General features: G+C 40.8%; 6 protein-coding genes across 11 annotated transcripts; 4 read left to right on the forward strand and 2 right to left on the reverse strand.

Moving 5' to 3' along the window:
* The first annotated feature begins 8968 nt into the window (after nt 1–8968).
* LOC122042273 (UBP1-associated protein 2A-like) lies at nt 8969–24262 on the forward strand. Its single transcript, XM_042602292.1, has 3 exons — nt 8969–9305; nt 21593–22472; nt 24036–24262. Exons 1-2 carry the CDS (start codon nt 8969–8971, stop codon nt 22462–22464), a joined length of 1209 nt encoding a protein of 402 aa, XP_042458226.1. The 3' UTR covers nt 22465–22472; nt 24036–24262.
* A 3319-nt stretch (nt 24263–27581) lies between these two features.
* On the forward strand, nt 27582–29660 carry LOC122042274 (pollen-specific protein C13-like). Its single transcript, XM_042602293.1, has 2 exons — nt 27582–27842; nt 29188–29660. Exons 1-2 carry the CDS (start codon nt 27656–27658, stop codon nt 29511–29513), a joined length of 513 nt encoding a protein of 170 aa, XP_042458227.1. The 5' UTR covers nt 27582–27655; the 3' UTR covers nt 29514–29660.
* Nucleotides 29661–35266: 5606 nt separating this feature from the next.
* On the forward strand, nt 35267–38442 carry LOC122042275 (5'-3' exoribonuclease-like). Of its 3 annotated transcripts, none has more exons than XM_042602294.1 (5): nt 35267–35674; nt 36653–36777; nt 36937–37359; nt 37441–37610; nt 37716–38442. In XM_042602294.1, the coding sequence occupies exons 1-5, from the start codon at nt 35414–35416 to the stop codon at nt 38132–38134; spliced, it is 1398 nt and encodes a 465-aa protein (XP_042458228.1). In that variant the 5' UTR covers nt 35267–35413; the 3' UTR covers nt 38135–38442. The 3 variants fall into 3 exon arrangements, with proteins under 3 accessions (XP_042458228.1, XP_042458230.1, XP_042458229.1); XM_042602296.1 differs by having other exon boundaries at nt 35269–35674; nt 37045–37359; XM_042602295.1 differs by having other exon boundaries at nt 35271–35674; nt 37042–37359.
* Nucleotides 38443–40489: 2047 nt separating this feature from the next.
* Nucleotides 40490–41755, forward strand: LOC122042276 (ethylene-responsive transcription factor RAP2-13-like). The gene has a single exon (XM_042602297.1). It carries the CDS (start codon nt 40653–40655, stop codon nt 41514–41516), a length of 864 nt encoding a protein of 287 aa, XP_042458231.1. The 5' UTR covers nt 40490–40652; the 3' UTR covers nt 41517–41755.
* A 1415-nt stretch (nt 41756–43170) lies between these two features.
* Nucleotides 43171–46902, reverse strand: LOC122042277 (copper-transporting ATPase PAA1, chloroplastic-like). 4 transcript variants are annotated; one of them, XM_042602299.1, is made up of 5 exons: nt 46483–46901; nt 46332–46385; nt 45985–46138; nt 45169–45216; nt 43171–44231 (listed from the first exon to the last, which is right to left on the reverse strand). In XM_042602299.1, exons 1-4 carry the CDS (start codon nt 46846–46848, stop codon nt 45188–45190), a joined length of 603 nt encoding a protein of 200 aa, XP_042458233.1. In that variant the 5' UTR covers nt 46849–46901; the 3' UTR covers nt 43171–44231; nt 45169–45187. The 4 variants fall into 4 exon arrangements, with proteins under 4 accessions (XP_042458233.1, XP_042458234.1, XP_042458235.1 ...); XM_042602300.1 differs by lacking the exon at nt 43171–44231 and adding an exon at nt 44711–45038; XM_042602301.1 differs by lacking the exon at nt 43171–44231 and having other exon boundaries at nt 45072–45216; nt 45985–46132; nt 46483–46902.
* On the reverse strand, nt 43365–44069 carry LOC122043980 (NDR1/HIN1-like protein 13). The gene has a single exon (XM_042604533.1). The coding sequence runs from the start codon at nt 44067–44069 to the stop codon at nt 43365–43367; it is 705 nt and encodes a 234-aa protein (XP_042460467.1).
* Nucleotides 46903–71235: the final 24333 nt, after the last annotated feature.

Here is a 71235-nt window from a genome sequence, read left to right on the forward strand (position 1 = left end):
TCTCTGAAATTCAATTTCAGCAGACTTCAGAAACTCCCCAAAAATTTTACAAAATTACAAAAATCATGAAAATTCATGTAGATACTCTTTAGGGTATACTCTATCAAGGAAAAAATAGTTTTCTATAAAAATACTTCCTATTTTCAAAGAGTGACACAAATTTGAAAACTTCAATGTTTTCTCCTATTTTGTGTTTAACTTTTCAATGATGAATACTATCAAAAGATAGTCTTCACCAAGGTTTTCCAAAAGCATTTTAAAAATATTTTCAAAACCAATATCCAACCATGTTCTTTGGGCTCAATGCACATAACTTGTACGTTAGCTTTCTCAATGATTGGAAAACACATAACTATGTGTTTTGATGAACCTAAAACTCAACAAGATGCACTAAATCAACATCTTGAGTTTTGTTCATCATCCTAACATCTCACTTGTATCTAATGTGTACTAAAACACATACAAGTTACCTTATGGTTCTTTATGAGATGTATATTTGGTTTTGCCCTAAACTAAGGGATCATACATAACTATCTAAGCATTATGAAACTTATGATCATCCACCTAGGATGTCACTTGGTGTTATCCCACTTGTTGAGATATTTACCATTCATGATAAATGTCTTTTGTCCTTAATTACAAGAAAAATAACATAATGCATGATGTTAGATGACATACATCAAAATAAGTAATTTTCAAAAGAAAAGCATGCTATAGCTACATGATGTATGTTGTTGGTGCGGAAAGCATCGGACGATCGAACTCAAGTTTTGATAATGGCAAAGGGATTCAAAGTTAGGATTTTTTGTTATCTAACATGCTTAAATGAGGTTTTAGGAAAGTCCTAACCATGGTTAGGCAGGTGAAACTCCTAAGGGCTGGTAACTTTAGGTCCTAGGGGGTGGTAATCCTAGGTGGAGAAAAACCCTAAGGGGCGACAACCTTAGGTCCTAGGGGGTGGTAACCCTAGGTGGAGGATAAATCCTAAGGGGGGATAACCTTAGGTTCTAGAGGGTGGCAATCCTAGAGGACCGGACTGGCACTAGGTAATCTCTCCTGAGGGGAGTAGGTGAGGACACGTTCCCCGTAGAGGGAATAATAGGTGTCGCCCTTAGAGTAGGAGTCGCCCAAGGCTCCGAACCAAGTAAATCACTTGTGTTCGCGTGTTGTTTGTTTTATTATTTCCGCTGTGTTACTTGTCGTCTTTACGAAACTGAAACAAGTGAAAGTCACGAGCGCTATTCACCCCCCCCCCTCTAGCGCTTTCGATCCAACATATGTATAACATGAGATGGTATTTTTGTGTTTTGCATAATAAACATGAATGCTACGCATGATGTCATGACATGTGATAAGCAATCAATCATGGCACTTTAGCATATATAAAATATACCTAGATAGGATATCTAAGTATCTTAATCCCTTAGCTAAACTTTTAAATTCTAATCCTAGATTGCCTATTGAAGAAATGCCACAACCCAACTTGGCATGTCTTTTACCCTTTCCTATTTGTGCCAATTGAAATTTAAAAATTAAATTCTCAAATTTTATTTGGCACATTTTACTCTTTCTAAGTGTGACAATTTGGATTAAGGTTTACCTTTCCCTTAACTCCATAGGAAAATGCCAAATTCTCAATTTGGCATTTCTTTTGCTTCCCAAGTGTGTCAATTTAACCTAATTTCAAATCCTCAAAACTTGACACCTTTTTGCTTTTCAAGGCTTAATCACATTTGATTAAAGCATGAGTTTGCTCTTAATTTCTTAAAAAAGTATCAAAATTCTAACTCAATTTTTCTTATACTTTTCTTAAGTATACCAATTTAGATTAAGTTCAACTCTTCAAATTTTGGCACATATATCACTCTTTTAAAGAGTAACCTAATAATCCTTCTCATTTTCAAAGGTTAGTAAAACCTTGAAAATGCTCTCCAAGTGCCAACTTCATTAAGGTTGGGTTGACTACCCTTCCAATTAGAGTTGACACTCTCTAAACCCATCTAAGGTGTAGAAAATATGCTCCTAGGAACCCAAAACCTATTGGTACTCCTTGGATGCTCTAGGTACTCACTAGGGATGACTTCCCTAGATACTTTCCTAAGTTGTAGATATTCATTTAGCTAGGGATGTTCTTAAAGATTTTATTTAGTTATTCATTTGAGTTGTAGCTAAATAAAAATGTATATATATTGGTGACACAAGACTTTGACGCGAGACAAGCATCTCGACGTCGGATTTGGACTGGATTGGACCTTTCTATTGAAGGCGGGTACCTTGACTTATCTTTTAGATAATGTCATTTGATATGCATATTAATATTTAACGAGTAGTAATATTTATGCTCATTTCTGCATTGGTATGTCATTATCTATTACCTAAGCATGCTGTATTTATTACCTGCTTTTGCATTCATGTTCCTTTGATTATTTATATCCTTAAGGTAATGACATACCATGTCTTATTATGTTCAGGACATTGATTTATCTTATCTGACCTGTGTACCTAGGATATTCTATTTGATCCATATATCTTTTGGTACACATTTTGGTAGAGATGGATAGGATCAGGATATTTACATGCTTAGTGTCATGCATCATCTCACATGATTGTATGTTGTGTGATTATTGGCTCCATTATTGTTAAGCACATCACCAGTTACATGGATCTACACACACAACCACTCATGGATTAGTGGTTTTTATTCAGGCAGGGTGTGTTGCAGCAGGTTGCTCTGTCAAGGGCTCCGCTGGTCTACTCATGGGTAGTGTGACGCAGCGTGGTAGCAGGACAGGGATCCCTCCTCTGGACTAGCTCAAGGAGATGAGAGTATTGAGCTCCCCCACTTATGATTTGAGGTAGGAGGATTGGTGTACTCCGACGGCATCTCGTCCACTCGGTCACTCATCAGGAGTAGTGATGGCAGAGTGCACGGTTGTCACAACCCTACCCACTCGGTCTTACCATCGTGTGTAAGACGGCTGACTGGCGTCAAGGGTGACCAAGACATGTTGCATCATATGCACTGACTACATTTATTGCTTATGTCTGTTGCACTTTATATGTTACATATTTGGTGGATGCATATATTTGACATGCATACATGATTTATGATACTCTCGGTCTGACGACTTTATTATCCCTATACCAGGTTCTGGTTAGTACAGATACTCCTACTCCTTACAGTTTTACATTTTTCATATGATATATATCCAGGAGACTGTACGCATATTTATTATTAGTTGTTATTTCTTACTATGCATGTCAGTAGTTACCCGCTGAGGAGTTAACTCACCCCGTTGATATTACTATTTTCAGGTTGAGCCTGTCGGGAGGATTTCCAGTCGCTAGTTCTCCCCTCCAGATTACGAGGATTTCTGTTTTGGATCTTTTCTTGGATTTTCTTATTATGTTATTGTCTATGTTTCTAGACTTGTATCTTTATGGCACTTTGGATCTTGTATGGTCCTTTATTATAGATAGGTTTTCATTTGGTATATCTTTCTACATGCCTGCTCGGACGATAGAAGAGGTAGGTTTGGATGTATGCTGGTGATTTGAGTTTTATGGTTGTAGTTGAGTAGGATATAAGATTTGAGTTTTATGGGTATAGTTGAGTAGGATATTTGAGATGATTTCCTTATCGTTGCTTTAGTTTGGTTTGTTTACTATTATACTGCATGGGTGATTGCTTATTTTATATAATATGTTCTGGCTGTGTTGGTCATTTATGGTTATGTTGTAGAAAGTTTCAGATTGTCACTCGTACAGGGGAGATGCTGCCGAAATTTCTTCTGACAGAGACTCCCCCGGGGCGTGACAACTTCTCATTGATGGTGTCCATATAAATGATAAGGGTGTCCTATCCTGGAGGAGAGAGGACCAGCACTAGCCTGTTCCAGCTCCAGGAGAGGAGGCAGGGATGGATGCATACATAGTTGATCTCTTTGGGCCACCTACGTCTCCAGTCCCTCGTACTCTTGTCGACCGAGTTACCGGACGTGAGGTGGCCATGACGAGTTTTCGACAGGAGGTCTCCGATCTTTGACGGGACATGCCCAGTTCTCGAGAGGAGAACCAGACTCGCCAAATTGAGTTGATGGACTTATTACGCTCCTAGGGTTCCAACCCATCTTCCTCGTCTTCGTAGTAGTACAGTCCTTAATTGCTATTTTTTTTCTTACTTGTACATATTGACTTGATGCTATTTTATGCTTAGTTCAGTTACTAGTATTCAGTTTCCCTTTAGCTATTTTCACTTTAATTATTTGACTTATTGATGCTTATTATATAATGTTTGATAGTCCTTATTATGTTATCAAATTAAGAAGGGGGTGGGGGAATTGTTTCGACAATTTAAACATAATTTTTTTCTTAAAAATTCTTGACAAACTTACTTTGAAAAACTTCATTCAAATGTTTTGAAAATCTCTTTGAAAAATATTTTTAGAATGTTTTGAAAAGTTATTCTGTGAAAAAATTACTCTTAAAATGTTAGAAAAATTACTTTGAAGAATTTTTTATTCAATTTTACCTTAAGAATATTTATTAGAAAGTCTTTTTTTACAAATTAATTTCCTACAAAAAATATTAAAGCATTAGAAATCACTTTTTCTAATTTTTCTTAAGAAAAGTTTTTTTAAAATAACTTTGATATTCTTACGTAGTAAATTTTGTTTAAAATTATTTTGAGAAATTTACTTTGAAAAATTTTCAAACTTAAAGAAATTGTTGAAATTCTTAAAATTTCTACTTGGATATTTTTGAACAAATTTATTCCGAAATTTTTGTTGAAAAATCTATTTAGATTTTTTTTTAAAATTCACTTAGAAATTTTAAACTTAAAAATTCCTGAAAATCTTTACTTAGAAAATTTATAAAATTTTCAAAACTTTACTTACAAAGTTTTGGAAATATACTCAGATGGTTTCAATTGTCTTAGAAATGTTGTTTGAAATACTCACTTCAAACTGAAATATACAAAGTATTTGCTTTCGGTTATTTGCTACATTCTTGTGAAATTATTTGTATGATTGTACTTCCTTTTAACCTTATTTTATGTTTTATGTATTTATTTTTTTTTATATATGCCAAAGGGGGAGGATAGTGGGTTAGGTTAGAAAAAATCTACTCACTTGAAATATTTTATGCTTTATTATTTTATTGCATTTTTTCTAACTTTAATCCGGGTTATCATTACATTAAAAAGGGAGAGATTGTTGGTGCATGTTGCACTAATAATCTGGTTTTGATATATGACAAATAGGTTAAAGTTAGATGCATTGTTTGTCTAACTACTCTACCAAGTGTGCAGGAGTTAACTGGTCTGAGAGACCTGACACCAGGCTGAAATCCAGCTAGGTTTGTGGGTCTGATAGCTGGTGGGAAGTCCAGATAGGTCGCGCGGGGCCTGATATCTAGCGGGAAGTCCGATTGGGTCCGTGGGACCAGACTACCAGCCGAAGTCCAGTTGGGTCAGCAGACCTAACAACTAGCGGAAAGACCTGGTGGATCAAAGGCAAGTAAAGTGACTGCAATTGGTAAGTGAAGATAAGCAACTGGAGGAGAGATCCAATGAGGACGCGTTCTCCGTTGAGTGAACTATAGGCGTCAATCCAACTTAGGTCAATTTGGGAAGTCTAAGTTGAGATTTTGACTTGATCCTGGTCTCGAGGAGATAGGATCTAATTATTACCCTATCTACTATGTTGTGTTAACTCTATTTTGCAGGGTAGATATAACCTTTGATTTCCCAGATTAACCTTTTCTTACAAGTAGAAGACTGCTGAAGAAAAGGACTCCGGGCGCCCGGAGCAAGCTACCCTAGGTAGGTCGCATGCGCTGAGGTGATCCGGGGGCTCAGACTCAGTCGAGGCTCTTGGACCCAAAAAAATCATCTACAAGCTGACGTGGAGCGCGTTGATTGGCTGAGTCACGTGGTCTAGGCACCCAGAATGGACCTATTTAAAGACCTTCGACCCGGAGCTTCAAAACAACAATTGTGACAAGTTTCCTTCTTGCTCAGTGCTCCGAAAAAGTTCCTATGAAGTATAAAGCTCCTCCGACAACCGACGACTCAGTTTTTCATATTTTCCTTGTTGTCGGTAATCTTGTCTTTTAGTTCTTGTACTTATCTTGTAACACATTTTTCGAACTATTAGTGGATTGCCCAACGAAAATACTCAACGAGTGCAGGCTTTGGAGTAGGAGTCGTCGAAGGTTCCGAACCAAGTAAAATCAACTTGTGTTAGTGTTGTTTGTTTCTTCTATTTTCTGCTACGTAACTTAGTTTTAATTCAAATTTTTTGACGATCACTTTTCGCCCCCCCTAGCTTTCTTTCCGATCCTTTAGTCTCGGGCACCTCCATCAGGCTAACATCACGTCCCCTCAGTAAAACTCTATCTGACAACTATTATCCTGATCTAGGTGCCTAGACCGCTCCCAAACGCCTGGACGCTGACGTGTGTTGGCCAACCATAGCACGCCAACTCATCTACTATAGTGGTTGCGTTCGAGCCCATCTAGGCGCCTGGGCCCACTCCGAGCGCCTGGACCTTCGGGCGCCTGGCCTGTTCCTGGCGCTTGGAAGCACTTTTTTTAACCAACTTTCATATTTCGATTTTCCTATATCATAGAACTAGAAAGACAAGCATAATATAATCATAATGATCAAGACAATCTCAGCACTATCTGGTTTTGACTTGGGATTTCCCCTAAAATCCTAGATCAAACTGACTCCTACTGTTCCCTCAATGGGAGACATGTCCTCACCTACTCCACTCAAGAAGAGATTACCTTTTGCCAAATACCTGTTTGGACTTTTACTCAACATTTGACATTGACCTCCGGGACTTCCGCTAGACGTCCGATCCTTGACTTGCATAGACTTCCGCCTGGAGTACATAACCCCCAAGACTTCTACCAAGACTTCCGCTAGACGTCCTTGATCTGCCAAGTCTTCTGCTCAATCCACCTGACTAGGATTTCGTGCCAATATCTTAACTAGGACTTCGTGTCAAATCCTCTCGACCATGACTTCGTGGTCAATCCCTTGACCATGACTTTATGGTCAATCCCTTGACCAGGACTTCATGCATAATCCCTTGACCAAGATTTTGTTGTCTAACCTCAACTAGGCCTTGCCTATAAACTCAGGTAAGCTTGTTAGATCACAACACATCTTAACTTTGAACTCTTTGCTATTATCAAAATTAAGTTTGATTAGCTAGTACTTCCAACATCAACACTAGGCGCCTAGAAAGATCTATAAAAGAAGAGTTGGACCAACACCTCAATCATTATTTTTCCTACGACTTCCGTACTCGTATACTGCTCCGAAACCTTCATTATGACGCTCAAATGCTACTCCAACAACCAACACCAAAGTTGTTATTCATATAAGTTGTTTAGTAACATTTGTATTTGCATTGTATTCGAAATACTTTTGTAATCATTGTATTTTTAGTGAATTGCCGATTGAAAGCGATCAACAATCACGAGCCTTGGACTAGCAGTCGCTGGGCTGTGAACCAAGTAAAAAGAAGGGTGTTAGTCTCGTGCTTGTTCTCTTTACTTTATTTTTTGTTGTGTTATCTCTCACATTTCTTCGAAAACGTGAAAAAAATACACACGCTATTCACACACCCCTCTACGCTTTCTTCGATCCTATAAATTTATTTTTTTTCAAAACTCTAGACCATCACTAGGGAAGTCAAAAACAGTAATAAATGATATATTTGGACTTTTTGTAATCCCATAAATTCACAAGACCTGAAAATAGATGTAATCTGAGGCTTCTAGGTCCATCAGTAGATTTTGACCTTAGATTGTATGAATTTCAGGTCCCTATGAGTTTATGAGATTGCATGGAGTTAAAATAGGCTCTCAATACTATTTTCAACTTTCCTAGTAGTGGTTCAGAGGTTTTTTAAAAAATAAAATTTCTTTTTCTTATTTTCTCATATGCTAGACCCAATATCCCTATATCAAGGCCAACGTGATTCTAATATACTCTCATATCAAAACCAAGTAGAAAAGAAAATTAGAGAGCATTTGATTCTCCCTATTTTCATTTTTATTTTCTGAAAAACGCGTATTTTATGAAAAATAGAAAATAACTTTTAAACATTATCTACTTTTCTATAAAATGCTATTTATTTTTTAATAAACAAATATAGAAAATACAAACCAAACACTAATTTTTAGAAAGTGCGTGTTTTTTCTAAAAAATAAAAATGGATAACATATAAACGAAACGTTCCTTTAGTTTTTTCAAAATCTCTAGACCACCACTAAAGAAGGTGAAGCTAGTAATGGAAAGTATGTTTTGACTTTTTGCAACCTCAGAAATCTAAAGGATCTGAAATAAGTGCAGTCTGCGATTTTTTGACAATTAGTAGGTTTTGGTTAAAATTCACTAATAGACCTAAAGACCTTAGATTACATTTATTTTAGATTCTATAGATTTTTTGGATTATAAGATTATTATTTTCGGCTATGGTCCGATGTTTTAAAAAAATATAAATATTCTAGAATTATTTTATTTGTACTCCTTTAGCCAAATTGAGCATTAGAAAACTATGTGCAATGATTATCAATTGTCGAATTTTTGATAAAAGATGAATACATTCGTCCTTATTAGTCCATCCTAAGATCAACACGAAAAAAATAAATTACGATAACTGAGAAGTAACAGATAAAATGAATTTACATGTATTAATGGAATTTACACCCCATTAATCTTGAGATTCAACCACAAGATCTTATCTTACTAGCTCAATTAGTTAAACCCGTGGGGCATCAATTGCCGAATTTGCTTTGGCATTGGGAGGAAAAGGAACGACGCGACTGAGTCGGCTCAGTAACTCGTTCTTAAATTTGGAACTCGTTCGAGTCAACTCGGACATCCGCCTTTACAATACTCTTTAGCGAATAAACCCTAATCCTAATCCTCTGATAGGTCGTTTCGACATGGAGAAGACGCTAGCTAAGAAGCGTAAGCTCGCGCTTGAGCAGCAGCAGTTGCAGCTGGCTTTGCCCACCGGCAACTACGTCGCGGATCAGGATGATCCCGTTCCTTTTGACGGTGGCGATAAGGAATCCATTGTCTCCACCTCTTCGCCTGATCAGATTTTCAGCCTTCTTATGCCTTTCGACAAGGATCAGCTCATCGGCTTCCTCATCGATGCTATCGCCGACGATGCGCCTTTCCTCGCCAACATCCGCGCCGTGGCTGACCAGAACGTCTCCCACCGCAATGTCTTCGTCCATGGAATCGGCTGGGACACCACCCGCGAGACCCTGATACATGCTGATCCGGCAGTAGACCCAGGGTAGGCTATCTAAGCGAGCCGAGCAGCTGGGGTAGGTCCGAGCGGAGCTAGAGTTAACCCATCCAAGGGCTTGGGTTTCCGACGTCAAGGCTGGGAGATCGAAGGGCCGAGCGGTAGTCCGCTCGGCAGAAGCATAAGGGCCGAGCGGGAGTTCGCTCGGCAGAAATATGGGCGAGGGTAAAAGGTAGCCGAGCGGCTCATCCGCTCGGCCCTGGATCTAGGATGTTAGCAGGAGCATGTCTGATGATTAGGCCGTACACAAAATCGCACGATGGAGGATCTCGCCGTCACATCGTGAAATGGTCGGTACAGTAGCAGTATGGTCTCATGAACATCTTCCTGATAGATCCATATTTGGGCATGGCCCTTCTGACAGACCCATACTTGAGCATGGTCAAAGGCATGTTGTTGATTTGACCGGGGCATTCGGGTCTCCTCCAAAGGTCTATATAAGGCCTCCATTTCTTCACCGGAGGTATGAAAAATCTTGATTTGGGAACCACCTTTTTGTTATTCCTCGCCTGACTTGAGCGTCGGAGGGCCGTCGCCGGGACACCCCTCCCGGCCCGGTTTTGTTGCAGGTTCACCGGAGCATTCGAGGATTCCGCAGGAAACGCCACGTGCCCAGCGTCCCTTGACTCCTGATTCGGACAGGATCAAATTGGCGCCGTCTGTGGGAACGCTCCTGCTTCCGATCGGAAACAATGGACGAGGCTGGACGACAGCACACGGTGACGCTTTCAAGGGAGGAACTCGACGCTCTGGTCGAGATAAGGGCCGCCAAACTCGTGGAGCAAAAACAAAAAGCATCCGCCGAGCGAGCGGAACAACAAGCGACATCTGCGTCTGGTGGCCGAGCGGAAGCACCTCAAGCCACCATCGCATTCCATCGGGCCCTATTTCGCACCCCTGAAGCAGCACCAGCTCGAAGAGATAGAGGCTCTTCCTCAGACGAAATGCCAAGACGGGATGACAGAAAAGGGAAAGCCCCCCGGACGGACTCATCTCCCGAGCGGACCAACCGCCAATTTTCGGAAGCCATTCTGCGAGATCCTTTGCCCAAGCACTACGTGCCCCCTACGATCGGCGAGTATAATGGAACAACGGACCCGGATGATCATTTGGGTAAGTTTGATAATACCGCCACGCTCCACCAATACACTGATGGAGTGAAGTGCCGAGTCTTCCTTACCACGCTCTCGGGATCGGCTCAGCGGTGGTTCCGTAGGCTGCCGGACGGATCCATCACAAGCTTCAAGGACTTCCGAACGGCCTTCCTCCACCACTTCGCCAGCAGTCGGCGTTATCAGAAAACAAGCGTCAGCTTGTTCGCCATCAAACAAGAGCCAAAGGAATCGCTTCGAACTTACATCCAGCGATTCAACCAAGTGGCGATGGACATCCCAACAGCCACATCGGAAACGATGATGAACGCCTTCACACAAGGCCTTGTTGATGGGGACTTCTTCAGATCGCTCATCCGAAAGCCGCCCCGAGACTATGATCACATGCTACATCGGGCTAACGAATACATAAACGTGGAAGAAGCGCAAGCCGCTCGGAAAAAAGAAGCTCCAACCGAGCGTGCACTTATTCATGCCGAGCGGAAGCAGCACTCCGCTCAGCAACCACCTAGAGGACCAAGGGCTGAAGCAATTCGATCTCCCCACACCAGATCGCATGTACAAGAAGTGGATGCCGCTCGGCCCAAGCCAAAGAAGAGGTGGACTCCTATGTTCTGCTCCTTCCACCAGTCAGATACGCACAACACGAGAGATTGCCGGAATCTTCCCTTCGTGACTAATCCCGTTCCCAGGAGGGTTGAACGCCGGTCTCCTCCCCGTGACAGGAGGCAAAGGGCTCAGGAAGCCGACCGGACCCGCATGGAGAGGCAACATCACCAGACGCCCGATCGGCACCGATCACCCAGACAAGAGAATCGTCGGGCGTCTAGGGAACGGTCCCGACCATCCACTCGGGAGGAAGAAAACAGGAGCAATATTTCCCGGGGCGAAATCAACGTTATTGCTGGCGGGCCGACCGGAGGAGACTCCAACCGAGCAAGAAAGGCGGGCGTCCGGCAGCTGCAGATCCACGCGGTCGGCTGTAGCCAAGAGCGGGCGACCGGACCAGAAATCACTTTCGGGCCCGGGGATTTAGAAGGAGTAGAAGTACCCCATGACGACGCGTTGCTCATTAAAGCGGTAATAGCAAATTACACCATTCACCGCATATTTGTTGACACAGGGAGCTCGGTCAACATCATATTCAAGAAGGCGTTCGATCAGTTGCAAATTGATCGAACCGAGCTGCTGCCCATGATAACCCCGCTCTACGGGTTTACGGGCAATGAAGTTCAGCCGGTCGGACAGATTCGGCTGGCCATCTCACTGGGAGAAGAACCGCTCCGGAGGACCAGGACAATAAACTTCGTGGTGGTCGACTCTCCATCATCTTACAATGTCATTCTGGGACGACCGGCGCTCGGCGAATTCCGAGCGGTTGTCTCAACCTTCCACCAGAAGATAAAGTTCCCCGTGGAGGACAAAGTTGGAGAAGTGCGGGGAGATCAACTAGCAGCTCGGCGTTGCTATATAGAGATGATCCGAGCAGAAGCTTCTTCCGCTCGGAAGGTCCCCCGAATTGAGGTGCACGCCATAACTGAGAAACCCCCTGCTTTAATTTATGATGAAAAGGAGGAAGTTCAGATCCATCCGACCCGATCGGAAGCCACCACTTTCATCGCTGCGGATCTGGGGGAAAAACAGAAGGAGAGGCTGATCCAATGCCTCCAGCAAAATCATGATGTCTTTGTCTGGTCGACACATGAGTTGCCCGGCATTTCGCCAAGCCTGATGCTGCATGAATTGCATGTCCGACCGGACGCTCGGCCAGTGAAACAGAGAAAAAGGGACTTCAGCGCCGAGCAGAATACCATTATCCGGGCGGAAGTAGAAAAACTTCTAAGGGCCGGCCACATACGCGAGGTACAGTTCCCGAGCTGGCTGGCCAACGTAGTCTTGGTCTCCAAGCCGGGCGGCAAGTGGAGGGTCTGCATCGACTTTCGAGACCTGAACAAAGCATGCCCCAAGGATTTTTATCCTCTGCCCCGGATAGATCAGCTGGTGGACTCTACGGCCGGCTGCGAATTAATTTGCATGCTTGATGCCTACCAAGGGTATCATCAAGTGCCGCTCGCCCGGGAAGATCAAGAAAAAGTAAGCTTTGTAACGAATGACGGCACATATTGCTACAACGTGATGCCGTTCGGATTAAAGAATGCCGGGGCCACTTATCAACGCCTGATGAACAAGGTGTTCAAGGAGCAGATCGGGCGGAATCTAGAAGTTTATGTGGACGACATCCTTATCAAATCCGTCCGAGCGGCTGATCTTTTCAAAGATATGGAAGAAACCTTCCAAACACTGCGCAAATATGGAGTCAAGCTAAATCCCCAAAAATGCCTGTTCGGAGCTAAAGGAGGGCGTTTCTTGGGGTATATAGTGACTGAGCGGGGAATCGAAGCAAATCCCAACAAGGTGAAAGCCCTGCAAGACATGCCGCCCCCAAGAAATACAAGAGAAGTGCAAAGGTTGACCGGTCGGATAATTGCTTTATCCAGATTCATCTCTAGAACCTCCGATCGGAGCCTGCCCTTCTTCAAGATCCTGCGAAAAGCTACAAAGTTCCAGTGGGATGAGGAGTGTGACCGAGCATTTGAAGAGTTGAAGACATACCTAAATTCCCTGCCTATACTTGCCAAGCCGATCGGCGGGGAATCACTGTATATGTATCTGTCATCAACTGAGCATGCTGTAGGCTCGGCACTTGTGAGGGCGGGCGATGAAGAGCAGCCGGTGTATTTTCTGAGCCATATTTTGAAAGATGCTGAACTTCGCTACACCGGACTCGAGAAGTTGGCCTTTGCTCTGGTTCTAGCCGCTCGGCGCCTTCGACCGTATTTCTTAGCCCACACAATCATTGTCCGGACGAACAGTCCACTCGGAAGAGTCCTGTTGAATCCAGAAGCGTCCGGACGGCTTATCAAGTGGACAACAGAATTGAGCGAATTTGATATCCAGTACCAGCCCCGCCCGGCGATTAAAGCCCAATCCTTGGCTGATTTTGTGACCGAGGTACAGAGGCCAGAACTGGAAGCTCTATGGAGGATATATGTGGATGGGTCTTCCACTCGGCTCGGAAGTGGGATTGGGATATTGCTCATCTCACCGCAAGAAGAAAAGATGCACCTATCAGTCCGGCTGGACTACAAGGCCACCAACAATGAAGCAGAGTACGAGGCCATTATAGCCGGATTACAGGCAGCACGGCATGTGGGTGCCGGTCGGGTGATCCTCTATTCCGATTCACAGTTGGCCGCTCAACAACTTTCTGGCACCTTTGAAATCAATAGCGTTCGGCTTAAGCTCTACGCTGAAGCCTTTGAAAAACTCAAGGCTACTTTTCGAGAAGTGCTTATTCAGAAGATTCCCCGAACGGAGAACCAGGCGGCCGATGAATTAGCCAAACTTGCGAGCTCAATAACACCGATCGCCATTCAACAGCCGATTGAAAAAACGGCGCACGTCGATCGGATGGAGGGGCTCTCATTTCCGATCGATCGAGGACATCCATCATAGAGTTCCTCCGCGGGAAAAACACCGCCGATCGGGATGAAGCCCAACTCGTGAGGAGGGGCGGGTTTACACTCATTGAGATCAACTGTACAAGAAAGCTTTCGCCTTTGTTGAAATGCATGAGCTAGAAGACTCCGCGTACATCCTTCGGGAAGTACACCAAGGATCATGTGGAGGCCATCCGGGCGGCTATCGTTAGCTCAAAAGATTCTCTTGGCCGGATATTTTTGGCCCACCCTCAAAGAGGATCTCGCTCAGACAGTAGCCACCTGCCTGTCTTACCAAAAATATCACAACATCTTGCACCGGCCGACCGAGGAAATGAAGGCGTCCATGGTGTCTTGTCCGTTCGACCAATGGGGCATGGACATCGTTAGACCCTTCCCTATGGCAATATTCAGTGAAGGTTCATGCTTGTCGTGGTGGATTACTTCTCCAAATGGGTAGAGGTAGAACCGCTGGCTAAAATAAGTGAATAGATGGTAATCAAATTTATTTGGCAGAACATCCTGTGTCGGTTCGGCACCCCCCACCGGCTCATCTCGGACAACGGGAGACAGTTTGCTGGTCAGAGGATCAGGGAATGGTGCGAAAGCTATCACATTTAGTCCTATCCTCGGAGCAATGGTCAAGTGAAGTCGCCAACCGAAATCCTTCAGATTCTGCGCGCTCGGCTCGATCATTTGGGAGGAAGTTGGCCGGATGAAGTGCCGAGCGTCTTGTGGGCCATCCGGACGACGCCGAAAGAAGGGACGGAGTCACACCGTTCCATTTGGTATATGGCGGTGAGGCCGTCATCCCGGTTGAAGGCGTTGAATCCGCTCGGATACAATGCTACGATGAGGGCAACGCCGAGCGAGAAACATGGAGCTAGATTTGGTCAAGAGGAAAGGCAAAGGCGTCCGTCCGGATGGCATATCGTCAACGGATGAAACAAAACTACAACCGACGCGTCATTCCCCGAGCATTCCAAGTCGGCGATCTTGTCTGAAAGAAAGCCAAGCCGGTCGGCGATGTAAGTTGGAGGCTCCATGGGCGGTCCTTTCAAAATCATCGAAAGCTCCGCCCGGGCCAACGGAAGATGAGGGCGGCGACAACTAGATAGGCCGTGGAGCGCGAACCACCTCCAGCCCCAGGCGGGGTGAAAGGGTATCATCAGAAACCACTACGTGTACATTTTTCGATCGATTATTGAAAATGCGTAAATGAAAATCCGAGGAGCGTAAATAAGACCGATCATCAAGACTAGAAGACCCCAGTGCCGCCGGCCGCGATAGAACATAAGCATCGTCGCCTAGAAGACCCAGCCGCTCGGTCGATAGAACATAAGCATCGTTGCTAGAAGACCCTGTGCCGCCCGGGGCCGCGATAGAACATAAGCATCGTCGCTTAGAAGACCCAGTGCCGCCACGGTCATGATAGAACATAAGCATCGTTTTAGAAGACCCAGCCGCTCGGGGATAGAACATAAGCATCGCCGCTAGAAGACCCCAGCCGCTCGGCCAGATAGAACATAAGCATCGTTGCCTAGAAGACCCCAGCCGGGCCGCGATAGAACATAAGCATCGTCGCTTAGAAGACCCCAGCCGCCGGCCGCGATAGAACATAAGCATCGCCGCTTAGAAGACCCTGTGCCGCCGCGATAGAACATAAGCATCGTTGTTTAGAAGACCCAGCCGCCGGGTGCGTATAGAACATAAGCATCGTCGCCTAGAAGACCCCAGGCCGCTCGGCCGGGTTGCGTATAGAATATAAGCACCGTTCGGCCGGGCTGCGTATAGAACATAAGCATCGTCGCCTAGAAGACCCCAGGCCGCTCGGCCGAGCTGCGTATAGAACATAAGCATCGTTGCCTTGTAGACCCCAGGCCGCTCGGCCGGGCTGCATACTATTATGGCAGGATGGGAAACTAAAACCCTGCGCTGTTCAGGGTGATAGAGGGAGGTCATTGCCTAGGAGCGAATGCCTGAGCCGCTCGGCAAGGTACATCATAGCCGAGACTACCTCGGGGAGGATAATATGCAAGCCCATCGCTCGCTGTGAAGACCCCAGCCGTTCGGCCGGGTATATGCGTATAACATAAGCATCGTCCGCTTAGAAGACCCCAGTGGCCGGGCAGATAGAACATAAGCATCGTTGTTAGAAGACCCGGGCCGCTCGGTAGAACATAAGCATCGTCGCCTAGAAGACCCCAGGCCGCTCGCGTATAGAACATAAGCATCGTTGCCTAGAAGACCCCAGGCCGCTCTGCGTATAGAACATAAGCATCGTCGCCTAGAAGACCCCTGCGTATAGAACATAAGCATCGTTGCCTAGAAGACCCCAGGCCGCTCCGGGTTGCGTATAGAACATAAGCATCGTTGCCTTGTAGACCCCAGGCCGCTCGGCCGGGCTGCATACTATTATGGCAGGATGGGAAACTAAAACCCTGCGCTGTTCAGGGTGATAGAGGGAGGTTATTGCCTAGGAGCGAATGCCTGAGCCGCTCGGCAAGGTACATTATAGCCGAGACTACCTCGGGGAGGATTATATGCAAGCCCAGCGCTCGATGTGAAGGCCCGAGCCGTTCGGCCGGGTATATGGTATCACTTGAAGACCGACGAGCACCGTCGTTAAAATCGAGAGTCGGACGCGACTATAAATCACGGGCGATCGACCAAGAGTCGGACGCATCGGACCGCGACTATAAACCGCCGCGATCGACCAAGAGTCGGACGCAATGACCGGCGACTATAAATCACGGCGACCGACCAAGAGTCGGACGCACGGACATGATTATAAACCGCCGGCGACCAACCAAGAGTCGGACGCAATGGATCGGCGACTATAAATCACGCGATCACCAAGAGTCGGACGCACGGACCGGCGACTATAAATCACCCGAGCGGAAGACCGTCGACGCATGGACCGGCGACTATAAATCACGGGCGATCGACCAAGAGTCGGGACGCAATCGGACCGGCGACTATAAACCGCCGGCGACCAAGAGTCGGACGCAATGGACCGCGACTATAAACTGTTCGTCGGGCGCACCAAGAGTCGGACGCAATGATCGGCGATTATAAACCACGGGCGACCACCAAGAGTCGGACGCAATGAACGGCGATTATAAACCACGGCGATCACCAAGAGTCGGACGCAATGATCGGACGGCGACTATAAATCACGGGCGATCGACCAAGAGTCGGACGCAATGACCGGCGACTATAAATCACGGGCGATCACCAAGAGTCGGACGCAATGGACCGGCGACTATAAATCACGGCGATCACCAAGAGTCGGACGCAACGAACCCGACTATAAACCGACCAAGAGTCGGACGCACGGACGGCGACTATAAATCACGGGCGATCGACCAAGAGTCGGACGCAATGGACGCGATTATAAATCACGGGCGACACCAAGAGTCGGACGCACCGGCGACTATAAATCACGGGCGATCGACCAAGAGTCGGGACGCAGTCGGACCGGCGACTATAAACACGGGCGATCACCAAGAGTCGGACGCAATGGATCGGCGACTATAAACACGGGCGACCGACCAAGAGTCGGGACGCTCGGACCGGCGACTATAAATCACCCGACCGGAAGAGTCGACGCATGGACCGACTATAAACCTCCCGGCCGGACCTCCGCACGGACCAAAGATATCATATATTCTCTCCCGCTCGAGGTCGCGTTATCACCGGCGCCCTCGAGCCGATCGGCCGAGGATTATGTCGAGCCACGGCTCGATGTCAAGACCCCGAGCCGATCGGGAGGATTATGTCCGAGCCACGGCTCGATGTCAAGACCCCGAGCCGCTCGCCGGAGGATGGACCGAGCCAAACGCCGATGGAAGACCCGTGCCGTCGGGAGTGTAGTCTCGAGAGCGACAAACAGCCTTAAGACATCGAGAGCCTCACCGACCGGTTTTCAGTTTGCCAACACTTGGCATTTGCTGAATACAAGCAGTGTGAATCCTCTAAGCGATTTAAACGAATAGAGCTTAACTGACTCTACGAACGAGCACCAAGAATACAAAGGCAATGAAGGGTAAACAATTTTAACAAAGGCCGTTGCGCCGAGCGGCAATTACAAAAATTTAACATCCGCCCAGCGGATGAAATACAAAGAGTGCTTAAATGACGCACATCACTCCGGGTCCTCGAAATTAAAGAAAGCATCGGGGATATCATCAAGCAGGGCCGTCAGGTCGGAGGCGGGAATATGCATGCCTTCAGGAAGGTGGCCGCTCTTCTTCAGATACGCCACGGTGACCTTAACCGCCTCGGCGAAAGTAGAAGAGATGTGGCCCCCAAACTTTACGCCGAACCTCTCTGACTGAAGGTATTCTTGGCGCGCTGCAGCCAGGCGACTCGGTTCTTCCTCCTTATATTTTTTGAGGACCGCCCGGGAGCCAGTTAAAGAATCTTGGAGGGCCTTCAAGTTTGCTTCAGCCTTTGTGCGTTCGGCCGAACGGGCCTCCTGTTCGGCGTTCAGCTGGGCCTCCAGATCCTTGGATTGTTGACCTAGCGCACGGACCTCCACTTTCATTTTGTCCAGGTCAGCGATCGCCTGCCTCTTCCGGCTACCAGCGCGCTTCACCTCTTTGTCGCGCTTCTTCACCAAGGCCTCTAGCCTGGCCACCTCATTAGCCAGGTCGGCAGCCTTTTTCTGTTCGGCCTCGAGGATTCGTTTCTCCCGCTCGGCCGTGGAACCTTCCGACACTTGAAGTTTTTCCAGAAGGCCCTCTAACTCGGCCAGCCGACGGCTAGTGGCAATTTGTTCAGCCCAGCGCTGTAAGGGAAATAATAATATCAGGAATCAAACAATAGCATGACACGGGAATGAAGATGGGTTTACCTGCGTCGCCTGCTGCATATTATTATCGCCGAGCTGCTTGGGCGTCATGAGGGCCGCCTGAATCTGGGCGTCCTCGAAGAGCTTGGCGAGCGGACCCGTCAAGGTTATTTCGTGAACAGGGCTCGACGGCCGATCGGCGGATAGCAAATACTCCTCCGATGGGAATCGGAGGGTGGTCTTGATGGTTGGATGGCCGGACGCCGCTTCGGCAGCTGCGGTAGCCTGGCCCGAAGACTCCCCTATAGTGGAAGTTTCGCCGAACCGTCGCAGGCGACGACGAGTCCGGGGAGGAGAACCAGAAGGCTGTGCCGGTGGCGACGCCATAGGAGTCCCGATCTGTGATGGCGTGCGGTCGGGCGAAGTCACGCCGATCGGCGCTTGTAGTCCCTCCTCCTGGGTCGGCGGAGGGTTCAGGTCTCTTCGACGTTTCCGCCGCATCTCCAATGGGGGATCCTCGACATGCGGAACGCCCAACTCGGCGGGAGCCGAGGAAACAGGATCGATTTCCGCCTCAACCGCCGCAGAATCGGAAGAGGCAGCTTCTGTTTCAGGGGCGGACTGTGCCCCTCCCTCTCCTGTACCTGCCGGGCGGCTAGGGATAAGACCCCGCTCGGCGAGCTCCTTTTTGGTGGCCGCTTCAATCTCATTGGACTTCAGTTTCAAATGAGCAGTAGCCTTAGAGCGCCACATGACTTCAGCTGCAGGGGAAAAAATTAAAATCAGTTAGACAAAAAAAGCGAAGGGAATGAAGAATCCTTACCCATGCGGTATGGGAGATTGGCCCGAACGGGAGACAACCCAAAAATGTACAAGACCCCTTTGAGCAGCAGCTGGTCAATTTTGTACCACTGACCAGATAACCAGTTGGCCGCATGAAGGTAGGCCGGGTTGCTTCTGAATTTGCCGAGCTCCGGCTGGGTCGGCACAGCAGTTTGCCATTTAGTTCGGAATGCTGGCCGATCGGGGAGTCGAATGTAAAAGAAGAACTCCTTCCAATGCTTGTTGGAGGTCGGCATGTTATCAAAAAACTTGAAGCCTATTCTGCTTTGGAAGATAAAAGTGCCCGGTTCTGATTGTTTGGGGTAGAAGAAGAAATGGAATATCTTAGGGTCGAGAGGAATGCTGTGCAACTTAAAGAGGACGACCATCCCGCTCAGCAACCTAAAGGAATTCGGCACAAGCTGGCCGAGCGGGATTCGGAAGTAGTTGCAAACTTCCAAAATAAAAGAATGAGTGGGAAATCTGAGGCCGCCCTGGAATTGGTCTAAAAAGAGACAAATAGAGCCGGTCGGCGGGTCATGTGGCCGATCGGTCGCGTCGGCTAGGATTATTTCGTGGTCATCAGGAAGCTCATATGTCCGGATGAGGCGCCGGGCGTGCTCCTCATCGAATCGGCTCTCCATGGTCAAGTACCAAGGGCCCAGAGCGCTACCAGCGGGTGCGGAGGAGCTTGCCATCTCAGAAAAGCGGAAGAATGGCGAGAAATTGAAGAAAGGGGAAGGAAAGGGGCGAAAGGAGCAGGAAAAACCTAATAAGTGAAGGCAGAGGACTCACGGGGAAGGAAAGAGGTCGGAAGAATCACCGATGAGGGGATCGCCGCCTAAACCCAGACACTAGATCGCCGGAGGCCGCAGCAATGGAATGGAACAGAAGGCAACACGCAAACAAGCGTGCGGCGAAGGAAGGAGAGGAAGACTTTATACTGCAGAGGCAGGTCAGCCTCCACCGTCCGATCCAGGGCACGAGAAACAAGGACGCCATCGGGCCGTCCATTTCAAACGGGCGCATCCCCTCGTAAGTGACGTCGCCGCCACACCAGGATCGACACGTGGCGCTCTGTCACCGAGTGCAATTAATGCGCGTCATACCGCGCATGCTGTGATTTAATGAGAAAGATTTTGCGCGATTTTCGGGAAATGCAGGCGAATAAACATTTATCTGGAACGACAAGGCATCCCAATTGAATAGCCGAACGGCCTAACCTGATGTAAGGACCGAACGGCTCAAAGAATATTATAGGCGACGACTACCCGCTCGGACACGCAGTCCAGTCAGTCGGACTTACTGCCTCCTTCGACTAGACTTGAAGGGAAGGCAAGTGATCCGGCAGTAGACCCAGGGTAGGCTAACTAAGCGAGCCGAGCAGCTGGGGTAGGTCCGAGCGGAGCTAGAGTTAACCCATCCAAGGGCTTGGGTTTCCGACGTCAAGGCTGGGAGATCGAAGGGCCGAGCGGTAGTCCGCTCGGCAGAAGCATAAGGGCCGAGCGGGAGTTCGCTCGGCAGAAATATGGGCGAGGGTAAAAGGTAGCCGAGCGGCTCATCCGCTCGGCCCTGGATCTAGGATGTTAGCAGGAGCATGTCTGATGATTAGGCCGTACACAAAATCGCACGATGGAGGATCTCGCCGTCACATCGTGAAATGGTCGGTACAGTAGCAGTATGGTCTCATGAACATCTTCCTGATAGATCCATATTTGGGCATGGCCCTTCTGACAGACCCATACTTGAGCATGGTCAAAGGCATGTTGTTGATTTGACCGGGGCATTCGGGTCTCCTCCAAAGGTCTATATAAGGCCTCCATTTCTTCACCGGAGGTATGAAAAATCTTGATTTGGGAACCACCTTTTTGTTATTCCTCGCCTGACTTGAGCGTCGGAGGGCCGTCGCCGGGACACCCCTCCCGGCCCGGTTTTGTTGCAGGTTCACCGGAGCATTCGAGGATTCCGCAGGAAACGCCACGTGCCCAGCGTCCCTTGACTCCTGATTCGGACAGGATCACATGCCTTTGAGCCATTTGGCGCCGTCGAGGACTGCAATGTAGTCGTAGATAAGACCACCGGCCGTTGCAAGGGCTATGCCTTCGTCCTCTTTCGCACCCGTGCCGGAGCCATCAATGCCCTCAAGGAACCCGAGAAGAAGATAAAGAACCGCCTAACCCATTGCCAGCTCGCGTCCATCGGCCCTCCCGCTGCTTCCAGCGGAGGGGACACTTCCGGGCGGAAGGTTTACATCAGCAACGTCCACACGGACGCCGCTCCTGATAAGCTCAAGGCGTTCTTCTCCCAGTTCGGGGAGATTGAGACGGGCCCTTTTGGCTTTGATATGATCACAGGTAAATCGAGGGGATACGCCATCTTTGTTTATAAAACCCTTGAAGGGGCGAGGAGAGCACTCGAGGAACCACACAAGGTATTTGAGGGTCACCAGCTGCACTGTCGACTGGCTATCGAGCATGGACAGCAGAAGGGAAAGGCACCGACTTTAGCTCTCAACCCCACAGTTGCTTCTTCTGCTCCGGCTGCAACGCCGCAATCTGTACTGGCAGCCGTGGCTGCTGCACAGAACATTGCTCTGTACAACCAGAACCCTGCAGCATACAGTTTTCTTCTAGGACAAAACCCAATTTTAGCTGCCGCTGTACTTAATCCGACTGTTGCTGCTGCTGCTGCTCAGAATCCCACAGTTGGTTTGCTTGCATCTCAGAGTCAACAGATAGGAGTAGCAACAACGGGGAGCGGAGCCTCTTCATTTGTGGGTGATTACAATTCTCAAGCGTTGGCAGATCTTCAGGTTTTACAATCATATAAAGCCTTGATGTTTGGGCAGGCATCATCCATGGGTCCTAGCAACTCGTCTGGAGGATTTTCTTGACACTTATGGTACGACATTTCTTTGATGATTGAAATCATTTTGACATACCGACACCATATCATGTTTTCCTATCCATTTTTTTAATGTTTTGGCAATTATCATTATGTTGGGAAACATTCATTTTAATTTACCTCTATATATTTCATCCTGTTAGGAGCACAATGGCATTTCATAATCTTATGTAACATTCATGAGTGTAAACCAAGATGAACATAATAACATGTAGAATAAAGCAAATCTTTTGTATTAAATATTTGGCTATGATATTGGCAATTTCATCCTCGACAATTTCTTCTGTTACCTCGATTGTCATGAATTACTAAGCATTCATTGCTATAGATCCTTACTATATACTTATATCTATGTAGCTTTTCAATTAAGTTCAAGTTTCTTCCTTAATATTTTAACATCCAACTTCTATTGGCTGTTTTGGAACCTAACAATCTTCACATCCTTCTGATGGCTAATCTTTTTTCATGATTGCTAATTTTTAATGAGAATGAAACAATTGTTTTGGTACTGTTGTCGTTGTCACTCTCTTTATTTGACTCCTAGATCTATATATTTTTGTTAGTTCTATAATTTAGGGAAGTTAGCATGCTCCCACCTAGTAGAGCCGAAAAAGAGAGCTGTGTTTTTTTTCAGCATAACCTCCTCCACTTGCACGAACTATTTCCCACATTTACTTGTTTGTGCTTGTTATAATCTTGCTAAAGCATATGCTGGTTAGAGAAATAATTTTCTAATTGCATCAAACGCATAAAAATCACCATTGGCAAGTTAGGATGTAGTCTTATTTAACCAGTTTTAGTAATTGGTTAGCTAGATTACTATGTAGGACACAGATATGTTAGTGACTTACCATAGTTGTATATTTTTATGTTTATCTTCTCCAGCTAATGCTACTCTCTCCCCTCTCCCTAGTGGGGATGGGATGGTTCAGTTTGTCAATTTGGTAGAAGATTTTCAGATGCAACTGGGTTAATGAGTGTGAGAATTTCCAAGTAGGAAATGAACCAAAAGTGAAACCAATAAGCTTTCAAACTGAATCAAACAAATCAATTTGGTCAGTTTAAACTGTAAAACCCTATTACATCTCCCTCTCACCTCCTCTTTATCCTGTATTGTTACTATGCATTATCAAATGATATCAGCATAAAATTTATCCTCGCTTCCCTCTAGCATATTTGCCTATTATCTCACTGGCCTATCTGCTTCATGCCTAGAGCCTTGCCGGCAACCTTATTTTGTAATTTTGAGTTCATTTGGTCCATTGAAATTTTTTTAAGATCAATATTTCTTGATGGGATATTTCATATTGGGGAAGCAAAGAAAGAAGTGAGAGGAGAGGCACCTGCTGTGAAAAATTGAAACCCAAGAATGCCATTTGGGAATTATGAGTATTCTGTTTTGAATTCTTTTGATGTTGAAGATGGCTGCACATTAACAACTAAACTAAATTATCGCAGCTTGCACAATGCCACAACAGGATCTTAGAATTGTTATTCATTGGTACGAAAACCATTTATGTCAAATTTTGGTGTTAACATCTACGAGACCTTTCTTTGCAGATGCAAGGAGAAATATCCACCAGAGAGGTTCAACATTTACAAAATTTACACTGGTGTCTTCGTGGCTGATGTTATTTTGAATGTCTTTTGGTTGAACATTGGTGCCTTTAGTTCTGTGAAACTTGAGTTTTCTTATTTTCCTGTATCGCTCAACTATTTTGTTTTTTCTACAACTGATATTTAAGCATTTGCCAGACAGTATTCTATCTTGAAATTGCTAATGCTATATTTTGTTTTTAAATTTTCCTATATATTTTTTATTGTGATATAAAATTTTTCTTATACTTTTTAGATGTTTTGTTGGAGTTAAATTGTCATGAATTCTTCTCTTCATGATATAGCTGATTTTTCATATTATTTATTTTAAATTTCTGATTGATATAAACCCAGCTATTATTTATCAATACGTGTTACATTTCTTTTGATGTTAATTATTTTTAGATTTTGCTGAATTAACTCAACTTTTCTTAATGTGTGTTGCTAAAGCTGATGTATTTGCTAGTAGGTTAAAATTTAAATTTGTTTCACTGATAAGCAAGCCTGAACATGTTGATTAAGTAGGAAAATGAAAAGTTTAAGATTTTTGGAGTGATTTCTTGCATTCAACTTTGATGAATTAAAATTGTGGAAATCTCCAATTTGATGGTGGTGTAGTTTGAATTGTAATACAACTTTAGCGATACAATATTTTTTTGTAAGCTTTTCATTTTTCTATCATTTGAATTGGATCTTGTGTTATGATCCCAACTAGTTTTGAATGCTGGAAATAACATTGTAATGAAAATTTGTTAAGTATGCAACTTTCCCTATCGTGATTTCCTTGGTTGCTTTTATGAAACGCATAATTATTTTTTTTAATATTGAAAGATTTTGTATAGTAGAATCGTTGTTTAAAAACTTGTGTATTGATTGTTGCCGTGCTGCAAATTCCTGCTAGTTGTTGGTTTTCATTTAAATATAATATTTAAGTAGATCACATGGTCTCCTATCTTTTTATTTATCGTAACATTTTATTGCAACGAAAACAATGCTCCATGTTCTAAATGCTGCTCCTTTTATTTTTAATTTTTTTTTAAAACTAATTTAGAACTTAAGTATCAATCGACTATAAAATGTGATAATTACATGCCAAAACTTTTTTCACAGAGAAACAATAAAAAAAATTTATAAACATACTAAGAGGATTATGATTTAAATATTGGGATAAATATTTCAGAGGTTTAAATATGCCTAAGTTAAATCAAAAGACATTTCAATATTTTTTTATAAAAATTAACAAATGGCTCATTATATTCGTATTGTTACAGTTGTGTAGTAACAACTAATATAGTATCTAGTAGCTATCAAAAATTTTAAAGTGATTTTGTACGAGTTAAAAAAAAAATTATTTTGATATTCTACGTATAATAATTTTGATTAGAGTGCAATACTATTGTATCACATAGATATTATATATTGTAGTAGTTCATCATACATGCTGCAGTAAGTTTAATCGTAATTATTATAATAACTAAAAGTAAAAATATTTTTAAAATAAAAAAAATGATAAAACGTCTATTGGACGATTTTTATTAAAAAGAAGTTCATTTGATTATTCTTTTAATGTGTCTTTTTTAGAGGGCTTTCTCAATCAATTAGATCACCATATTTGACATAATTTTTACATTAAAATAAGTACAATTTCAACATCAAATACTATTTCAACTTCAATCCATTCACATCATATCACACAAAAAAAAAAATCTTTAAAATATTTTATTTTTCATATTCATAATGTAATTATCAACCTGCATTTAAATTTATTAATATTTTTATATGATAATTATTATATTTAAAAGTAATACATCATTATTTTGTATGTTAGTGTAATGGATAATGTATTTTATATTTATGCATATAAATTTTTTAATATTTTATTATATTTTTTATGAATTAGTGATATAATTTATAAATATAATTATAATTAAAATATATTAAAGAAATTAAAAATAATAATTTTAATAAATTGAATTTTACAAATATGCATAATAAAATTTAAATATCCTACTAAATATACTTCATTTAAATTTATAATAAATAATAATTACATTTAATTACATTAAAATACGCTATAAAGTAAAGACAAAAAAATAATAATTACAAATTAATTACGTTTGATTTTATTAATTATATAATAAAATTTAAAAATAAAAACTCTCTCCCATATCAAATATGATGATGTGAGTAGTACAACACTAAAGATGATATTTATTATTCACCACAACATATTTGACGTGAAATTTAATGTATGGATTAAAGCATTTTAGTGTTAATTTTATACTAAATTTAGTATTTGGATGATGGATTAAAGATGCTCTTAGGAATTAATGTAGTCCTGGGCTATAGTGTCGCAGTAAGATATCTAAGTTATCACTTAGGTATTCTCGGTTTGTTTTCTAGCTATGACGTATTTGTAGAAATTTTTTCTTCAAATAGGAAGAACCAAGGGCGTAGACAGGGCTGGGCTTTGCTGGGCTCTAGCCCAATGCAGCCTAGCAATGCCGAGTAAATTTTAAACCTCACCTAACAAGCAACCCAATGATTTTAAGTGTTAACCTTGCTATGTTGGGCTGGGCTTTACTGGGCTCAGCATTTTTAGCCCAGGGCAGTTGTTCAACCTAACTACGCCATTGGGAAGGGCAATCAAAAGATGTTGGATTTTTAGGTTAATCGTCGTGCACTCTTCTTGATTTATTCTGATGATCAATAAATATTTTTATGGAGTTAGATCGATCACCTCAAAAATAATTAATACGACTAATTATATTTATCTTAATTTTTTTTCTTATGAATGAATATATATAGTGGCAAGAGGTATGACACTTTCCTAAACAATCAATATTCGATTCACAGGCAAGGCACATGAGGCTCAAACTACTAGTTGTCAAGGACCATGTCGTGTTTTCTAGATATAGATGGATGAAATATAAGATTGGATTTGCCCATCTCAATATTAGCAACGTATATGTCCTTGAAATTATGGTGCAGTCAAAGAAGGTTTAATTATCAATATTTACAAACAATTTAATTTTCAACTATAATATATTCATAGAATTTTTTTTATTAAGTGAGAGGTGCAATTAAAGAATATTAAACTTTTAGATAGTCCATTATAAATATTTTTTAATTTTATTTTGATAATAAATAAAAAACTAATTTTTATAGAATGAAATCAATCATTCCAAATTTAACAATTCTTACCATCATTATTGAAGACTATATCTGAATTTTTTTTCTCAAAAAAAAAACATATATACACAAGAGCTTCTGCATACGAAGTAACTTTACCCGAAACTTTGCCGGGTGTCGCGGCCTAATTGCCCACGCACGTGATCCACCGACGCCAGCTGCAGACCGCGTCCTCTACTAATTACACGGATCCCGTAACCGGAACTCAGCTCACCGCCTACTGGAAAACAGGCTATAACTCTAGGAAGGAATCAGTATTTGGTCGTTACGGCGAGCTGTATTGCTAACGCGAGTGACGAGATCCAATATTACGGCTATAACTCTGAGGCTAGTATCACTCGTCTCCTTCGACATCCGTTTATCTCTTCGATCTCCATCACTACCACTAATCCATGATCATGGCAAGGCATCTCATCTCGGGGGCCGTCGCCGTTCTGGCGGTGGTGTGCGTCCTCCCGGCGATCGCTCTCGCTGCTCGTGACATCGCTGCCGCTAAGAAGCCGTTCGTCGTCCAGGGCCGCGTCTTCTGCGACACTTGCCAAGCCGGGTTCGAGACGCCGGTGTCGACCTACATCCAAGGTGAGCGTTTACTTTCCCCCTCAATGCGCTCTAGAGTGTTCCACCTTTTCTTCTTAATGGATTTTAGGGCATCAGATCATGTCTTAGTCCGGATCTGCATGTGTATGGTTAGTTGATTTGACGATTATAGGGATTGCCTTTAAATGTGGGTTCTGGTTCGGCAGATCAGGGGATGTAGTTGCGAGAAATTCTGAAATCACTTCATTTTCGTTCGGTTTGACTGTTTGCTCCATAGATCTAGTGAAAAAGAAACATAGTTACAAACATTTGCATTTTTTTTCTCTGACAAATTGACTGATGTCGACTATTATTATAAATTGTTTGCGTAGCACGGTCAGAATGGCGGAAATGGTGCTGTCCGGTGATTTAGGGGTTTGAAAATTAAGGATAAACCTACTTAGTTTATTATATGAGGTAAAATATTGTATTTACACTAGATGAAGACATCACAGGGTGCATGCCAGGGAAATTATCGCCTGGTATTGAAATTGGAAAGGGATCTAGCTCAAGTTAGAAAGAACTAAATGTCCTCTTGTCAACATCTAAGCTACTAAGCGTCAAAATATGAAGGAGCTTACACGCTATTTTTTTTTTTCATGTCTCTGGTTTTGAAGATAATGCAACTGTAGTCATTCTATAGCTCGTTCGGATTTGTAATTTATCTTCCACAACAGGGTAGTGTTTGCTATCATAGATCTCAGCTCTATACAAGTGAGGATCAGGTTTCTGAGCTACTATGAGGGCCTCTTTATAGGGGTTTTCTATGGAGGTCCCTTTTGGGCTACCGATCCAGCCACAATAAATATCAGGTAGTGATGTAAGAAGCCGGACCATTACAGGAGAGGAGCTGAGGAGAGCAAAGAATGAGGCACCGGATTGTATCCTAGTTGCCAAGTGAAATCTTACTTGCATTTTGGTTTTGCATCTACTTGGGTAAGAGTTGGCTAGAGTAGGTTGCTGTGAATGCAAATTGCATGATAGGGGGCAACATTTTTTGCTTGTATTAATTCGATAATGGCATCGTAGATCATTAGATGCTTGTATGGTTGTTGATGTTGTAGGCATAGAACACCTAAAGCAAAATCAGAAAAAGGAATTCATTGTTGATGTTGTTAATGTTGGGCGAGTCCCCAACTAGAAGAAATCACATCGTATGTTCTGCTTTGCTTCTAAAACCTCTCCGTTCCTAACTTGCCGATGAACATGTCCTGGAGTACTCTTATTGTTGTTGGTTGATTTATTCTCAGTTTAGATGTTACAATCATGCAAAATCGTATAATCACTAAGGTTTTAACATTAGCAATGGGATTGGAAGTGAAGTGCTTTCTTGCTTTATGCTTTGCAGGCGCAAAGGTGAGGGTTGAATGCCGATCAAAAACCACTGGTGCAAAGACATGCAGTTTTGATGGCACTACCGACCACACGGGTACCTACAAAATTCTAGTCGCCGATGAGCATGAGCATGAGATTTGCGAATCTACCATCGTCAGCAGCCCAGTAAGCAATTGCAAGACTGCACTCCAGGGCCGTGAGAGGGCTCGCGTCTTCCTCAGCCGCAACAATGGCATCGCTTCAGACATCCGGTACGCCAATGCACTTGGATTCCAGAAAGACAGCCCCTTACCTGCTTGCGCCGCGCTGTTGAAGACCTATGAGCAAAATGAAGTCTAGATAAATTACTGATTTATCTCTAAGCTATTTCATTTTTCAAGTACTAATGCTGCATTAGCCCGGTTCTCGAACTCTATTAAATATGACATGCACTGCTTGTCTAATGTCTTTTATTTTATGAAGAATCTATGAAGGATGCTTTTACTATCTGCTTTCTTTTCTTTTCTAATGGTTGATTTTAAGGTTTCTATAGCTTTGTCAATTTTTTTTGTTTTTCACTCAGCATGTCAATTGAATCCAACAAAACCGTGCGTACTTATCAGCTTTCGGAATGCACAAGACCAACGGATTCAATTTGCCATGTCTTGCAAACTGATATAGAAATTTGATTAAGGAAAGTTGTCAGTGCAACACTAAAATTATTATCTATGATTTAAAAATCATGTTGTGAAAATAGTCTTTTATAAAATGTAAAGTAAGGTGGTGTATAATTGGCATCTTTTTTTTTTTTAAGGACTCCTGCAGAAATTTTGTTGGATATTTTTCTTAAAGAGTAATATGGGTATATTAATTTTTGATGTTAAAATCTAAGAGACTCGGTTAGTCATCTTATCGATGAGTTAATGATTCTAATCGGTGGAGCTCAGTATGATGATGTGAAGCCTTGTCCCATTGATACTCTTGATATCCTCTTTTGGTTATCAAAATATCCCTTCGAGTATGAGACATACCCTTCATGGTATTGGCGTTATCGACCTAATCTCGTCGGTCGTTGAGTTATCGCTTCGAATATTGACACAATCCTTTTGGATAAAGTTATCACTAAGGATAAGAGTATTAAGGTCGAGGTAAAGGTTAGGTCTTCTTTCTTAAAATGATATTGCCTTATCTAGATGCTTACGATTTATTGACAATCATCTCCTAAGATACAACCAATTGCGTCTTGAAATAGGAGCACTCCAAATTTCGAATCCCGTAGAGAGGAGAGAGAGAAGAAAACTCAATAGGAGAATTCACAACTTGAAAATTAAGTATGTTGAGTGGAAGGAATGAGCTTTGTTTTACAGGATGAATGATTACTTCCAATAAATAAAGGTTTCTTTAAGGAGGTGAAAGAATGTGGAACATGTCTTTTCCCTTAAATATTTTTATTATGCTTAATTAATTTAATTAATTAATTTACTTAACCTATTATAAATATCAATTAATTAATTAATATCATAATGATTAATTTTTTAATCAATCAATTAATTAATCAGCTAAATTAATTATAATTTCATACCTCGATTTCATATACTTGAGTTAATATTCATCTATAAATCAAATTCATATGCGAGTTAAATTTTCGTCCATCATATCAAACTAATTTTTTATTAGACATTAATTTCTAAGTAAAGAAATTAATTTAGGACTAACTATTCAAATGGCATGAAAATTTATGAAGTTAATAGGTGATAGACAATCGGTAATCGTTTATATATATTTAATAAAAAAATAAAATAAATAAGTTTGGTTATGAGTGAGTTCGATTTATTAAAGTTCATAAATAATTTTTTTAAAATAATTTACGATAAAAATCAAAAGAGAATTTTTTTATTCGTATCTTTAAAAACTTCTTTATCATTAAATCAACGCCCCATAGTACCTCATACAATTTTCATTTTTGATATTACCGGTTTTATAAAAAAAATTGATGAATCATATAATATCGAGCTTGGGATGATCGATCTAGTTCCATAAAAATTTTTCATCGGCCATTAAGATATATTAGGAAATGCTCACGGTAGATGGGTCAGAAGTCCAGTATTCCATGATTACTCGTCCCAATTAGAAGAAAACTTTACTTATTTTATAATAGTTATAATAGGGGCATTTTAACTTTCATCTATACTAATAATACATCCTTATCTTGCACATTCTTAGGCGCCCCCTTATATGTCCGGGCGCTCGGATGCCTTCCTGAGTATCCCAACTCAAAAAATTGAAAGGGGGAGGGGGGGGGGGTGCCCAAATGGGTAGCCGGGTGCTCGGAGATGTATAAATTGGATCCTCTAGTCCACTTTTTTTTATTGAGGATGTGTTATAGTGTATACTAAAAGGCTAGTTTTTTTTTGTAAATATTTATTTTGAAATAAAGAATCACATTGGTCAAATGTCTACATTTATATGCTAAGTGTAGTTGCTCAATTAATTTATATTTTAGATAACATGGTGTGTGATGTCACACACAGAAGATCATATTATAAATTCCTTATAAATTATAAACAGTAGCTCACGACTAAAATGGAAAGGAACAAACCATTGGAATAATCGTAGTATAATTTGGTATTAGTCTATCTTAATTATAAAATTATACTAATACACTCTGAGTGTATTGAGCAGAACCATTTAAGGTAAGTTCTTTTTATACTGACTGTATAAAAGAACAAGACCTTTGTTATTTTGGAAGTGTGTGCTCTTAATCATGATATAATAACAAGCACATATATTCAATATTCATTTTTTTAATTTATTAAAGGGTGCGATTTAGTTCGATAAATCAATAGACCCGATAAGTTGGGAAATGATATTATTTATATGATGTGTTGTTGATTATAGAATGAAACTATGTCCTAGTAATCTAGGTTGATGGTGTTCCCGGAGCTCATAAGGATTATCATGTAAACCCTGCAGGTGGACTTAGTCCGACATGACGATGAAGTTGAGTGGTACTACTCTTTGGAGCCAGATATTAATTAAGTGAGTTGTCAGTAACTCATTTAATTAGTGGACATTCTATATTTTAAACACAGGGAGATTAATACACTAATGATAAGAAGGAGCTCATATAGTAATATGAGATTGGTGTGGTAGTTCAATAATAACTCTTTAGAAGTATGAGTTATTATTGATGAACTCCAGTTGGGCGTTCGGGGCGAACACGGGAAGTTCAAGTTCATCGAGAGACCAAAACCAATTCCTCCTCTCGATCTCTGTCGTAGTCTCTTATTTATAAAGTGTTATACCCACCCATACCCAACTTCTTACCCATCTTAAGGTGGTTGGCCAAGCCAAGCTTGAAGCCCAAGCTAGGGGCTGGCCAAGATCAAGCCTTGATGGAGCAAGTAGGTGGCCGACCCTAACTTGGAGCCCAAGTTGGTGGTCGACCACAATAAAATTAAAAGGATTTTATTTTTTAAAATCTTTCTTACATGGAAGCCATGATTTTAAAGAGAGTTTAAAATTTAAATCTAGAAAAAAAAATTAAGAGAAATGTTTGATATCTTTCCTTATTTGTAGTTAAAATGAAGATTTTAATTTTTCATAAAACTTTCCTTTTTTGTAACCATGATTTCAAAAGAGAGTTTTAAATTTAAATCTTTCTTTTTATAGTTTCTACAAAAGATTAAGAGAAAAGATTTGATATCTTTCCTTATTTATAGATTAAAAGGAAAATTTTAATTTTAAGAAAACTTTCCTTATTGTAATCATCCACATGTTTTAATAGAGAGATTTTAATTTATAAAAGTTTCCTGTTATAACCAACCATGAAAAAAAAATTTAAAGATAAATTTTATTTTTAAAATTTTCGGAAACAAATTAAGAAGTTTTAATTTTGTATTTAAAACTTTCCTTATTTAGAGGAATTGAGGTGGTCGGCCACATTGATAGAGAAAAGGAAATTTTTTTTAGTCAATTAAATTTTCCTTTCTATGGCAAAGAAAATAAGGAAGTTTTTATTAAAACTTTCCTTATTTACCAAGCCCAAGGAATATAAAAGAGAGGGCGGAGGTGCCTCATCTCATAACAATATACATCTAGTATTCCTTTCTTCTCTTCCTTGTGGTGGCCAACCCTCCCTCTCTTCTTTCTCTTTCCCTTTTCTTCTTCCTTGGCCTACGACATCAACTCTCTAGGAGACCCTTAGTGGCCTGATTTTGCTTGGAGAAGTAGAGAAAGGAGGCTTTATTTCTTTGCATCCCTTGGAGCTTGGTTGGTGTGGCCAAAGATTTTCATCTCTAAGAGATTCTTAGTGGCCGAAATTTGCAAGGAGAAGAAGGAGGCTTGGGTGGATTCTCGTCTCGGTAGATCGTCGCTCACACGACGCCCGAGATAAGAAGAGGAATACGGTAAAAGATCGTGAGGTCTATAAGCTATAAAAGGTATAACTAGTTATTAGTTTCCGCATCATAACTAGTTCATCCTTTTATTTAGATCTTGAAATACCAAACACAAGAGGCTAATGAATTTATGTTATCGAATTTATATTTTCGATTTTGTGTTTCTTTTGTTTTTCAAACTTGTGATTCGATTGTTCCTTTTGGTTAAACCTAGGGTTACTATAAGGAAATTAAATATTGAATTTCGTTGAAAGGCTTTGTATAGGAAGTGGTGAATGCTCCCATACTCAAGAAGGCCTAGTACCTCGCCATGTTTAACCTAGAAACCGATCTCTGAAATTAATATTTAATTGAATTTGTAACATGAGTGGATTTTGATTAATAATATTAAGCATCGTTTACGAAAGTCTAAACCACTAAGAATAGATAAGTTGAATTTGAAATCAATAATGTTAAGTTCTGTTTGCGATTCCAAATTTAATTTCTAAAGAACACAATAAGTTGTTAGGAATGGTTCAGGACTTGTATAAAATTTTTGTACAGGGGAACCGGTACGATATTCCCAGTAGCAACCAACAGGATGATCCACTATGCAATTTCGGTCGGATCGCTGCAGCGATTAAGTTGCTATTGGTTGCATTCCCTCTCTGGGTTCACCTTTCCACCCAGATTATATTGTGAATCGGGATGGACGACCGAAGGTCACCCCTGTTCGGCGCCCGATAGGCTAACCATCCGCTCACCGTCGGCAACCTCCAAGCAGCCGACAATTCGCTTGGAGGTCGCCGACCGTCTACCCGACTCAAATTACAACTTGAGTAGGAAGATAAATCTTGAGAAAAATCATAATTAATTACGATCAAATCATGGTGCATTATGGACCATCTCCTCCGTGTTGGCTCTGAGACGGGTTGACGGGGGCGCTGGGGACGAGCGTATTCGCCTTTTGCCATCATTATTGACCATCTTTTGTCTTCGGGGCCATAGTGCCATGGTAGGACATCCAAGTTATCACCCAGGCACCCGCGGTTCGAACCCCAGCTATGACATATTTGCAGGAATTTTTCCTCCAAATAGGGAGCGTAACCAAAGGATACTGGGCTTTTCAGCTGACCGCCGCGTGCACTTCCTAATTTATCCTGATAACTGATGAGAAAATTTTATAGGGCTAAATTGATCATCTTAAAGATAATCAATAAGACTAACTAGAATTATTAAATTTTTTTTTTTATTATGGACCATCTCATCTCATGGTTCGTAAAAAGTAATTGGTTCGATGAATGGGTTCGATCTCATAGAAGAATAAACTAGAAAATACATGAATCATGACGAACGATTGAGCGTTATAAAATTTCCAAACTCCTTAACTATTATATGCGTTGGATGAAGGGATCTAGTCCACCTCTTACCTCTATCGGGTTATGTTTTTTTTTTACTGTGTTACAGTAGCTATGGCCCGAAGCTACCGTAACAACATAAAAAATAAAGATAATTTTTGAGGAAAACAAAATAGACGGGATGATATTGTTGTCCTTTCTATTTTTTTCCCTCAATAATTTATAAATAAAAAGTATTTATTAATTTATTTAAATTTTATTTGCAGATTTTGTTTGATTATTATTATTATTATTATAACTAAAATAAAAAATAATATATTTTTTTTGCGGACCAAGTAAACACTGACAGATGAATTATGATTTTATTTTCCCTGCAATCATCTCTCTTCCTTCCTCCCGAATCTCAGCATGTAAACAGCGCCAAAAAGATTAGAGGGCGTGGCTTCGCCTCGTGGTCGCAGCGATTTGTCGAAACTTGGGATCTCCTGCGTGTCTCTAGGGCAAGCGTATTCCTTTGCTCCTCATGGGAAACAAGAGGAAGGAGAAGAAGAGCAAGAAGCACAAGGGGAAGATCATGGGCGAGCAGGGACTGGCGCTGAGCTACGTCCACGACTGGGTCTTCCGCAACCCATCCGACGCCGCCGCCGCCGACGACCAAGGCTTCTTGCCGCCGGCGGCCCGCAAAATCACCGATTCCGTCGTTTTCGAGCTCCACTGCCACTCCAACCGCAGCGACGGCTTCCTCTCCCCGGCTGCTCTGGTGGAGCGAGCCCATCGAAATGGGGTGGGATTCCTTACCGTTCTATTCTTGGCTCCAGTGTTGATTCATTCTGTTTTGTTTTCCCTTTTTTTTTTCTTTGTGGGTAGTCGATCTGATTGTTGGCTTAGTGAAGTGTTTTTCTCGTCTATGGCGATTTAGTATTGCATAGAAGGTCTATTTCTTCTGGTAATCATCGTTTAGGCTTTGTTATTATGTTTCAGCAATGGATGAGGGTTAGAAAAATGCCAAATCAGTCACCATTCTCTTTGAGTATAATGTTGGATAAGTTCACCACTTCAGTTAGTTTGATCTGAACCATTACCTTTTGTTCCTGCCTATCTTTGAATGTCAAATTCTATCACATACCTTGTTGATTATGATAATCTGATATTGTAGCACTTCATTAAAATAGTCAAAACTATAAAAGAACCAAATTGTTTCAGATAAGCTATAATTTCTATGGAATGTATTGCCTAGCTTTCTTTTTCTTTGTTTACCATAATGTCATTCTCTGAGTGCTTATAAGTTTGAATTTGATTAGATTCTGACAACCACTTCAATATTGTTTGTATCCTCTACCACCATGTTATTCTCAATGATCATTATTCTATAGATATTCTCAATGATCATTTTTTTTTCTGTTTTGTGTTTCACTATATGCAGATTTTTCCTTGGGTATTTTATGTTTTTCATACATGATAGACATGCCTTGGTGCCGTAAGGAAATGTCTCTTGATCGCTGTAACTCGGGGGATGAGATAGTAATGTCTACTAGTATTGACCATACCTCCCTCATTAAGTCTATTATTCTTCTTAGTTCTTACTTGGTATGCAAGAACCATTGTACTCTAAATTTCTATTAGGAATTTCAATGCCATATTTTAGTTGAGGAAGATTTTATATTTATTTTCACCATTTATTATTATCTTCTTGTCATTTTTAATACATCTGGCAATAGTCATTGAAATTAAACATGATTAGGTAATTCTGTATTTAGAGCAGGTGAATGTTCTTGCCCTTACTGACCATGATACGATGGCTGGCATATCAGAGGCTATGCAAACAGCCCAGAAGTATGGCATAAGGATAATTCCTGGCGTCGAGATAAGTGCTGTATGCTCTCCTAGGTAATTATTTTGATCCTATCAATCATAGTCATTTTGAGTATGGTCAAAGTGTGATTGTTACTTTGAATGACACTTCATCAAGTGGTTTATACTTTGTTATTTAGTTTGTTAGATTTAGCAAGGGTCAATGGTTTGTCCATGTGATTATTTATGTTGCAGTTTTAGCTATGAAGAAGAGGCTTTTTTGGAAACCAAATTGATTTCATTTCACAAAGAGGTTCATCCATTAAAGCCGCATTTGCTTATTTTGTGTATGAATGACAGAAGGGAAGAAGCAGGAATCGGTGAACCTGTCCATATCCTTGCATACTATGGAAGCTCAGGGCCTTCTAGGTACGAGGATCTGGATAATCTGTTGTCAAATATCAGAGATGGACGGTATGAGCGTGCAAAGAATATGTTGTTGAAGCTAGCTAAGTTAAAAGTTCCTATTAAGTGGGAGCATGTCGCCAAAATAACAGGGGAAGGTGTTGCTCCAGGACGAGTACATATTGCTAGAGCAATGGTTGAAGCTGGTCATGTTGAGAATTTGAGAGAAGCTTTTAATAGATATCTTTACGATGGTGGACCTGCTTATGCCTTGTAAGCATTTGAGCTCCTAAAAAAGAATAATTATCCAAAATGTTTAATGATACTCTATTTTATTGTCTGTCTATTGTTCAGAGGAACCGAACCATCTGCAGAGGAAGTGCTGCAATTGATTCATCGCACTGGGGGCATTTCTGCTTTGGCTCATCCATGGGCTTTGAAAAATCCAATTGCTGTTATCAGAAGCTTGAATGCTGCTGGCCTTCACGCCATGGAGGTATATAGGAGCGATGGGAAGGCTTCTGGTACAGTATTGAACTTGGCTTTGTTGTTCTTAGTTTGTTTTGAGATGGATGATCACTATATTTAGTTGATGTTAGATGACTTGTCATTTTCTTAATCAACTGCAGGATATGGCGAGTTGGCCGATACTCATGAGCTTATAAAGATTGGAGGATCTGATTATCATGGAAGAGGTGGTCATGATGAATCTGATCTGGGGAGTGTTAGACTCCCACTCATATCTATCTATAGGTTCTTGAAGGTGGCTCGACCAATTTGGTACAACGCAACTAAAGATATCCTTCAGAACTTTGCAGAGGATCCTTCCAATACTAGTCTGGAGAAAATCATGAGGTTTCTGATGCCCAATAAATTCAAAGGGTTTTCTACTGCTAATAGTGCTAAAGACATTGTCGACCTATGTGTATCGTCTTGGCTCACTAAAGATGAAAAGGAGGAAAATGACTTTGACGAGATCCGGCACATGCTTGCAGACACTTTTATTAGCAATTGCTCAGCGCAAATGTCTCTTTACTCTAGCAGATAACTCATGGTCAATAACTTATGCCATGGGTGATCAGCCACCTTGAAGATAATGTTTCTTCACAAGAAAACTATACACCTTTTTTTAAGCCCCTCCTCTTTCGGCATTTAGCTGATACTGGCAGTATCCTGAAACTTGTATGATCATCACAAAGGCAAATACTTATAGTTTTCCGGCATTGGTGATACTCTTATTATCGTTTGTTTTTCAACCATCTTTGAGGCATCTGAAGTGTAGATAATGTCTTTTTTTTTATATGTGAACTGTGAGCATGTAAGAAAGATAAAACCATAGTTGCTCTTCGCCTGATTCTTAACTGCTTCTTTGGATTAGGATGTACAATTGTTTTCTGATATTATTTTGCCTGATTCGATTAACTCAGATGATCCTAACTCTATACCTTGATTATTTTGACTATATAGATGATAAGAAAATTGTTGATCTGTATCTACTATTCTGGACTGGCTTTTCTCACTTCCTGGAAACTATTAAAAGTACCAACCAGTCATCATATTGGGGAGGCCAACCTGGTGCAGCCTCATATGTTCAGGTTAGTTTATTTAGTGTTGTACAATGATGGAATCTCCCATGTTCATCTTCTATAATTATATTTGATGAGGTCTATCAAACCGTGCCATGTCCCCCATACATTTACTTTTCTTTTATGCCTTTTTTTTTTCTTCATGCATAAAACATGATTCATGAAAGTTCTTTGCAAAGTAGTGGAGCATTCCATGTGATAAGTCTCCTGCTTAGTGTATTTGGAGTGCTTAATCTCCTGCTTAGTGCTTAATCTTCTGCTTTGTGATCACTCATGATTTTAAAAGCCCAGGTGTCTAGGTATTTGTGATCACTCATGATGAGAGTTGGTGAGGGGGATGCATGTAGACTAGGTAACTTCCTTTCAATGATCAAATTTGGATTTTCTTTAATTTTGCAACTGAGATATTTGGTAATACATAATGATGAAATAGATTGATTAGTTATTACACGCTACACTTTTTTTAGGGCAGCTCGGTGAAACTCCTGCCAATGAGATTTATGAGATTCGAATATTTCCAGATTACACCATCGTAATTTTATCGTTGCACTCAAGCTAACCTTCATGTTATAATTTTTTTTTAAAAAATAATATTTTTATAAAAGCAATTGAAGAGGAGTATTGACACAGCGATAAAATTACTATTGTGTGATATGATTGTCACAAGTTTAAGTTGCAAAATAGCCTCTTGTAAATGTAGGATAAAATTATGTATAATAAATTTTTTTTTCGAAATTTTATATTGACGGGGTTTCGTACACAAGCTCTCCTTTATTTTTTTTTTATATAAAGGGAATAAGGACTGAGATCCATAAAAAGGACAAAGCAAGGTTTCAAACTCCTATGAAGCTCCAAGATTCCTAATGTACCTGTTCAACATAGCTAAGCTGCATGTGAGCTCTAATTGTACCCATTGCTTTGGGGCTTTAAAAATTGAATGCATGCTTCGAAGTTCATAGTTTTTAAAGATTATTTAATAGATAAAACTTTGTTTAAGTCTCAATTTATGGAGCTATGATAACAGCCAATGACGATCAAGAGTATATAATAAAAAATGTGTATGCATATTTGGATTTGGTCTATTCGAGCTTCATTCAAAATTTTGGAAATACATCGTAATTGACTTCATTTTTAATTTCCTTAGGGTTGGACGGGAGAAAAATTGCACACCTTGTTTATGTTGCCGGCTTCTAGGGAAAGAAGAGAGGAAAATTTATCCCAATATGCTTGTTTGGTTGCCTTCGACTATTGCACCCTACAACATTCATCGCTTGCTTGTGCTACTCCATCGCATTACGAGTAAATTGGGGATTCATCCATATTCAATCCATTGCTAAAACTTGAATTCTTTCATTTTTCAAATTTGACCTCAAAGGGGAGCATTAGAAATCTCTCTATCAACTCTTTACCGATTCTATCATAATTAATAACCTTCGGTCGCACTATCGACATTGTCTTCTCTTGGTTGATTCTCGACCGATGTAAATAAGGGACAACTGTTTAAAACTATCACTAGTTTTTTCCTTCCCTTCTCTTCATTTCATTGTGTAAGGTAAACAACCCTCAGTTACACCAATTCTATTTTCCATTTAAAAGAATAAACACGGTGGTTCCTCAAAACCCACAGGTTTTGCATCCAAACCTAACCCTAAAACAAAGCCACCAGGTTCTCTCATCAACTGGCACCTGGTGGTAGTGCCACCGGCAGGTGCCAGTAAGAACTACATGACTGGGTACTTGGCATCTGGTGATTGGCAGGTGAGCGAGAGCTATAGGCCTATATAACTAACCTACGCCCCTCTTAATTACTCACAACTTGGTAGGCCACAAAGATACTCCGAATATTCCTCGTCTTCTCCCTCTGAACTCTATTGATCTCTCAGGTGGCATTTCGTTCCTTCCTTTTCTGAAGAATCAGAGCTTTATTTTGATCTTTGTAATTCCCCCCCCAAAGATTTGGTTTCGATCCATAGAGCAAACATGGCTACAGCTATAGATGTGTACAATAGCGTGCAGTTCTTCTCATCAGATCCTGTAAACGAAGCTCTGAATCATGGAGGTTCTGCTTCGTCCTTCTCGGATTCGTCTTCCCTCGTGCCCTTCTCTTTCTCCTCGTCCTCTGTTCTGCATCAAAATCCCATCTTTGATTGCTTTCCTGCTTCGTCTCTGAGATCTGGCACGGTTCCGGTTAGCTTTTTGAGCCCTAGAAGCTCTCCGGCCCATGGCAAAGCGAGTGCCGCCGCGCGCCTCCTCGGCCCCCGGTCGCAGCCCATAAAGCGAGCAGCCTCGCCGCCAAAGCCCGCGGCAGCCAAGCTCTACCGAGGTGTCCGGCAGCGACACTGGGGGAAGTGGGTGGCGGAGATCCGCCTCCCCCGGAACCGCACCCGCCTCTGGCTCGGCACCTTCGACACCGCGGAGGAGGCCGCCACGGCCTACGACCGCGCCGCCTTCAAGCTCCGTGGGGACGCCGCGCGGCTCAACTTCCCGGAGTTCAAGCGAAACGGAGCGCACTTCGTCTCGTCGCTCCACTCCTCGGTCGACGCCAAGCTCCGAGCCGTCTGCGAGAGCTTGGCCGGCGTAGAACAACAGGGCAAAACTAGCCCAAGCCACCCCCTGGCAGCAGCTGCCGCAGCCGTCGAACTCAGCTCGTCCTCGGAGGAAAACAAATCCAAGAGCTCGCCGTCGCCGGACGGAGACGACAGCTCCTCGAGCACGTCGGCCGCCGCCTCGGAGATGCAGCTCTTGGACTTCACGGAGGCGCCATGGGACGAATCAGAGAGCTTCAAGCTGCGAAAGTATCCATCTTGGGAGATCGACTGGGATTCCATCCTCTCTTCCAATTAGTTCTCTTCCTTCTTCGATTTCTGGTCCGCAAGTACTTCTTGCGGCTTAATGCAAATGGAATTTTAGTCATTTGCATGACCCTTGTTTGATCTTCGTCTCTACACACTAAGCTTTCATGGCCTGATCAGGATCACAAATGCAAAAAAATTCTCCTGAAACAGCTTTGGGCCAGACATTGTGATCTCTGCAATAAGATTGCTGCATTTAATGTAGAGGTTGTGAACCATCTTTCTAGTTTATCCAATTTTTTTCCGATTAATTCTGTTTTGGTAGATGAAGTTCATCGGAGAGTAAATGATAAATTATTAAGATAAAAAATAAAATAATTATTATGATAAAAGATTATGAATTATCTGTAAATGAGAATTTTAAATATGTAATATTATTTTGTAAAATGACTAAGAGATTGTGATATATTTTAAATAGAATACAAGTAAAATGATTGAAATAGAGGAGAGTAATCACATGTTTTTTGTTAAATGAAATTGAATATTGGGTTGTGATTAAGAATATCAGTAAAAGATAAAAGTTATAGAGATGATGATATTAAAATAGATGTGCAAACATACAAGGATGAATAAGATAAGAATATATCTATTTAGAGAAAATTTTAGAAGATATGTTTAAGATAGTATAGACATGTATATAGACAATAAATAGATACTTTAATAGGTGATATGAAATTATAATAAATGTGTACGTCAAATGAAGATTAAAGGAAACTTGATTAAAAATAATAAATAATATAAAATTTATTTAAATATAAGTGATGTCTTTCTAATAGAATAAGATTTGATTAATTTGATTATCTTAGTAATTTAGGGTTAGTTGATTGATTGATAATAAATTGCTAGCATATTCAAAATCTTTAAAATATCTATTCCATTTTAAATTGACGTAGATGTTTTACCGACCAGCAAGATGCTGCATTCTTTTATTTCATTTTTCATTAAATCTATTATAGCCCTGCGATGCACAAAGTCAACAAGATAGTCAGATAAAAATTTGGAACCGTCACGTCACGTTAACGATCCCCACGCGATAGTCTCACGCCAATAGGTGTTGAGTAAATGGCAGAATAAACACAGGTGATACCCATTACATATAAACTATTATGCATTTACCATTTATCGTTGAAGATTCTCAAATGGTTGGTCTCATTCTATTTGGGCACATGGATTCCTGAATCTAGGCATAATTGTACATCCAGTTGACTTACATGGTGCTTAGCAATGATCTAAAACCGAATTGACCCAATAAATTAAATTGATTTTTTTATTTTAACAAATCAAATTGATTGAATTTTACCAATGAACTCAAATAATTAAACTAATAAAAATCGATAGCATCATTAATTAATTGATATTAGATAGTCGAATCAAATTCATTCATCTGGTTGAGTTATATTTAATTCAGGCAAATCAAATTGAATGATAATAATGTTTAGATTTAATCAATTTAATTGATTTATAAAATTTAAAATCAAAATTAAACCAAATAAATTGAAAAAAAAATAATATATATTTAAAATAAAAACTCAAATTTTGAATTAATCAAACCAGACTTTAATTCAGCCCCCTAACCACAAGTTTGATGAGAAAGAGCAACAACATATTGATGAGATGGAATCAGATCATGCGCTGGATCACAGACATTGTGGTGAAAACAGTAGAATTTAGTTAATTAGGAAAATTTTGAGTTATCATAATATAATCACGACAGATCCTTAAACCATATGCACGTATCTGATTCAAATTGCACCCTCACTGAAACAGGAAGAAATAAAGAAAAAAACAGAGGGAAAACAGAGGAATTCTTCTTCCCGTTTAATTAATTAATCTGCCATTTTCACGAGAGATTGCTGTTGCAGTCCTGTGAGGAGATGCGCACCTTCTTATCCAACCCAGAGACTTTGACATCGCATTTCACGTCCAACCTCATGCGCCGCAACTCCAACTGGCCGATCTTGGCGCCCACTGTAAATTCAATCCTTAACTTGATCCAAAGAGGTTTATTCGACCCTTTCGTTGGGCTTTTGGTCGAGCGGAGAAGCAATTTGAGGTCGGTCATATTGCCGTGCGGTTGGAAGAACCTTGGCGTCGACCCGGTGGCGAACTCTTTGCCGGCATGGGAGGCGACTGCGAGCCCACCGCCGGCATACGACAAGCTTACTCTGTTGCTTGGATTGATGATTCTCACCGAGAAGTCATACTCTGTTTTTGATTTTGAGACATCCTTGACGGAGAAGGAGTTGACGGCGAAGGTGGGAGTGGTGGGGTTGACGATGGCGAAGAAGATGATGATAGCGGCCGTGAGGAGGATGAGCGGGAGGAAGACAGGGAGGGCGAGGCGCTTGAGGTAACGGAAGCAGGGGCAGCGGTTCTGGCGGTGTTGCCTGACCTGGCTGCGGTAGTGTTCGACCAAGGAAGCATTCTCTGGAGGAGGGATTCGGTAGATTTGGTCCTTTGGGACTTGGACGATGTAGGTTTCGAAGGGCGGAGGAAGGGGCAGAGGTGCAGGATTGCAGTGCTGGGGCGGCTCCTGCTCCGCCATGGGAGGGAGGGAGGGAGAGGGATGACCGAGCGCAAGGAGAAGAAAGCGGTGGCGGTGGATGGGAGGGAAAAGTGGAGAAAGAGGGTGGTGGATGGCCCGGAATGGAGGAGAGAGAAAGGAATTACCGCAAGAAGGTTGAAGACAACCCGGATGGCGGCAAAACTGCAAAAGGCAACGGACAACCACTGGTTAAAATCGACGTTTCCGTTTTACTTTGATTGGTCCGGTTTGGTTCATTCTAAACCGGATCGAATGCTATTAGATTTTTTTTTTCTCTAGATGGCACTTGTAATTTTCCTTATTATTTTTTTCTTATAAATTTAAATATGTAAAAAAAATAATTCTAGTCATTTGTTTAAATTATTAAAGGAGTTTATTAAAGGACGGTCTGGTACACGTCCCAAAATCTAATAATTTTACCATTGTCAGAAGACTCCCTTCGTTTATTTATTTAAATTTGTTAAATACCATCTATTTATGAAAACCTTGTTTAAATATAAGTCAAATGATGTAGACCTGAATCAACCTAGTATGTGCAGACCGATATGATATAACACAGCTAGTTAGACCATGTCAAGCTTGAGCCTTTTTCTCAGTTTGGGTCATGCAGCTCAAACCAACTCACTAAAATACACAATTTATTATTATCATTTTAATAATATATATTTTTTTATTATTTTAAACATTTTTACAAATATTTTAAAATATTTATTTATTTATTTTAAAAAGAGTTGACTAAATTGCTCCCCGACAAAGAGCTCTAAACTAGGCTTGACCCCAACTCAAATTTAGCCATGATAGTATGACCTGATTTAAGCTTAGGTTAGGCCCAGCCCGAGCTGGAGCGACTATCTGGTTGTGTTCTAACACGCTCAGCTCGGCACAACATCTAGCGAGCTGAGGCGCGCCCAAGTCAGGCTCGACACGAGCATTCATGATCTATTAACAACTCTAAGTCCAGGGACCTTACTGCATCACAAATTTTGCAGATAACAGCCAGGATCAGGGAAGAGAATCATACTCAAATACTTGCATATATTCTCCACATACCGAATTAGATATACGACATCAAAAGGATCGAATGTTGGGAGTTGCTTACCTCGATTCTGCAATGACTGTCAAGCTGCAAGATTGCTGCTGCTGAGATCTACATAGAAGGAGAAAGCTCATCACTGTGACTGAGATGTAAATATTTGATGTTTTATTAGGAAAAACCTTGTTAAATCCCTATTGTCGAGGAGCATTCGACACCTGAATGAATCGCAATTAGAAGAATGGGGGAAGTTGGGGAAAATCGAAGTGCTCAATGGCACACTGAAGCTGACTGAAAATAAACCGGACGAGGAGAAAGATATAGCAGCTAGTTACAGGAATATCTTGGACAAGGCCTGATGATAAAACCCCGAGTAACATCGTGAAAAGGAACTGATGGAGAACTCAATGGAGAAGCTATTTAGCTTTTCAATGTCTATGGTTCTACAAATGCTAGAACAACAATAACTAAGTCTTTATCCCACCACCATATCTCCATCTACATATAAATGAATTTTATCCTATTTTATAAAATTGATGGAACTTTGTTCCATAACAACACAATATCCTCCAAAGATTGATTATTTCACTACATAAATTTACCCTGAAGTTGAGGTAAAGCAAGACTTAGCCATTTCAAACTATATTCGAGGTAGAAAGTTATGCTTCATCTTCGATCCATGTCTTGCCTTTAGCCACTTATCTATTCGTAAATCTATCATTCCTCAACCCAAATGCCCAAGAAGTGCAAAGTCCAAACCATTGGTGGCAATGAAGCAAACAGAAAACAATTCATGAAGTGACACAGCCTTAGGCAAAGAGACTGAATTGAATACCTAAACTCTTTTTTTTTTTCATGGAGGAATGCGTGACTGTAAGTTACCTTGAAGGTTGGATTCAAATCCACAAGTAGTTAAGTGCTTTGCAAGCTGCTCTCCGAGTTCTTGCTGCCAATCCTCCTTGACCTTGGCTTCTGGTGCAGCCCATATAAATGCCGTCTGTTGTTCTAGGTTAACTGTGGCAGAGTGTACCTGAGGCTGCATCAAATGAGCATTGGATGAAATAGACTGAAAATTTGGGAAATCTGGAACTTATTTGGCTAAGCAAGATCGAAAAGATTTCTCAAGAAGTCGCAAATTTGGGCGAAATTGAACGCATCTGAAGCATCTATGTTTTTTTTATTATTTTTTGATCAAATCGTTTCAAGCGAAGAATTGCTAGATGTCTCACTAGGGTTTCCAAGATGCGCTTCACGCTGGCAGCGCAACCACCGCAAATCATGCCCTGCAAGAAACCATCACGGACAAACCCTAAGAGTCCCTCTTTTTGCCTTCCAAAAACGAGATGAACCCGTAGAAGCAAAGAGGAGGAGGTGAATTACTCCGACACGGAGGGTAATCACATCTGAACCCAACGCGTTGGCGTCCTCCGAATCTCCTGCTACGGGCTTCCCCGCAGCTTCTCCTGAGCTCGATCCGCGGTCGCCTCCTCCTTCGCCACCGGAAAGGGACGTGGAAACCAAAGGGAACCTGATCCGTAGGGGATCCGATGGACATATCGACAGGTATGGTCGCTGGACTGGAAATAAAGCAGGGCGAGTAGCTGTGAGGTAGCGGTTTTTGCCGTGAAAGCGTAGGAAGCAACGAGCTTTCTGGTAGCAGGAGAAGTTGGGGAAGGTAAGAAGAGAGTCGAATCTCGGAAAAGGGGTTTGGGGAAGAGGAGCAGAGTACGCGGACGCCATCGCCATTAGAGCAGTCGTCCAGGTTCGTTGCACTGGTCAAATCCGCTACATAACTTTTGCATTCCCGTTATATAAATGCACGTCTTCATGCTTGTTATAATGTACCGTTATGTCATTTTAATATAAAAACGATACAGTATGCAAGAGGGATAAGTAATAGAATTGTAAATGAATTCATAGTTAAAAACTTATTTATTTTGCATTCAATATGTATAAAAATTAATTAAAAAAATAATTTATTAAATTAATATTAATAAATTTGAATATTATTTAACCGGTAATTTATCAAATAGTGTATCTAAATTTCTGAATTGATCAAATGGCACATGTTATTTAGGTATTTACTAAAAGACACATCTTTTTAAATACACTCTCTGTTTTATCACAAATCTAACTTTTTTTTTATATTTTCTCGATCATTTTTCTTCCTCTTCTCTTTTATCTCTCCCATCTAGGTAACTTCTCGCTTATTTTTCCTCTTCTCTATTCTTATTCTTCCTTTTTTTTTACATGCATGCATAATATATGGATAATATTTATAAGGTTTAATTAATTTTTTATAACATTTTAATATATTTAGATAAGCTGAAATAAATAATGAATAATATATTTGAACTTCTTACAATCTTAGAAATCAACAAAAAATGAAATTGATACAATTTGAGATCTTTAGGTCTATTAATAAGTTTTGATCAAAACTCACTGATCGACCTAGAGAGTTTTAATTGCATCCATTTCAGTTCCGATGGATTTTTGGGACTGCAAGGAGTTCAAATATACTATTCATTATTTATTTTTACTTCTCAGAGGTATTAAAGTGTAATAAGGAAGAATCATCAAAATTTTTCACGTTGGGCCTGATATACCACTAATGGACCTAGAGAGCTGCGATTACACCTATTTCAGTTTATATGAATTTTTAAGGTTGCAACGAGTTCAAATATTCTATCTATTATTTATTTTAGCTTTTCGAATGTATTAAAATGTAATAAGGAAGAACTGTCAAAAATCTCCACGTGGGCCTGATATGATTTCATATTAGGCCCAACGTAGAGAATTTTGACGGTTCTTTCTTATTGCATTTTAACACCTCTAAAAAGTTGAAATAAATAATGAATAAGATATTTGAACTCCTTACAACCCCAGAGATCCATAGGAACTGAAATGAGTATAATCGGAGTTCTCTAAATCCTTTATTGGATTTCGTTCAAAATCCACTAATGGATCAAGAGATCTCATATTGCATCCATTTCAATTCCTGTGAATTTCTAAAGTTACAGGAGTTTAAATATACTATCATGATTTATTTTAGCATATAATATATGTTAAAATATAATAAGGAAGAATTATCAAAATTCTCCACGTTGGATCTGATATCATTCCATATCAGACCCACATTAAACCTGATATATTACATATCAGGCTCGCAGATCAATTTCCATTTAAGAAAATGAAAATTCTATCCTGAAAGGACCATTAACTGTGTTGTATTCCATCTTCATTTAATAACTTAGAGAAGCTTCCATCTCATGAGTCTGCTTCATGGTAATATTTTTGCTGGTCAAATCTCAATTAGTGCAATACTTAAGTTCGGTGTTTTGATAAAATATTTTTATGTTGAAGTTGGAACATTCATTATGGTAAAAAGGTGAATATGCTCGTCCCTAACATTCTCGTCAATCCGTCTCAGGGCCAATACGGAGGAGATAAATCATAGGCGGTTACTACCTTTTGCAATAATGACTAACACATAAGGAAAATATTTACATCGATTTTATTGAGATTCGAATCTCAGATCTCATTGTGGTGAAATTGGAACATTCATACACAATTGCATTGATGCTTGATTAGAACTCTACAACAATCAAGAGAGTAAATTAATTAAGTGGAGTGCAATTTTAATTAATGAAGACTAAATTAAATGAAATTACTAATCATATTTAGATACACTAAGTATTAATAGATTAATTAATTGGAATGAAAAATATTAATAGCTATTAATTATTATAATTCGATTTGTCAGTTTAATAAAATATTATTATTAAGTAGTGGCAGAACTATTATTTTAACTCATTAACATTTTTAATTAAATAAAATATTAAATGATTATATATCAAAATCTGTACTAAATATTAATGATATTTTCTAAAAAAAAGTATTAACAATATTTCAGCAAATAAATACTATTTTTTTTAATATAATAAAATTTAGTTCAATATGATTGAGTTGACAATGAATTAAAGAATTATATAAAAAAAATTATTTAAAAATAGAGTTGATATTTTCTTCATTGATTTAATAATAGAATAATAATTCTATCGTACTAAATTAAATATTTCTGAGATCAAGAATTTTTTATAAAATCCACAAAACTAGTTGTTTATGAAAAAAACCCCAAAAACAACAATTATGAATTTATTTGGACAATGAATAGTGAATGGATGAATCAATAATAACTCCAACTTTAATTCATTGTTAACAATATTGGAATTTATTTACAAAATCTCATAATACTATATAATTAAGCTAGAACTAGTTTTTTTTTTTTTTTTTTTTTTTTTTTTGACTTGGGATAACAAAATCTATATATTTCCTAACCTTATTCTTTACAAAAGGGTAGAAAATTAAAGAAGAGGAAGACTGGAAAATTCATCAACAATTCATCTGTGATTGTAAATGCATAGTAATACTAGAGAATTCATTCAAATTTATAGTGCAGAGTTTATACTATTGGTGCAGTTTACACTAATGATTTAACTCAGGTTTTGATAAATGAAAAATGAGTTAAGTTAGGCGTATTTATGATCTAAATACTTTATCAAGTGTGGAGGAATTGATGGGTCTGGAGGACCTGACACTAGGCTGAAATCTAGTTAGGTCCGAGGAACCGGATAGCTAGTGTGAAGTCCATATAGGTTAACGGACCAACTTGATATCTGGCAGAAAGTCCGGTTGGATCCGTGAGACCTGATAGCCGGCAGAAGTCCAGTTGGGTTTACGGACCTGGCCACTGACATGAAGACTTAGTGGGTCAAGAGGCTAGTCAACTGACTGCAAGTTGGTAAGTAAAGGTAAGTCACTAGAGGAGAATGACTCGGTGAGGACGCATCCCGATTGAGGGACAATAGGCGTTGGTCCAGTTTAAGCCCATTTCGAACCCCTAAACTAAGACCTTAATTAGATCCTAGTATCGAGAAGATATGATCTAATTACCACTCAGTATTATTGTGCTAACACTTATCTTGCAGGTTATTATTTTGTTTATTGGATTAACACGCTTTGCAGGTCAAGAAGAGCAAAAAAATCCTCGGGCAAATAGTATCCGATGTGCATTCCAAGGGATGGAAGGCGCTTTTATGGAAGGTGCCTTGGCACTATTCATAGAAGGCGCCTTTAGTGCATGGAAGGCGCTTATCACAGGATAAAGTTCAGAATTCGTCAAAGATAAGGACCGAGCTGTTCGAGATCAAAATTGCTACATTGGAGGCGCCTTCAAGGCCTTTGAAGATGCCTTCCATGCTCAATATAAAGGGTGCTCACCCAAGCCACCAAATACAATACTTATACGAACATCTGTGCTTTTAATCGGACTTCCGAACGCTCTGGCTTCCTGCTACAACTCTGTTGCGACGCTACTACACTCGTTTACTACTATGAAGTCGCCCAAACACCGAGCTCAAGCTGACCATATTGAAAGAGTGTTTGGTAATCTTTTCATTTGTGTGCCTAATTACTACTAAAGGACAAGTGCAGTGTGTTGCACTTGTTCCGAATTCTTTTGTACTCGATTCCCTCTTCCAAAAGTACTAGAAAAGGTACTTTAGTGGATTACCCATCGATAGATCCGCGAGACCTGTGTCTTAAAGTAGGAGTCGCCAAAGACTTTGAACCAAGTAAAATCGAACACATGCTCTTTTACTTGCTTTTCTATTCACTTTCTTACTTAATTTTCCATTGTGCACTTTGTTTTTAAAAAAGAAAAAGATAAATTTTTCAAAATCACATGATTCACCCCCTCCCCCCTCTCACTTGCGACTCGATCCAACATATACTTTCATAGAATAACTAACTATGATTGAGCTAAGATATCATGTTTCATTAAATTATTGGGCTTGATATGGAATCATATCAGGTCCAACGTGGAGAATTTTGATAATTTTTTCTTATTACAATTTAATATCTTTGAGAAGACAAAATAAATAATGGATATCATATTTAAACTCCTTGTAACTTTAAAAATCCACAAGAACTAAAATAAGTGCAATCGGAGCTCTTTAGATCTATCAGTAAATTTTGACTGAAACCCACTAATGGACCTAAAGATCTCAGATTACATTCATTTCAGTTCCTGTGAATTTCTAGGATTGCAAAGAGTTTAAATATGCTATCTATTATTTATTTTAGTTTCTCTGAATGTATTAAAATGTTATAAAAAATTAATTAAACCTTATAAAATATTATCCATATGTTATGCATGCATGAAAAAAGGGAAGAAAGAGAAGAGAGAAGAGGAAAAATAAGCGGAAAGTTGCATGCATAGAAGAGAAGAAAGAGAAGAGAGAGAGAGAGAGAGAAAAATGGTAGAGAAAAAAATGGCAGAAAATGTCAAATTTGTCAGGAGGATAGAACGGGAAGTGCACTTAAAAAGGTACGCCCTTTATAAATACCAAAGTAACATGCGCCTTTTGATCAATTCAAAAACTTAGGTACGTTATTTGTAAATTGTTGTCATTGTTTAACTCTTTAATACGTTATTTGTAACTTTTTTGTAAGCATCTAACTCTACCAACTAACTAATCCTTTGATGAATGCCCCGACATTATAGGTTTTAGGACTGACGTGGTGCCCCTGCTAAACTAGAAGCTTGAGCACTGTGGGATTTTGAAAATAACCGCTAAGTGGTTAGAGTTTAAAAATAATGAAGGTCAGCCATAACTTGTTCTTTGAAAAAGATCACATAGCCCTGAGGTGGTCGGAAGAGTTGATGGACCTCAGAGGGTATGATGATATGTGATCCTGTCCGAACGCTGACTCAACGGACGCTGGGCACGTGGTGCTCTCCGAACTGCTGACGTGGATCTCCAACTGGTCGTACGGACCTCCGGCGAACCTGCAAGGAAGTCGGGCCGGGAGGGGATTCCCGGCGACGACCCTCCGACGCTCAAATCAGACAAGTGGACAGCAAAGAGGTGGCTTCGAATATGCGAGAATGCGTACCTCCGGCGAAGTGTGAGGCCCCTTATATAGAGCTGTGAAGAGGCTCCCGCACACATACCGAGGCGAATACGTGTCCTCCAACCATACCTCAATATGGATATGTCAGAAGAGCTTACCTGACACCATGCTGCTACAGTCTGAGCACATCTCTGATGGGACAGCGGAACCCTCTGTCGTAAGATCCTGCGTATGGTCTGGTCGTTGAGCATACCCGCTGTCAGAAGATGTTCCCTTGTCCTTTTGTCTCTTCTTACCCCATGCCGAGCGTCCGGCCGGTCGGCAGTCCCCTCACGTCCGACCGGTCGTATGTGCTGGTTCGCTCGGGAGATTCTCGGTCGTGTGCTCTATTGACTATTCACAGTAAATGCTACTTTATGCCTTCGGCAGAGCGGGCTCCCCGATTGGCCCGGCGACCCTATTCCCCATGAACGTCGGAGACCCGACTCCCCGTCGGGTTGTCTTTGATTCCGCTGAGACCCCGTTCGGCCGACCGGTCTCCCCTTCTCCGGTCGATCGTTTGACCCTTTGACTTCCACGTGACGTTGACTTCCTTCAGAGGGGGGTCCCTGTTCTTACCACCGGATCAATATGCATGGTGGCAGACACTACATACATGAAGTGGAGATCGTCTAGATCTACACCGCTGAAAGTGGAGACTCCAAGAGCATACTTAGGTGAGGGAGAATCCATGGAAAGGCCAAGGCAACAAACAGAAGACCGAAGGGTAAAGGTGCGAACAGAAGAAGAGAAGAGAAGGGGACTTCAACTATTAGCGAGAAGTCTGAATAAGAGAAGTGGATTATTTATAATAGGTAGGTGGGGGGAATGCTTGATAGAACACCTCAACATTAGCGCCAATCAGGTGATCCACAGATGAGGTGGCGAACGTCAATCATAGGTGTGGAAGGAATGTTGGCCGTCGGATCATCTAGGAAGTTGGTGCGTAAGTGGTCTTGTCAGAAAATGCCATAGAAAAGGACACGTGGTAAAATTAGAGTGGAAATCTATATGACATTGAAAATAGGCGAAGCTACAACGAGCCTCCCAGGGCTAGGGGGCTCGGGAATCGCTGGGGCTTGCTACTGATCGAGTAGTTATACTAAATAACCAGGTCAGGGAGATGGAGCAGTTAGTAAGGATTAAAGTGCCCAAGCAGGTGGAATGATTCTTGCCGAGGCTTGCCCAGGTGATAGACTGACCAGGCATCCCTGAGAGAGTCAGACACTTGACAAGTTACCTACTCCTATAAACCAAAGTGAATTAAGGCCTTGGACGGATTCCCTTAGACAATTTAACACCACATTTCACGCTAACCGTAGGTCCACTCATGTAACTCGTCCACAACTTCTTGAAGAAATTTTAGGATTAAGGTCGTAGTGAAACTTAAAGCTTTACATCCTTCAAAATCAAAATAAAGATAGGGACAATGGAACACAAACTATTCAAAGGAAGGGAAGACTTCATCAGGAAGCTCGTTCAGGAGACAGGTCCAGTCTAGGAAGTTCTCAGGAGGAATTGACCAGAGCAAGACTTTCTCTTGTAGCTGCAGCAAGGCCCCTGCACCACCATAGAAAAGCATTTGGTCGATAAGGTTGCCTATCTTCAACCCAAACTCTTTGGAGGCTAGGTAGGAGGTCTTGTAAGCTGTTAAGTGAGAGTTCTTGCCTTCCTGATACTCCTTTAGCTCTTTTCCAGCTTTGTGTGCTTCAGCTCATGCCTCAGTTAACTCTTGGCGTGTGGCTGTGGTCTCTGCCTTGGCCGTTGAAAGTTTGTCTCGCACAGACTTGAGAACAGCTTGAATCGTCTCCCACTGCTTCTGAAGGGTAGTCTCCCGATTAGCGACCGTAGACAGATTTGCTGTTTTAATTGCCAGGTCTCTCTTCAGAGAGTTGTGCGCCTCTTGGAGCTCCCGCTGCCGCAAAGAGAGGGTGATCACCTCTATTTCCCTCTCCTCTAAATCAGCTAGGATCTGGGCACGCCTCAAGCCCTCAGACTTAAGTTTGGACACGCTAGTCCTCAGGGCAGTCTATAGGGACTGTACTTTCTCTGACTCTGCATGAGCCATGCTCCTGGCAGTTTGGATCTGCTCTTCCGCCATCTACAGATGGGATTGGATCAGGCTGTCAGTAGTTGTTAAGTCAAAAATACGACTGACCGTCGTAGGAGATTTAGGATCGAAAGAGTGCGATAGAGGGGGGTGAATATCATACTTTTAAAAACGTTTCTTTTAATCATTTAAATCAAAGTCATGCAGTGGAAAGTAAAGAACAGATTCGGTTACTTGGTTCAAAGCCTAGATCGACTTCTACTCCAAGGCCCGCGATCCTTGATCGCATCGTTGGGCAATCCAATAAAACTCTTCTTTCCGAAAATCTTGGAAAGAAAAAGTGCGTACAATATGTAAGAATATAAGATAGTAACTGTTGGGATCAGTGACCGGCTAGAAGGGGGGTTAGATAGCTAGGTCACCCCCAATTTACTTTCTTTTCTACACGGTTAGTTTACGCAAGCGGAATATACTAAAACTAAAACAATGAAAGCAGAGAGAGAATACAGACACTAACACGATTCTTTTACGTGGTTCAGAGATTGCTTGCTCCTACTCCACGACGTGTCCTTGAGGTGGACAAACCCTTGATCCTTAGGTGGATCAATCCCCGACAATATCCGACTAGCTCTTACTCATTCTCGGTGGAGTACAACTCTCACAAAGCTTTCTTCCTCTTACAAGATGAAAACTTAGATTAGGAGGAAGAGAATGGCTTGGAAGCTTTGGACAATTGCTAAGGAATTATTCAACAAGTATGAGTAACCTCCTTTAAGCCCCAAAGCTTCCTATAAATAAGAGGAGAGAGTTGATCATCATATCAACTCATCTCGGCACTAGTCGACTGGTAAAATCATCAGTTGACTGGTGTTACCGTTGGAGGTAGCCAACGGCTACTTTACAGCACCAATGGTCATTTACCAGTCGACTGGTAAAAGTATCAGTCGACTAATCGGTACTGGCTGAGCGAACATAATATTTCTGTTCGCTGCCAGTCGACTGCTAAAACATGCAGTCGACTAGTGCAATCAACTGCTAAAACATGCAGTTGACTGCACCTGGTTACATACTCACACTCATCCTCTCCGGAGTCGCCCTTGAAGCCCTCTTCCTTGGCCTTCGTCCCTCAGATGCACCCGAGCCCGCGGCTCCTCTCCGTGCCATCTTTCACGTTGCCTTGAAGCCTGCTTCCCTCAGCTCCACTCCATTGCTCCTCGTCCGTTGGTCCCTCGGATGTCTTCCACACCATCCTTCACTAGCAAAAGGATCTGAGTCCTAGGATGAGCTTCCCAAGCTTAGCTGCACCAAGCTCCTCATGTGTGTTTCACCAAGTCCTGTAAGACTCAAACACACATATCAAACACATATGAAAGTCTAACTTAAACTCTTTGACACACATATCAAAACCATGATCGTAGCGATCAAACCTAGGTCGATTACATCAACAGTAACAATCTACTATCTTATGTGAGTTTAAGTACAATGCAAGCTTTAAAATAAAAGTATACTGACACTTATATGGAAAATGAAGCTCGGTCGACACTTGAACGAAATAGTTGCTTGCATGAAGACAAGTTGTAGAGCAGTAGCACAAACAACAATAGCTAGCACAGAGATGAACTTCAAACCAAACAAATTTCATTGCTTCGTTACACAGCCTCGGACCTAAAGCTCACTTTTATAAGAGTTATCGATGTTCGGTCAACTGATCCTTAGGTTCAGTTGACCGAACTAGATCCCTTCTATTTTCGCTGAGATCTGATGTTGATTCGATCTTCGTCATTTAATGACATTAATGTGTTCGGTCGACTGATCACTTTTTTCGGTCGATCGAACAGAGAATTCCCCTGTTCGTCGAGATTCACACTTAATGTTGCATTGATGAGGTGATCATTCGGTCAACCAATCTCCTGGTTTGGTCGATCGATCAGCTTAATTTCCTTCTCTGCTTCTGACCGAACTGATCTGTGTCACATCGTCAGGGTTCGGTCGACCGATCAAGCTCTGATTGGATTTTGCTCTACTTTGATCTGAACTGATGTGTATTTTGAGTTAACCTTGTTCAGTGGGCTAATCCTCCTGTTCGGTTGACCGATCAGGATGAACCTACAAAATAGAGTTAAACAGTATATTCCTGTAAAACAGAGATTAACACAGTAATATATAAAATGCATGAGTAATATTAGACAGTAGAACTGTCTTGATCTCACCTTCGAAACATTTTCGGTTTCTTCAGTTGGATTAACGGCCTTAGGTTGTTCCTTTCAGGAACATGAACTCACTCTTGCTCCTCCAGTTATTTACCTCAACCTACCTGCCAAACTTTGATCCTCTAGATCTGTTTGGACTTTTCACTTACCTTTGATCGATTCGCAAGGACTTTCTCTCCATCTTCAGTCCTCTAGACCTCTCGATCCCACTGCCAAGTGTCTGGTCCTCTTGACCCACTTGGCCTTTCTACCTTAGTTCCACGATCTGCTAAGACTTCTCCTGCCTAACCTCTAACTAGGCCTTTCTCAGTTGAGTAAATAGCCTGCACACTTAGTCAACTTGTTAGATCACAACAAGACTTAACTTAAACCTTTGAAAACATCAAAACTTAGGTTTGATTTTAGTGAAACCTGCACCAACAAGAGACGCTATCTCCTGAATACGAGTCCTCAAGGGCTCGTTCTCCCGATACAGACCAGCCATGTACTATAAAAAGCTCAACCCCATAACACAGGTCTATCGAGAGCAGGTGAGGATTAGCAGTATTTCAAGGATACGAAAAAGAAACAGATAAAACTCATCGACACCAATCGTTGAGAGAACAAGTCGGCCAAGTCTAGTTGCAGGCATTCCAAAACCTGGTTGGCAGTGCTTTTCCATGAATCGGCCAAAGCCCCATGGAGTTGCATCTGACCACAGTTGGGAGATTTGCTAACAGAAGGAATGGAGCCCAACACTTGTAGGGATGACAGTTGGAAGGAAGAAGTGAAGGCATACCGGCCCTTGAGGTGCTCCTTAGAATGAGAAGGAGCAAGAGTCGAAGTGGGTAGCTGGCTCTGTTGGATCGGAAAGAATGCTAGAGGGGGGGGGTGAATAGCGATCATCGAAAATAGATAATTAAATTGAGTATGCAGCGGAAGAGAAAAATAAGAACAACACTAACAAACCAAGTTTTACTTGATTCGGAGCCTTTGTCGACTCCTACTCCAAGGCTCACACTCGTCGAGTGCTTTCGTTGGGCAATCCACTAATAGTTCACAAAAAGGGTTACACGATAAGCACAAGAACTATAATATAAAATTACCGACAAGGGAAATAAAAATCAAAGTCTCAGGTTGTCGGAGAAGCTTCACAGCGTCGCAGGAGCATCTTTAGAGCAGCACGCAAGAAGGCGATCACAGAAGAAAGTTGTTGTAATTTGCCCTTGGTGGGAGGCTGCTTATATAGGTAGTTTCGGGCACCTGGACCGCGATATCAGCCTATCCAATCAACACACTCCAAGCTGGCGACGAGATAACTTTTGGCATTCCAAGCGCCCGGATCCCTTTCGGGCCCCCGACCAACTTTTCCAATAGCCTTTATTTCCTACAAAATAAAGTTAGTCTGAGACAATAAAACTTATATTATCCTGTAAAACAAGTATTAGCACAATTATAGTAAAAAGTAGTAATTAGATTCTGTCTCCTTGAGACCAGAATCTAGTTAAGATCTTAACTTAGATTTTTCAAATGAATCTAAGTTGGATCAACGCCTACTGTTTCCTTAAACGGGGAATGCGTCCTCACCAAGTCACTCTCCTCCAGTGACTTACCTTAACTTACCGCTTTGTTAGACATCCACTCAGCCCGTCGACCTGTCTGAACTTCATGCCACCTATTCAGTCGGCTCGTTGACCAAGCTGGACTTTATGCCAAATATTCGGTCAGCCCGTCGACCTATCTGGACTTCGTACCAACTATCTGGTTGATCCGTTGACCTAGCTGGATTTCTTGCCAGATATCTGATCTGTCCGTCGACCCATCTGGACTTCTCCTGCACACTTAGTTAAATCGTTAGGTCACATTAAACCTAACTTAACTTACTTTGTCATTCATCAAAACCTGAGTTATACCGTTAGTGCAACCTGCACCAACAATCTCCCCATTTTTGATGCAATGACAATCTGGATTAAGTTAAGAAAAAATAATATATAAAAAAATAAATAATATGATTTTTAAGTTAGTCTTGTTTTGATGTTATGCTTGATAGTTTCCTAACTTAATCCACCTAACTCTCCGCCTTTGATATTCATCAAAAACTAGGAATAAACAATACATGGAAAAAAGTTGCTAAGTAAAGTAACAAAAAAAAACCTTTGATAATAGAAAATTTTCAGGATTACTTGAGGGAGTGAAAAATAGCTTAGAAAATAAGTTACTTGGGGAAGTTGAAGAAAATCTTTAAAGACATCTTGTAAAGTGAAAGTAAAAACGTTATGTCAGGATTTGAAATTATTTTCCAAAGCTACAAAATTTTCAAAATATAAGATTTCCAAAAGATACAAAATTTTTGATAATTCTAAGGTTTTTTTTTGTAAAAATAACTTTAAAGATTAGAAAATTAGAAATGGTTTCAAAATCTACTAATTTTTCATAAGGTTTTCAAAAGAAAGGTTTTTGCAAAAATAACTTTAAGGTTAAAAAATTTAAAATTATTTTTCAAAACAAGAAATATTTTGAAAATAGCTAGGTTTAAAGTAACTTTTGAAAATTTAAAAATGTCTTTGAAAATACTAGAAAAAAATTGAAGCAATTTTTAAAATAATTTTTAAGTTAATAATCCTCACCCTGAACTTGACATTATTTCAAAATAGACAACTAAAAAAAATGTCTTTAACTGTCTAACCATTAGTTACTTACTAATTATCAGAAGATAGCAGTTTTCACTTGATTAGTCAGGTTAAGTTAAATTATCCAGTTAGTGTTTGACTAAGCTGAAAAACTTAACCTGATTACTATTAGTTTGGTATTTAATGCACAGACTTGTATTGATGCACTGATATAAGCATCTTAAGTCCAGGCAATCTGCTTATGCACCTCATCCCTTTCTAAGTTTAGCAATACACAAACAAGGTAGTTTTAGTGTGTTGGTGAGATGCTCAAGTCCTAGATCTATAGGAACATGCTTTCTAAGAGTTTGATCTAGACCAAGGCTAAAAGTAATTTTGAAAATTCTAAAAATAAGGAAAGTTTTTAGAAAAATAAATAATGAATTTTACCCTAGATTTTTTTTAAAAATTAAAAGCAATTTTAAAATTAAGAGTCCTAGTCTATTAAACACATTCCTAATTGTAACTGATAAAAACTGACTGTAAATAGTAAATAAAAAATATGCAATAATCAAGGTAAATACAAGTAGACAATAGTAAGCTAATCTACTGTGATGATAAGGAGGGTGGTTGATAACCATGATTTTACTGTATTATTTTGATTCATACATGCATGGTTTGATGTTATGTTCATAGATGAAACCTATATTTGCTTCATATTTCGTGCATTGTATGTATTCTTGGACTTAATTGCAAGTTATCTTATTTTTATGTTATTTGATGTTAATATTTGATTCTTATTTTGTAGGCATCAAAGGATCTTGGATGTGGATTTATTTGAACCGAATTTGTGATCGAATCATTGTTTAAACGAGAAGATCAAGTTGTAGAGCATTATGGACCGTTCATCAAAGATCGGAGGGATCTGAGCCATCTATTGAACATCTGGTCCATCCGACCTAGGGAAGAGTAAATCCAGACCCTTGATCAAGACCAATACCTTCGAATCAGATTATAAGTGACTCTCCACCGTTGATCAAGATCCAAATCAATTTCAGCCATCCATTCAGATCTCAGATCTGATTTAAATGAGAAGCTACAGTAGTTTCATTTTTGTCGATCTCTCCGCATAATATTCGCGTCGCGCAGGCATCTTCGGCGATTCCGATATCTTCTCCACTTCCAGATCCATTTTTCGGCCGACTTCATCAGCGATGATGTTCTCAGATACTTGCAACCGGCTTCCGGCCATCTGACCTCACTCTAAGGCATTCCTGTTGGAACCCCAATGTTGTTTTGGTGTGATCAACAAGTTAAGTTAGGTTCTGTGTGTTTTTAACCTTGTGTCTAAGTATGTAGGAGCTTAGGAGCACAGATAATCGAGCGAAAGATGCAGCTAGCGAGAAGGACGACACATAGTGCGTCCGAGGGATGAGGCGCTGTGAAAGAGTACACCGGTGGGCGAGAACAAAGCGTGCGGTGGTTCTGAGGGACGAGAAGCCGGAGCGGAAGACTGCTCGAGGAGCAAGAGACGCAGCTAGCGAGAAGGTCGACACGGGGTGCGACCGAGGGACGAAGACTGCGGATGAGTACGTTGGCGGACAAGAAGGAAACACGCGGCGATTCCGAGGGACGAGAAGCTGGAGCGGAAGCCTGCTCGAGAAGACCGGAAGTTGGGTTCGGGTGAACCCTATTCCGGATGGCAGAGATCACCTAAGCGAGCGAAAGACTCGGCCTGTGGCGAACGGAGCCGGAGCAGAAGACCCGCCGGGGCGCCCGGAACCCTTCCGGGCGCCCGAAGTTGACTATTTCACAGGATCGAGTTTTGACTCGATCTGAACATTGGGAGATAAAGTTTATCCCCCCAGGGCGCCCGGAACCCTTCGGGACACCCTAACCAAGGCTATAAATATAGCCTTGGTCCAAAAGCTTTTAAATAACTTAAGCAATTCATTCTTTCTGCACTTGTATGCTCTCTCTGTAGTTAAGCTTCTGTTTTCTGCGCTTCATCATTGTAAGAGGCTTCTCCACCTGAAGGAGTTCTTAGTATGATCATTTTCCTTGGATTAACAACCTTCCCGATTGTAACCAAGTCAAATCTTGTGAGCCTCGTCTTTTTGTTTGTTTAGTTAATTATTTATGCAAGTGTTAGTTTAAGAGTTCGAGAAAGGTTTGGGTTTTGTGTTTACAGGCTATTCAACCCCCCTTCTAGTCGGCCGTCAACGGTCCTACAATTGGTATCAGAGTTGAGGTGCTTCAGGATGACTAACCGCCAATCGAAGCAAAGATAATGGACAGACCAAGTATCTACCCGCCAAAATTCGAAGGGGTTTCGCTACCTGGAAAAAGCGAATGCAGGTATTCTTTACAACTGATTTTGAATTAATTTTATTAATGGAATTTGACTTTGTAGCTCCAGAGGGCAAAGAAAAATATCAGTGGATGAAGAAGGAACAGGTCGACTACGTGGTGAACGATAAAGCACAGTACCATCTGCTAAGTGCTCTCCCACCACAGGAAGTCAACCGGATCGGGAACTACAACTCCGCGAAAGAACTTTGGGAGAAGTTCCTCGAGCTGCACGAAGGGACGTCCAAAGCCAAGCTCACCAGACGAGATCTACTTCATAATCAGCTCACCAGCCTGCGACTTGGGGAAGATGAGACAGTTGCACATCTGCACTCGAGAATTAAAGAAATCATCATCGGACTGTCGAATCTCGGAGAAAAGGTAAGTAATCGAGATTCGCTAAGGTACGCGCTAAATTCTTTTCCAAGAAATTCAAAGTGGGCGTCACTAGTAGATGCCTTTTACATTTTGAAAGATTTAGAGAAAATTACACTAGAAGAATTATTCTCGACTTTTGAAGTGCACGAATCAAGATGTGCAGGTACGAAGGAGCCCAAGAACAACGTCTCCCTCAAAGCATCCAGAGACGAACCTGAGTCGGAGTCTTCTCTCGACGACGAAGAGATGGTAATGATGGTAAGACGGTTTAAAAATATTTTTAAATCTAGGAAATCTAACCATCTGCAGGGGAAAAAGAAAAGGACCATCCGCTGCTACCACTGCAATGAAGAAGGGCACGTCAAGGACAACTGCCCTAAGCTGAGGAACAAGGACAAGGATAAAGGTAAGAAGCCTGTCCAAAAGCGCAAGGTCCTAAAGGCGACGTGGGATGATACGTAGTCCAAATCGGAAGTCGAGGCGTTCTCCGGATTCGCATTAATGGCGAGTCATCAAGACGACGACTGCGATTCAAGCTCTTTCGAGATGAGCATCGAGAGTATTGATGAAGGGGGAGCCACGTCGGAAGAAAGCAGCAATTCAAGGGGAGACACGGATAATGAGATCGACAAGGTAAGTAAGGTACGATCTCTTCCTCCCGATAAACTTTTTTAATTTGTTAAGTTGCTAACTAAAGACTGCTGTAAGTTAGAAAAAGAAATTAAGAGTTTAAAAATAATATTAGCTAAATCTTGCCCTTTAGAAGAATTAGATAAAGTTAAATTAGAAAATAAGAAATTGAAATTAGAAAATGAAAATCTGAAAATTCAAGTAGATAACTTGAAAAATCGTGCATGCCTATCTAATACAAATTTTAGAAAGTTTAATAATTTAAATTGGTATTATAGATATCACCAGGGACAAATTAGGAATATTTCAAGAAAATATGTCCCTAAGAAATTTTTGGTTAATCCAGTAGGCTGGAACTTATATTGGATTCCTAAATCTTGCTTAGCCTAAATTTTAATCGAAATTAGCACTTTCAGCGAGAAAATTAAACAGTAAATTTCTTTATGAGGCTTTGTCTAAGGAAGTGTTTGTTGCTGTTGGTTGCTACTCGGAAAACCTAAAGGTTCCACTGTACAAAAATTTTATACAAAGGTCTGAACCTTTTCCTAGCTACCATGTGTTCTTTTAAATTAAATTTTGGATCGCCTGCGGAACTTAACACGTTTGATCCAAAACTTAATCTATTTGTTCATTTAGGTTTTGACTTGGGTCTCCTGCGGAACTTAACACGTTCGACCCAAATCACCTTAAGTTATTAATTCCATTAAATATTAATTTCCATAATTGGTTCCCAGTACTGATGTGGCGAGGCACATGACCTTCTTGGATATGGGAGCAACCACCACCGACTAGACAAAACCTTTTATAGAAAGCTAATATTTAATTTCCAAAAATAACTTTAGGTTAACCGAAAAAAATAATCAAATCACAAGGAAAAATAAAACAAAAGAACACAACATCGAAAAACATATTCGAAATACTAGAATTGTAAGCCTCTTGTGTTTGGTACTATTTCCATAAATAACTAGTATGATGCGGAAAAGGAAAAACTACTAGTTATACCTTCTAGAAAGACCTCTTGATCTTCTACCGTAATCCTCTTCTAACCTCGGACGTTGTGTGTACAACGATCTTCCGAGATGAGAAACCACCAACCACCTTCTTCTCCTCCTAGCTAGGTTCGGCCACAAAAAGCTTTATCAAGGATGAAGAACAAAACACCAACCAAGCTCCAAGAGATGCTAGCTTTCTCTCCTTCTTCTTCTTCTTCTTCTCCAAGTAGTATCCGGCCGCCACAAGAGCTCCAAGCCTTTGAGAGTTTCGGCCACCACAAAGAGGGAGAGAGGAAGAGGATGGCCGGCCACTCCAAGGAATAAAAGAGGGAGAGAAATAATAGAGGTTGTATCTCATGAAGGCACCCTCACCCCTTCTTTTATATTCCTTGGCCTAGGCAAATTAGGAAATTTATTTACAATAAAATTTCCTTAATTCCCTTGACATGATTTAATTGAGAAAAATAAAATAAAATTTCCTCAATTAATCTCTAATGGCCGGCCACAACAAAAGAGATAAATTAGACAAGTTTTAATCAACAAATTAAAACTTCCTAATTTGTTTCCGGAAATTTTAAAAATAAAATTTCTCTTCAAAAATCTCTTCATAGTTGATAAAAATAAATTTCTATAATTTTAATTTTATCAACATGTGGATAATTTTTAAAGAGAAAATAAAATATCTCACCAATCTACAAATAAGGAAAGAGATCTAATCTCTTTCTTTAATCTTTTGTAGATCTTTTACAAGAGAGATATTTTAATTTTAATTCTCTTTAATAAATTATTTCTTCCACATAATAAAAATAAAAATAAAAATTCTTTTTTAATTTTATTTGGCCGGCCCCCACTAGCTTGGGTTCAAGCTAGGGCCGGCCACCCCAATTTATACCTAGGCCGGCCCTAGCTTGGTTCCCAAGCTAGCTTGGCCGACCCCCTATTGGTGGGTATAGAAGGTGGGTATAGGTGGGTATAGAACTCTATAAATAAGAGGCTACGATAGGGACCGAGAGGAGGAATTGGTTTTGGTCTCCCGATAAAATTAAGCATCTCGTGTTCGCCCCGAACACACAACTTAATCTTATCAATAATAATTCATTCCACTAGAGAACTATTATTGACCTACCGCACCAATCCCAAATTACATTTTTGGGCTCCTTCTTATTATGAGTGTGTTAGTCTCCCTGTGTTTAAGATATCGAATGTCCATTAATTAAGTGAGTTACTGACAACTCATTTAATTAATATCTTAGTCTAAGAGTAGTACCACTCAACCTTATTATCATGTCGAACTAAGTCCACCTGCAGGGTTTAACATGACAATCCTTATGAGCTCCTCTTGAGGACATTATCAACCTAGTATCTCTAGGACACAGTTTCCTTCTATAATCAACAACACACACTATAAGTGATATCATTTCCCAACTTATCGGGCTTATTGATTTATCGAACTAAATCTCACCCATTGATAAATTAAAGAAATAAATATCAAATATATGTGCTTGTTATTATATTAGGATCAAGAGCACACACTTCCATAATAACCAAGGTCTTTGTTTCTTTATAAAGTCAGTATAAAACAAACGACCTCAAATGGTCCTACTCAATACACTCTGAGTGTACTAGTGTAATTATACAGTCAAGATAAACTGATACCTAATTACACTACGACGTTCTAATGGTTTGTTCCTTTCCATTTTGGTCGTGAGCTACTGTTTATAATTTATAAGGTACTGATAATATCATCTTTTGTATGTGACACCACATACTATATTATCTATAATATAAATTAATTGAACAACTACAACTAAATGTAGATAATTTGACCAAATGTGATTCTTTATTCATAATGAATGTTTACAAAGCTTAGGCTTTCAGTATACACTCCAACAATCTCCCACTTATACTAATGACTAAGCTGCCATATCTTCTACCATACATCTGATTCCCATTCCCTCCACATGCCGATCAAAAACTTTCGCCAGAAGGGCCTTAGTGAAAGGATCTGCCAGGTTATCTGCTGATGCAATCGTGGCGATGATAACTTCTCCTCGCTTCACAATATCTCGTATCAGGTGGTACTTGCGCTCTATATGTTTACTTGCCTTATGAGCTCGTGGTTCCTTCGAGTTTGCAACTGCACCGCTATTATCACAATAAATTGTGATGATTTTGGACAAACCAAGAATCACATCTAAGTCCATTAGAAAGTTCCTGAGCCATACTGCTTCTTTAGCTGCTTGTCGCTACATACTCGCTTCCATGGTTGAGTCAAACGCATTTCGCTTAACACTCCTCCATGAAATGACTCCACCTCCTAAAGTAAACACATAGCCCGATGTAGACTTACTCTTCCTATTCGATTGGAAATCTGAATCCATGTAACCCAGTAAATCGTCTGTTTGGTAAACTAGCATATAATCTCTAGTCCTTCTCGGTACTTTAATATATGCTTTACCGCAATCCAATGTCCTTCTGGGTTACTCGATATCTACTAACCATGCCCACGGCAATATAGGTCTCGTACATAGCATTGCATACATAAGGCTTCCTACAGCCGAAGCATAAGAACTGCTTTCATGTCTTCTATCTCCTTTGATGTCTTTGGAGACATCTCTTTAGATAGAGCTATTCCATGCCTAAAAGGTAAGAAACCTTTCTTGGAATCCTGCATGCTAAAACGAGCAAGGATTGTATCTATATATGAAACTTGGGACAGACACAACATTCTTTTCTTGCGATCCCTTATAACTTTGATCCCAAGAATGTGTGCACATTCTTCTAAGTCCTTCATATCAAATTGTTTGGACAACCATACCCTTACGTCTGATAATACCTTGACATTGTTGCCAATTAACAAAATATCATCTACGTATAGTACAAGAAATACCACCACGTTTCCATTACACTTCTTATATACACAAGACTCATCCAGATTTTGAATAAATCCATATGACTGGATTACTTCATTAAACCGGATGTTCCAAGATCTTGAAGCTTGCTTCAGTCCATAAATGGACCGATTGAGCTTACACACTAGATGCTCTTTGCCTTTTTCAATGAACCCTTCTGGTTGCTTCATATGGATGCTTTCTTCAAGACTTCCATTAAGGAAAGCTGTCTTGACATCCATTTGCCAAATCTCATAATCCATATGAGCAGCAATGGATAAGAGTATCCGGATAGACTTAAGCATGGCTACCGGTGAAAAGGTTTCCTCATAATCGATTCCCTCTTTCTGAGTATACCCTTTCGCAACAAGCCTAGCTTTGAAGGTTTCTACCTTCCCGTCTGTCCCTCTTTTCCTTTTGTAGATCCACTTACATCCAACGGCTTTTACACCATTAGGTGGTTCTACAAGCTCTCAAACTTTATTAGAATACATAGACTCTATTTCTGAATTCATCGTCTTTTGCCAAGATACTACATCTTTATCTTGGAGTGCTTCGTCATATGTCCGGGGATCAGGTTCATGTTTACCCGGGATCAAGTCCGAAGACTCTCCCAAAAACATGAATCTTTCAGGCTGCCTTACAACCCTCCCACTACGACGAGGCACCGTCTGTGGTTGTGTATCATGTGTAACACGTGTTGCAGTCTCTTGTGGTACTTCATCTTGTACTGTTGGTACTAAAGTAGATGTGCCCTCTCTTAGTTCTTCTAAAACAACTTTACTACTGGGCTTGTGATCCATTATATAGTCTTCTTCTAAAAACTGGCCATTGGTGCTAACAATGACCTTCTGGTCTTTAGGAGTATAAAATAAACCACCTTTCGTTCCTTTGGGATATCCTACAAACATGCGAACTTCTGTACGAGATTCTAACTTATCAGCATCTGGTTTCAGCACATGTGCTGGACTACCCCAAATCCGAATATATCTTAGACTGGGTTTTCACCCATTCCACAATTCTATGGGAGTAGAAGAAACTGATTTAGAAGGTACTGAGTTCAGAATGTACACTGCTGTTTCCAGAGCATATCCCCAAAATGAATTTGGTAATTCTGAATAACTCATCATCGATCTAACCATCTCCATAAGAGTCCTATTCCTTCATTCTGCTACACCATTCTGTTGGGGTGTTCCAGGTGCAGACAATTGGGATTGGATCCCGGTCTCTGATAAGTAATTCCTAAACTCTCCTAAGAGGTATACGCCACCATGATCAGATCGTAGTGTCTTGATACTTTTACCTAATCGTTTCTCCACATCAGCCTTGTATTCTTTGAACTTATCAAAGCACTCGGACTTGCGGCGCATTAGGTAAATATATCCGTATCTTGAATAATCATCTATAAAAGAGACAAAATATTCAAAACCACCTCTTGCCTGGACAGACATAGGACCACACAAATCAGAATGAACCAATTCCAACACTTCTTTGGCTCTATATCCCTTGGCCTTGAACGGCCTCTTGGTCATTTTACCTTCCAAGCAAGATTCACAAGTTGAAAAATTTTCCAACTCTATCGAACTCAAAAGTCCATCAGCTATAGGCCTCTGAATCCTACTTAAGTTAATGTGACCAAGCCTTAGATGCCAAAGATATGTTTGGTTCATTTCTGAAGGTTCTTTTCTCTTATTAGAGTTAGAAGATGAGTTATAAATTTCCATGTTTTGCTTTGTGGAAGAAATTGGATTTAAAGTATACAAATTGCCAACCAATGCACCAGAACAGATAATCACTTTATTTCTTTTAATAACTACATCGTTACTGAAAGAAACTGAATATCCATCTAAATACAGTTTAGAAACTGAAATTAAATTCTTTCTAAAACTGGGTACATAAAGACAATTTCTTAAAACCAAACTTCTATTTCTACTAAAAAATAATTAGACGTCTCCCACTACAACAGCTGCCACCTTAGTAGCATTGCCCATGTAGACGGTAATCTCTCCTTCAGATAGTCATCGGGTTTCCTGGAACCCCTGCAAGGAATTGCAGACATGATCAGTGGCTCCCGTATCTACACACCAGGTGCTGGTAGATAACACCGCTAAACATGTTTTAACAACTAGAGCATGAGATATACCTTTGTTTTGGTTCCTACGAGGACAGTCCGCCTTCCAATGTCCTGCCTGCTTGCAGATGAAGCACTTGCCCTTCGGCTTCTTCACTCCAGCTTTAAATCCCGTACTCTGAGACTTATTCACTTTCTTTGCTGAACCGACTTGTTTCTTCTTCTTCTTTCCTTTCGGTTTAGAAGTAGAACCATTTTCAACATAGTGAATATGAGAGTTGTGACGAAACAATCCTTCTGCTGCCTGAAGTTCTGTCAGTAGTTCCGCCAATGAATATACCCTTTTGTTCATATTGTAATTCAGGCGGAATTGCTCAGATGAATATACCCTTTCTTTTAAGAAAGTTAGAAATTTTTTTTTAACCCTTAGATTTTTTTCGAATCCTAATTTTTTATGTGATCAAAGGGGGAGAAGAAAAAGTATAAGTGTAGGGGGAGGTAGACCCAAAAATTTAAAGTTTCTATATTTTTGCACTTTATTGCAAAATTAGTCAGTTTAATTTTTATGTCTATTTTTACCCTAGCTTAACTTGGGTTGCTCACATCAAAAAGGGGAAGATTGTTGGAACCCCAAGGTTGTTTTGGTGTGATCAACAAGTTAAGTTAGGTCCTGTGTGTTTTTAACCTTTTGTCTAAGTGTACAGGAGCTTAGGAGCTCAGGTAGTCAAGCGGAAGATGCAGCTAGTGAGAAGGACGGTACGCGGTGCGTCCGAGGGATGAGGCGCTACGGAAGAATACACCGGCGGACGAGAAGGAAGCGTGCGGTGGTTCTGAGGGACGAGAAGCCAGAGCGGAAGACTATTCAAGGAGCAAGAGACGCAGCTAGCGAGAAGGTCGGCACGGGGTGCGACCGAGGGACGAAGACTGCGGATGAGTACGCTGGCGGACAAGAAGGAAGCACGCGGCGATTCCGAGTGACGAGAAGCTGGAGCGGAAGCCTGCTCGAGAAGACCGGAAGTTGGGTTCGGGTGAACACTATTCCGGATGGCAAAGATCACCCAAGCGAGCGAAAGACTCGGTCTGAGGCGAACGGAGTCGGAACAGAAGACCCGGGCTGGAAAAAATCAACAGAGTTGACTTTTCCCTCCGGGGCACCTAGAACCCTTCCGAGCGCCCGGAGTTGACTTTTTCATAGGGTCGAGTTTTGACTCGATTTGAACATTGGGGGATGAAGTTTATCCCCCTCAGGGTGCCCGGAACCCTTCGGGGCGCCCCAACCAAGGCTATAAATATAGCCTTGGTCCAGAAGCTTTTCAATAACTCAAGCAATTCATTCTTTCTACACTTGTACGCTCTCTCTATAGTTAAGCTTCTGTTTTCTGCGCTTCATCATTGTAAGAGGCTTCTCCGCCTGAAGGAGTTCTTAGTAAGATCATTTTCCTTGGATTAACTATCTCCCCGGTTGTAATTGGTCAAACCTTGTGAGCCTCGTCTTTTTGTTTATTTAGTTAATTATTTATGCAAGTGTTAGTTTAAGTGTTCGAGAAAGGTTTAAGTTTTGTATTTACAGACTATTCAACCCTCCCTTCTAGCCGACAGCCAACGGTCCTACAGTTCCTGCGACGAGAATTCTGTTATACGACGTCCTTATTTCTGCCATTAACCGACGACATTCCTCCGATTAGTGGTTCCGCTTCCCATCAAAGAGCATTGGCGGCGTTCCTCCATTGCTACTGGACCGCTTTTGACGACATTCCGACCATCATCTTCCATCCAACAGATCCAGGAGTCTCGATCATAAAATTGCATATTCCTTGAGTTTGGCAGCTCTGAACTTCATTAGTTTCACTCGGAGAGGTTTCCTATGGTGCTGGTGAAGGTTGTGATGAGTTTAGTTACTAAGATTGTCTTCCCGATTGCTGAAGTGAAGTTTCATTGATCTTCCTTGTGTGACGGCAAGGAGAAGTTCCGTGTAAAGTGGTTTGGTGTGGAGATGGCTTAGGTTTCATTTATGCATTCTTTTTGTTGTTGATAGATTTAGATTTCAATTTGTGTTATTTGGATTCAGTAATCGTAGTTCTTTTTAGCTTAATTGTTTGAATTCAAGTGTATTGGGTAATTTAGATTCAATTGAGTTTGAAGTTGTTCTTAATCTTGCTTTAACTTAGATTGCAATACTATTGAGTAGTTTAGTTTGTGTAGTTAAGATTTAAATGTTTCTTTAGATCATATACCATTTATGTCTCACTATTTCATTTTTAGTTTAAGTGTGTTGATGATGAAATTTATTACGTAGTGTGACAATGCGTATGGATTAATCGTTGACACTTAGTTAGATTTTACTATTGCTTAAGATTAGTTTCTTATTCGTTGTGTTTTTCATTTATTGAATCCAGAATCAAAACCCAAATCCCCATTTCCATATTAAAAATCCTAAAAATAGGAATAACATACAATCCTAGATTACTATCCTACTGTTAGTTCCTCGAGAGATTCGATCATGGGCTCGTTATTACAACATCATTGTGTGGTTAAGGGGTTCATGGATATAAATTGTTAATTTGATTTGCGGGTGTGATAGATTCACTCATCAAATTTTGACGTCGTTGCCGGGGAATTATAACTAGTAGTGTGCGTGTATTTTGGGATTACGCATTGATTGGTTTACTTTGTTAGCATCTTTCTTGATTTGATTGCTTACCTTTTGTGATTTCATGTTGGCTTATTTTTGAATTGTTAAAGTCTTTAATGTTCATTTATTCATGTGTTTGAAACTTTATGATCTTGAGTCTTCTAACATTGAGTTTAGTGTTGTAGTGTAAGAATAGGAGATTTCTGTAGCATGGATCCATATTTTCATAATTTTGGAGGTGGAATGGAGAATCAGTATTTTCAGCCTGAGTATCAATTTTACCCAACCATGGATCAACAAAATAGGTATGAATCATTTTCTAATATTTATAATACTAATTGGGTGGATCATTCATGTTTCAGGTATGAAAGTGCACAAGGACAATTTA

Source organism: Zingiber officinale, chromosome 2A (assembly GCF_018446385.1).
Source record: "Zingiber officinale cultivar Zhangliang chromosome 2A, Zo_v1.1, whole genome shotgun sequence".
In the NCBI taxonomy this organism is placed as follows: domain Eukaryota; kingdom Viridiplantae; phylum Streptophyta; class Magnoliopsida; order Zingiberales; family Zingiberaceae; genus Zingiber; species Zingiber officinale.

Coding starts and splice junctions, on each gene's coding strand:
- LOC122042273 (XM_042602292.1), top strand. CDS start 8,969: ATGGAGAAGACGCTAGCTAAGAAGCGTAAGCTCGCGCTTGAGCAGCAG. Junction 9,306..21,592: donor CACCCGCGAGACCCTGATAC/ATGCTGATCCGG, acceptor GGACAGGATCAC/ATGCCTTTGAGCCATTTGGC.
- LOC122042274 (XM_042602293.1), top strand. CDS start 27,656: ATGATCATGGCAAGGCATCTCATCTCGGGGGCCGTCGCCGTTCTGGCG. Junction 27,843..29,187: donor GGTGTCGACCTACATCCAAG/GTGAGCGTTTAC, acceptor TATGCTTTGCAG/GCGCAAAGGTGAGGGTTGAA.
- LOC122042275 (XM_042602294.1), top strand. CDS start 35,414: ATGGGAAACAAGAGGAAGGAGAAGAAGAGCAAGAAGCACAAGGGGAAG. Junction 36,778..36,936: donor AGTGCTGTATGCTCTCCTAG/GTAATTATTTTG, acceptor TTTATGTTGCAG/TTTTAGCTATGAAGAAGAGG. Junction 37,360..37,440: donor GGTGGACCTGCTTATGCCTT/GTAAGCATTTGA, acceptor TCTATTGTTCAG/AGGAACCGAACCATCTGCAG.
- LOC122042276 (XM_042602297.1), top strand. CDS start 40,653: ATGGCTACAGCTATAGATGTGTACAATAGCGTGCAGTTCTTCTCATCA.
- LOC122043980 (XM_042604533.1), bottom strand. CDS start 44,069: ATGGCGGAGCAGGAGCCGCCCCAGCACTGCAATCCTGCACCTCTGCCC.
- LOC122042277 (XM_042602299.1), bottom strand. CDS start 46,848: ATGGCGATGGCGTCCGCGTACTCTGCTCCTCTTCCCCAAACCCCTTTT. Junction 46,386..46,482: donor TGATTACCCTCCGTGTCGGA/GTAATTCACCTC, acceptor GGTTTCTTGCAG/GGCATGATTTGCGGTGGTTG. Junction 46,139..46,331: donor AGCGCATCTTGGAAACCCTA/GTGAGACATCTA, acceptor CATTTGATGCAG/CCTCAGGTACACTCTGCCAC.